The 53,022-nt window shown below is 42.1% G+C and overlaps 1 protein-coding gene across 1 annotated transcript; it reads right to left on the bottom strand.

Moving 5' to 3' along the window:
- Positions 1-2,232: 2,232 nt before the first annotated feature.
- magixb (MAGI family member, X-linked b) lies at positions 2,233-52,661 on the bottom strand. The gene is made up of 17 exons (XM_085443615.1): positions 52,398-52,661; positions 39,598-39,887; positions 37,696-37,812; positions 31,793-31,912; positions 23,659-23,823; positions 21,307-21,505; positions 19,726-19,796; positions 18,545-18,706; positions 16,502-17,015; positions 14,921-15,467; positions 14,654-14,717; positions 13,243-13,629; positions 7,604-7,804; positions 7,431-7,507; positions 7,163-7,309; positions 4,414-4,552; positions 2,233-3,502 (listed from the first exon to the last, which is right to left on the bottom strand). Exons 1-17 carry the CDS (start codon positions 52,478-52,480, stop codon positions 2,475-2,477), a joined length of 4,311 nt encoding a protein of 1,436 aa, XP_085299741.1. The 5' UTR covers positions 52,481-52,661; the 3' UTR covers positions 2,233-2,474.
- Positions 52,662-53,022: the final 361 nt, after the last annotated feature.

Genomic DNA, 53,022 nt, shown 5'->3' with positions numbered 1-53,022 from the left:
AGCAACACTGTATGGCCGTTGGATGGAGAATACAGTATGTCCGTTTGGCTGCTGTAATGTCTTTCTGCAAACAGACAGGGAACACCACGCTTTTTATTTCTCTGCTTTGTTCCTCTGGGTACAAATGGAGGAATGACGTCACTTATGGCATCAACCTTTAAATGATTATGGAGTGCTAACAAATAACAGCTGTAACAGTCTGTGTCTCCAAATGCCACCGTAGAGAACCAACGTAATATTGCTTTAACATTTAAATAACATTAATCCATTGTGTGTGTTTACGAAAATGGCGTGAAGTGACTGTAGCTTTTCCTCCTAATGGCTTATCAAGAAAACCTGAGTATATCAAAAAAGATAATTTCATAGAAAAATAACATCTCACAGTATCCATTCAACTTGGCTTCTGTTTTTTCCCCTTCAACAGAATATTTTAAAAAAAGAAAGAGAGCAAAAGAAAACGATGTGCTAATTTGTCACCTCAGATGCAACACCGAGCTCAGATTCTGCAGATTTATTTTTTTTTAAATATATTTTTGTGGGGCCTTTTTTTGGCATGACTTAAATTACTAAACAGCCCACACACTTCTAGTATGAGAGACCTCAGAGCAAAGGTTTTCACAGTAAGAAAAATCAGTGGTTAGGATAAAGTGGTTTATGTTACCAAGGCAACTGTACGTGGCACGATGGGCACAGCACTCTTTAGAATCTAGATAGTGGTTTTGTACTGACCCCACATACACAATATTTAACAGTACTTGAAATATGCACGCACCTGATGCATATTTTGGCATCTTTTGCTGACTTCTGAAGTAGGGTACGACACAGAGCATTCTAATCCACACCCAAGCAGCATAATACAAAACATTCATGTATAAATAGGACGGCTACAATATAGTTCTTAGTCTGTTTACATTTTTAGCCTTCACAAAAGCTAGTTCTCACATTATTTGTCATCACACAATAATAAATAATATGAATAGTTAGCTGTTGTTTGTAATATCTAGATATATACTGCATATATTCAAATGTTTAGACATATTATAATATATATATATATATTTCAATATAAATCCAGTTCCATTTAGTATAGTATTTACAGTGCTTTCTGTTGTCTACAGATATTTACAGAATATACCGTTGGCTTTTAAAAGGGATTTGCATTATCACAATCAAATATAGAACAAGATTACAAGTTGAGGCAACACAAAGAGGATGCTGTACAAACACTGACTCCTCTCAGGCCAGATAGATGCGGCGCAGTGGATATGGATTACTGATTGCATTATTATTGCTCAATATCTTCATGAGGTATAAGTGAATTTCTATGTTGTGTTTAAACAGTAGGGGATACTTAAAGGGACAGCTTGACTGAATATCAAATGTATTGTTTTTCCTCTGGCCTGCAGTGCTATTTATGCTGATAAATCAGCAGCAGTGTCTGTTTCCAGAATCCATAACAACAAATGCCTCAAGGCGCTGTAAGCTGAGATGCTCACAATACTAAGAAAGAAATCTGGTGATCCTCTATGAGCAAGCAGCTGGTGATGGTGGAAAGAAGTGAAAAAGTGCCTCCCATTCTACTTTTAGAAGAACCACAAGTAATCCTGCAATCTAACAGCGTAGTGCTTTGTTGGAATAAAATGATACTAAGAGGTTTTTAAGCCTGATTATTCAAGAATTTGAAACTACTTTTCTTCTACTGAACTACATCTACCATGCAAAAGAAAAATGTAGCTACCTAACACTAAAACTCAAGTGAAGGGGGATACAATTTAACATTTGCACTCTGTCACATGGACAAGCTTCTTGTTACAGGTAGATGCTCGCTCCTTCTACACAGTGATATGGTTGGTTAGTGCAGCACTGTAGAAAGAAAACATTTCCTACATGAAAACTGCTTACACCAACATTTTCTTTCTTAGTAGCTGGGTATCGATTTCTCAAAAGAGACCCTGCTGCTGAGTTTTTCAAAAACACGAGTGCCATTTAGTTCTATATATACATTTGAAAGAAGACCAACCAGAAATAGATATCACTAAAATAATCTAGATGGACAAAAAGCACTACAAACCGGAGGAAATAAATACCAAAATTGATTTTAGGGTGAACTGTCCCTTTGAGAGAGGACACTGCTAATGTAGTGCGAATCACTGGTAGGTGAGAAAAGACGAAAGTGCAACTTAAGTAGGGCAACAGTGCCGAAGGGGAGGGAAAAAAAAGACAATGACACTGTTGGGAGAGGGATAATCTTGTTTTGTTGGTGTCATTTACAAGTTAAAATATTAACAGCCAGAGACCAGCTGTAAAAAGGCACAAAGAATATGACTTCATACTACTTTAAATATCAAAGTGACTCAGAGGAAAAAAAGTTGGTAGTGGGGGTAGCTGCAGAAAACAAGTAGAGGTCTAACAGTGTGAATCTGACAGAATCTGTTACAATGGTTGCTCAGTTTCCTGTTAAAAGTCAAGAGAAATCATTTCTTCTTCCCCCACACCCTGTCCGCCTGCCTGTTCTCCTTCATGACCTGAGTCAGTCTCTGCTGGCTGGGCATGAACCAAGGACCTGGCTGTGTTGTGACCAAAGAAAGAGTTGAGATACTGGCAGCGGACACACTTCCGTCAGAGTGGCTGCCTTCAGAGTCTGACTCATCATCCCCCAACTGATCTATGGACAGTGTGGAAGCGAGGAAGGAGAAGGGCTTTCTCTGTGACTCCGGATCAATCACACCCACGCTTCGTAAAGGCCGCTTGACACTGCTGCTCTGTTCATCATTGTCCTCTTTTTCACACCGATTCAGCCCCGTGTCTTTACTTTTTCTGCTGTCATCACCCCAGGACCTCTCCCACTCAGTCTCTGGCTTCTCTTCTTTCCTCAGTTCTCTGTACTCTGCTGCCATACCCCAGTCGTCATCGCTCTCCTCCTCCCAGATTTCTTTGGGCCTGGGAAGCCTTTGGGTAAGACTTGGAATTGGTAAAATGACTTCCCTGTCACCGTCTTCGCTCTCACTTTCAAACGTTTCCACCACCTCCTTCCTCCTTTCTCCCACCCTCATCAGCTTGTCCCGATTCATAAACTCTTCTCTCTCTAACATCCTCTCCCTCTCTTCGCTCCTGCTTTTCCTCTCTCTGCTCCTGCCTTTTCCTCTTTTCCTTCCCCTCTCTGCCCTCGTTTCCGTGTCACTATCATCATAGTTCCTTAGGGCATCTCTAGGTAAACTCTGAGAAGCTTTTTCTCTCCTCCTCCTGTCCCTGGCTCTCCTCAACCTCTCTGTCTGATCAGACATGGGGCTTTGTAAACGCAAGCGTTGTCCTTCACCTGAGACATGTCTTCTTCTCCTTCTACTTCTCCTTCCCGTCCCTTTATCCCTCTCGCCTCCCCTTGACCTGCTTCTCCTCTTCTCTTGTGAACTGCGCCCCCTCCGTCCGGTGGAGTTTACTGCAGCCAAACCCTGCTTCTTGGGGTGATGCAGGAGGGGGGAGGAGGTGATTTGGTGCTCATGGCCTGGACAGACATTGTGTAGGGTTAGGGTGGTGGGCAGAGACAAAAGATATAGACTGAGCAGGCAGTTAAAGAGGAATGACAGCATCTATGGTAAAGAGAATTATGTAATCTGTTATTAAAGACTTCTGAAATCCAGAAAGGTGCCTTAGGTCAGCTTGTGTAATAACAGCTGCTTTTCTATTTTAGTGAAACTTTCATTAGCAATACAACACACTATGGTTATGCAATCAGGTCATTTTCTTTGTTTAACTGTTCAGTGTATGGACAGATTACAAGCTGTCCAATTACTGCTTCAGCATAGGTTTGAGAGACATAAAGCATAATGTTGTACTCTGCTACAATGTTAATTGCTAATCAAGTCCAAGTACTGTCGTTTACTTAATGAAGACAGCGATGCTGGTTTGGTAGAGAGATGTAGAGAGACAGAAAATGGGAGAACTAACAGGAACCATTACCAACCGCGTATTCTCTGTCCGTCCAATGACATAGAAGCAAGGCTCGCCTAGCTTGGAGTTGGTCATGCATAGAGACAAGCTGGAGAGCTCCACTGAGAGAAAGAGAGAGAAAGGGCATGGAAAGGAAACAAAGGAGTGGAGCAGAAAGAAGAGCAGTGTTTGGAAGAAAAACCAACACAGACAAATGAGAAATGTGGTGTGGGAGTGTTAAAAGCAAACAAGGTCAAATGAAACACAGATGTGATGGGTTAAAAGGTGGGAAACACCAGAAGAGAAAATGTTAAAAAAGTAGAGAGCATTTTAGTTAGAATCAGTCCCATAGAAAAACAGGAAACACACCCATAGCAGACATATAACATGCAAAAGCTATGAGGTTGCCCATGTTTCACTCTCAAATTTCTCTTTTGCTATCATGTATTGCCACTCTTAAAATTAAAATGTTCCCAGCTGCCTTACCATAATCAGGCACATAGCCATTTCCTCTCTTGAGGACCAGGTGGATGCGGTGGCCTCCTCTGCGGATCTGCTCGACAGCCTGGCTGTGGGTCATCCCGGCTGTACTGTTCCCGTTTATCTCCACAAGCTGATCGCTCACCTGTAGCCACACACATCATTTCACCGCTTTACAAACTGGAGCTCAATCATTTTAATCACCAGAGTCTGAAATTTTTAGCCTTTATTTGCAACTATTAAATGTTAATGTTAAATGTTTCTCATATAATAATTTCGTAATTCCATTGATAAATACTTAAAAGTCATCCATCCATTCTTTTCCACTTATCCTCATTACAGTCGCCGGGGGGATGGAGCCTAACCCACCTACCATAGGATGAGAGGTGGGGTACACACTGCATGTCTTTGGACTGCGGGAAGAAGCCAGAGTATCCAGAGAGAACCCACCCAGATATGGGGAGAACATGCAAACTCTTTTAGTCATATAGACTTTAATGTCAAGGCTTCCCCTTCAGACTTCTCAGGAAATATCATCCAAACACATTTTAGCTAACAGAAAAGATTACACGCACATGTTTTATATGGTTTCTATTTAGAAGTATGTAGTAGGAATAATAGTTTAACTGGTTCTGAGTGATATGGGCTGGAAGTATCTGTGAGGCTGTTATGAATAGGAGTGGCAGGCAGGCAGGTACTTTTGGCTGCTTCTCTTCTCTCTTTAGTTTTGCCACATATTTACCTTTTACAGATTTTACACCACAAGCCTCCCTGAGCTTTTGAACCAGGAGAGCTTTTCACATTTTTAGGCGAATCTGAGAGTTACTACACTATGGAAACACAATAAGTAGCTCAAAATTTTAAAAACAAACAAAGAACCTTCATTTTTCAATTTTCGAATGTACAGAATTACAGTTTACAAAATTGACTGTCAATGGAGAATAAATCTCAACAAGACTGAGTGAGAAAATCTTTCATCGCAGGCTTGTGTTATTACAGGTTTGATTACAGGTTTGCAGATCTGGAAATTGGCCACAGTCTTTGCAATGTTTACTTGGGAATGGCTGCTGTACTAGCAAAGCAAAGTTGCTTAATTTATTTCATCTTCTAGCACAGGATACACTGGATCATCCTTTCTGAAAGAAAAACAGATAATTCTGTCCTACAATTAAATAAAAAAAATAACCTGAAAGTTCTTTTCTTTATAATCTTCACCTTCACTTTGCAAAAATGTTGGTCGTTGCGTGACAGCGTTTTGATGACCGCTGAGCTGATTAATTCAATCAGCTCGATGTGCACAGCTCTGGTTGACATCTAGGTAACGAGTACTGTCCAATGCTTGCTGTCAGCACTCCCACCTCTCGGAGAACATGTACATTAATAATTGTCCAGGATTTAAACACATTGATGCCATCCTCTAGTCTTCTCCCACGTAACTTGCGACAAATAACAGACTTGCGAATAACAGAGGACATTTCTGCCAAAAACCCAGCATCCAGCTGCTTGGACTGCTGCCTCCTTACTGAGATACTTTGTCATAATAGAATCTCACAAGCAGTGTGGCATTGTGATGTGTGGGACGATCAGAGTATGTTCACTTGAGAGGTCTGCAAACGATACACGAAATGCGAAGGATTTTGCTTCTTGAACAGGCTTTGCTTGTTAAACATCTTTCCCTCCTCGAGATGTCTGAACTCTTTAAAGACATGTTACACAGATGGAATAATCACAACTTTCTTGCGAGAGCTCAGTTGTGGTTGACATCTGTTTGAAACATTTCCAGCCTCTGCATTTTGCACTGTGAGAATTTTCCTTAATGATGCTGACATGAATCAGCCTGGCTGAAGCATTGCAGAGCTTCCTCTAGTTTGAGAATAGCTCAAAGCAGAGCCTAATTGAGCCTCTGTGGTTCTGGACCCAGGGCTGGGAGTTCAAGTTGGATTTTAGCATCTGAAAGGCTTCTATTAGCTCTTCAGTATTTGATGCCACCCAGTGTAGCCCCAAATTGGATTTAGCAAACATCTGTGTAATTCTTTTCAGGAAGCATATTGCTTTTGACAGTGAAGAAAAGAGAAATGACTGTGAGCACAGATACCTGTTGTTGCTCAGTGTTTGAGAGAATGGCAAAGTTGAACTGGCACCACCCTTGGAGGAAGGGAAGGGACTAGATTTGAACATTTTGTTGGATGTTTTTCAGAGGTTTCAAAAAGATACCATAGCCATCAATGGAAATATGCAAGAAGGTGTTTTATTGTTTAGTAGCCAGAGAAGACCACAGAGACCATTTTCGTTATGTGCGGTATGAGGACAGAGACTCCAACAAAACTGTGGGGGAGTAGAGGAAGAAAAATACACATGTTTACACTGCTTTTGCCATGTAGTGCGTCAGACATGACACAGAGAAGGGTGAGGAAAAACGTGGCTCTTTTTCAACATAGGAGACTCAAATCAACAATGTTCAGTTTGGGCTAATTTAGCAGCCTTTTATAAGTAAAAACTGATTCTTTAAGCACTATGGTTGTCTTTTACTAATTTCTCACTTAGGAAAAATATGAAAAATGTGAATTCCCCTTCACATTTTTCCTTGACCTTGAGGTCAGGGAAGAGTGTTTCGACGTGGATTATTAAACCACAACCCCGACTACACAACTCTGTAGATTTTGCTGAAAAAAATAAAAGCAAAACTCAAAGAACTTCAATGCATTCATTATATATTGTGTAAACAAGCTGAAATGCACATAGGAAACAGACTCACCTGCATTTTTTGGCTCCGTGATGCAGGCCCTCCCTCCATCAGTCCCAGAACGTAGAGGCCCATGTTGTACTCACTTCCTCCTCGGAGGCTGAAGCCGAATCCTGAGGGGCCGCGATCCAGATCCACACTGTAATACCTGGAGTCCCGCTGGGACACACAGATAAAGAAGTTTAGGTTAATATTATACACTGGCAGTTAATAACAGCCACAATCGATGTAGGAATTTCAGTGCCTGTTAGGTACACGTGATTGAATGTGCTTCCCTCACCTTTGGACGTGACCTCTGTCCCTTTCGGTTTCTGTGACCAGAGTCATAGTCAGCAGTTTCTGGAAGGTTTGCAGAGTCTGCAAATGATAGTGATTAAGGTCTGATTGTGAAATAAAAGCCAAGCTTTGCACTGTGGCATATGTGTATGTTTGGATGCTTATGTGAATGCCTACAGGTGCTGGAACGCGGGACAATGGTAAGACGTAGAGTATTTCCTGCCCGGCGAAGTATCTGAGCGAGCTCCCGATGAGGCAGAGTCACCACCGAGCGTCCCTCTACAGCCTCTAAACGATCCCCGGGCCGGATCTGACCGCTCTTTGCCGCAGGACTGCCACGACGGACCGTCACAAACCGGTGGGGCAGAAGAGAAGCAGCTGAAATAGGACAGAATAAAACAGTTATTAGCGCATTAAAGTAGATGAGGCTGGAACACGAGATTCCATCAGGCCTAAAAAGTTTCCTCTTAACTGAAGGCTGAGAGTAATAAGTGGAGTCATAAGTAGATAATTATAAAAACAGGAAGCTTTAGCTCATCAGCGCATGTGCCAGAAATCCTAAAACAAGCTATAATTTAGCTTTGGATCATTCTTGACAGGCTATTTTATGAATTACTTCCTCAAAGGAGCCTACCTAGTCGCTCCTTTCCCCACTATCTCCTTGAAACACTCTCCTCTTCTCCCTCATATTCCCATCTATCAACCTACCTCTCTAACCACTGACACGCCGCAAACAGTTTTTCAGCTGTCCAACAATGCATCTTCCCCCTCAAGAATAAACTGTCATGGAACGCAATCTTTCCGGCAATACTTTTTTCCAACCCTAATCTGTCAAACCGCACATAACAACAAACTTTAGATCTTTAGATATCTGTTTACCCAGCACCAGTGATTCTTATGCTCAGCACATCTAAGATCCCCCTCAAACTGTAGCTTGTGTGCATTAGTATGCCACCGGCTTAGATAACACACACAGCAGTACTTTTATTTTTCGTGCAAGCACCATCGAATATTTTTCTCCTCGATGTGGGAAAACGACTCTTCTCACCCTCATCAGCTATAAGACACAGTGTGAAACTGAGGTTACAGATAATACACAAGTGTGTTGTGGAAGGCGAGGACCGGACCGTTAGCTTCATGTATAATGAACTCCATTTGTCTTATTGTCTGTATGAAGAGATCACGTGCAATTAAGCTAAAATGGTCAGAATCTGAGGCTGATGAGAAAAATATTCAGCAGCCTAACAATAAATTTGCTTCCTTTAATCTCCTGCACCAACTAAAAAGCTTAAATATTTTTAGCTGGACAGCTGTTTCTGTCTGCTGTATCTCTTATTTCTCTTTTTGTGTTTTAATAAACTCCCTATTAGGCTTTCCCTGACCCCACTTTGAGGGAATGCGGAGCTTTAGTGGCAGCTGGCCCTTCTAGAGTCTTGCCAGTGGCCTTATGTAACCCATCAGGCAGCATAAACATTTTGAAACTGTTATTCAGCTGAGGTACATGACGCTCAATTCTGCCCATGTCCCTCTGGTACCGAAATAGCATGTTTAGAGTGATTTAAAGAGCAAAATGAAATGCTTCGTTAACAGATTAAAATTGTATTCTTGGGGGTAGGAGTATGTCGTATGAGATGAGGAGCATGTCACATTGGAATCATGATTCAGTTACAAGGTTCAGCCTATAAATCAGAGCCCAGAGACACGAGTCCAATCTGGGCCTAATCTGGGTGACCCAGGCGGAAACAGCAATCAGGTCAAATCAAAGCCAAGGCAGCTTTGCAAATAGTCTTCTTATCATGCATAATACATCAACAGTGGCTAAACACATGAATACACATGCAACAGCGATGCTCACACGCACACGGCAGCATTGTAGAAATGCACAGACACATGTTAAGAATCTCACACACACACACAGACACACAGTGACTCACATGCAAAAAGATGAGGACAGATGCACTCAGCCACAAATGCACAAACAGACACACAAGCTACACACACATGCATCTGAACGGACTGCATTATATCGTAGTGTCTTTTCCTCTGGCTCTCCATGTTCTCCTGTCCACAGTAATCCCACTGCGGTATGCCCAGCAGCCAGCCAACCTCTGACGTGCTGCACTGATTACCGCTCAGGAGTCGAGCAGCCCCCCTCTTCCGTAAAAAACCCTCTCTGGACCCCAGATGAGGCGGCGAGCGTGGACATCGCTACAGCAGCCTGCGGATGTATACTACATGTTGTACACCGGGGGGAGAGAGGAGTGCTGGCTTTCAGCAGGATCACTCACATGGTAGTGTCTCTGCCAGTTAGTTAATGCTGAACATCACCGCTACAATCGAACTACCATTAGAGCTGGGACTAATCGCCTTTTCCCACAAATGCTCATTATGTCTTGTGCCGTTTTACACCTGACTGGGCTTAAAATAACAACAAGATTTCCTTTCATCAGCTGTTGCTTCAATCACAAAGGCTGCATCATCATAACTGCAAAATCAACCATACAACGCATCTCTTGCAGCATCCTTTTGATCAAGCATCTGACACCTCGAACGTGTGAGCATGTGGTTCGAACTTTCACACCGTCAACACATCTGGCTGAGCAAACTTTAGAGAACAGAACGCAGTATTTAACACTACTACCTCACCTACAAAGCTGAATGTGAAACACTGCACCAAACCAAGACCAACCTCATTTCTGCCAAACACACAAGAAGAAGTGGAGCAAATAATTACGTTTGGACTCCTTCACAGTTCTCAAAGCAGACTGTAGTCTCTCCAGCATGGCTCTCTGATTCGCATGCACAGGAAAACAAACAAAAGGATAAAAGAAAAAAAAAATCTGTGTCAAGCAGATTCACATGCAGCGGTCGACAGGAGCGAAAACACAGGTTTGCTGTCGCTTCTGTTGCTCCTCGGCGAGGGAAACATTCAGTGTAGCATTTGTAGAGTGATGGAGAGAGCGGGAGGTACGGAGCGATAGATACAGAGAGACGGAGAGAGAGTTTTAATCTTTTGAAAAACCCGACTGGACGCTTTTACTGCAGAGCAAAAGGGGTGTGAGAGAGAGAGGGAGAGTGGGCAGGAGCTTATGAGTGAGAGTGAGAGAGGAAGAGAAAGCCAGAGATGGGAATAGAAAATTATTAAGAAAAAAAAAAAAAAAGAGGAAAAGAGAGACAGGAGTGGCATGACAAGGGTGAAATGAAGGGGAGAATGAGGACATGATGGAGATGGAGGCTTACAAGAGTGGACAGACTTTGTACTGCAGGGACAGGTGCACCTACAACCTTAATCTCACCATGAAAACACAAATGTGTGCTCGCTTGGGCCATAAAGCAAATTGAACTGCATCAAAGTGGAACAGAGCAGCTAATGCAAGACATGTAAAGGTGAGAGGGTAATACATCACTGGGATGCTGCGGCTAACCTGCTATTCATAAGCAATACACTAAAAGCTAATAAGGGGCAGGATGTGTTCACTTCCCAGACAGAACTGAAACGATGCAGCATTGTCCCGTAAGATCAAAGATACGAGACTACTTTTCTTAATTCAAGCTTGAATATTCAATTCAAAAGATTGCAGACGTAAAAAATAAATAAATAAATAAATCTATTCTTAAATCATTTTTGGAAATGAATGAAAGATGGGGCTGCCACATAAACTTTGTGATCTTTTAGCAAAGCAGTTCAAGCAGTTTGAACTTACAGTATTTTTTAGAGGATAAAAGGATACGATCCATTAACAATATAAAATGCACTGTATGCTGGTGGTTTGCACGGTCAGCTAACAGCACATGTGTCAAACTCGAGGCCTGTAGAAAAAATCTGTGGCTGGCAAACCAGGTTAGACTCAATTAATTTTGGCCCATGCAGCTCTAGCTGTGATATGCCAGCTTAACAACTTAAACAATGTCATCTGCAAGAATGCAATCTCTGTTTTGTAAAAGTATAGTTTGTCCTCAAAATGGACATGAAATTATTACATTTTTCTGTGCAACCTGTTTCACTCGCTTGCTTTGCTGTATGACATTATGTAAACTACACGACCATTTCTTTTCTAAAATTACATTTCCCTGTGACAAAGTGGTCAGGCATGAACTCATTTACCACTTGTCCCTTAACCACATTGATAATTTATTCCTTCTTATTTTACAGTCAACCATAATGCTTTAATTTAGACATTGCTAGTGTAACTTTGCTTAACATACTATCCCGGGTTTGTTTGTGGTAGCAGTAGTTACATCCATCACATCCATGCATGCATCCATGTTTTTTAAAGCAAATACTATTAACCATCAGGTCATTTGAATTTTCTCCTGTTCACAGGCAAATGTCTGGTAAATGATGTTTTTTTATGTTGCTTTGGTTATACTTACCATGTTTGTCCATTTATTCAGGTCCTATATTTAAACCAGGTGTGTGGGAAGGGCCGCCCCAGTACTTCCTGTTTATATAGGGTCACGAGGTCATTGATTGGATCACTGGGTGTAACCAAGTGAAGGTTTTTTAATTTGTATAGCATTGTTTATTTTCTTTAAAGTAGCCTTTTGAGTTGTACTGTATGCAGTGTTTTACTTTTCAAACCATTTAGCAGAGTAAATGAGTTTGTCAGTTTCATGCGTAATCTTATTCCTGTTCTTTGTTTAGACTCGTATTGTTCGGTCTGACCTATTTTTTTCTCAATGGTAGAGACTAATGAGGTTCAGGTGTGTGTAAAGTCCTATATACAGCAAATGGGATTTTTGCCTACCAGGATGGTTGTTTTATGGTAGAATGGAGATGCCAGAAATAAAGTACACTTAAAAGAAACTTGACTAGTATGCTGATGCTGTCCACTTCTCACCTTCCTTGCTGTTTATGTTACCACACAGTGGTTATGTTCAGGCCTGTACAACAGGCTTTTGTGAGTTAGCTGTATGGTTGTCTATATTTTTTAAATTTTTGTTGACTGGCTGAGGGGGTTTATGCCTACAAATCTATACAAGATAGTTTCCAATTAAAATAAATAAATAAACAGGACATGCACTTTCCAATAAATAAAAGGAATGTGATTCCTTCTCTGGTAAATTCATCCCACAGTCCAAGAAAGTGCAAGAAACAACCTGTCCAAGGAGTCCAGTGTGAGATGGGATAGTAGATTGAAACATTTAAGATTATATACAATTACTTGTTTCAACTCTCACATAATAAAAAAATAAAAATATTGAGTTCATTTTGTCAAATAGTATGAAAGAAAGGATAAATTAGGCTATGCCTTAGGGTGGTCCTGCAACGGGAATAATGAGTTGCTAGCCCAGAACCCTAGATAAACATTTAAACATTTAAAATAAAAAACCCAAATGAGTGAATGAATCTAAAGCACAGCTGTGCACCTGACAAATGGTAAGCAACTTCCTGCTTCCAAGCCAAAAGTGCACTTCATGATGAAGCAGTCACTTGAAAATAGAGGAGGTCAAAACCAGTTTTCTTTACAACCCAAATAAAACCAACCTGGAAGCCTTTAAAAGAGAAAGGTTCATTGTGCATCATGACTCATCCAGTGGCATGTGGCCACGGTGACCACTTTTTAATCTGTAATTACCTAATGGTCTTCCTGTCCACAAGGGCGTCCAAATGAGACCCGTTTTAGTGGGCATCTCACCAAATCGCTTTACCCAGCCAGAAAAGTTCAACTAATGTTGCATAATGTCCATCCAATTCTGTTTCTTTGGATTTAAAAAAATACTGTGTCGCTCATCAAAACAAGTTAAAAGCTTTACTATCTCTAAAAGATTTAACCTGATGAAAGTGTCATGATAAGTCACAAGTTGAATCTTACCTTTCCCATTCTCCACGTCCTGTGAGGCAATCACAAAGCCAAAGCCTTCTCCTGGCTTTCTCCTCAGCTCCACTTCAATTCCTCGATGCCGCCGAGTTCGTTCACCGCTCTGCTTCTCCAGCACTGGAACGCCGGCAGCTTCATCCTCCAGGCCCGTGTTAATCCAGTCTTTGGGCTCCATAGTGAGGGTTACTGGAATGGACTCCAAGAAACTCGTGCTCTGGATTAGTGAGGAACGTGCTGGAGAGGGAGGTGTGCCGACAGAGGTCCGGGGCACTTGCAGTGCTTCTGGGAGCACAGAGGAATTGTCAGGTGGAGGAGGGGGACGGAGCAGAGGTGGAGGGAGTCTCCGGATAGTTCCAGGGGAGACAGCTGAATGATAGACTCCTGATAAGGAGAGTGAGAGAATAAAACCGAAACAAATAAAAACAAAGAGAATACATTTTGTTAACGATTCACTAAAAAGTAGAGCTTCTTATTTTATTAATTACTGGAGACACCACATATAACAAAAAAGGGGCTTTTTAAAATTTTTTAATAGCCCTAGAGGATAGTTTGTCCAGCAAAGTGCACTGAAACACCACCGTTATGCTCAATGTGATGCAGCAAATGTTACAGAGTAGCATCGCTGCTGAGTAGGCATTTTAGGGAATAAAGGAAAATCTACACATTAATCAGCAAATAATTTCCTCGTCAGTATGTCATTCATGTTCATCATGTCTGTTAGCAAATAGGCAGCTAATTTGCCAGTAGAGAGGCAATTATTCCCAACTATTCCACTGGTACAATTGAGTTATTTCATTTCAACAGTATGTAGGGTATTGGAAAAAGAATGAAACAACTATTGTGGGGAAATGATCTAATCTAAAAAACCGAGTCTACCTGCAGGTCTGAACAGAAAATTTGGGTAAGCAGTGAAAATGGATGGAAAAAGTGAATGCATAAATGGTTAAAGCAGATATTAACAGGACAAGTGGAATTTATAGTTATAAGACAACTGTCTTATAACTATAAATCATAAATGGTGAGTTAAAGTAAAACTTTTGAACATGCCAGGTGGTAAAAATGAACGTTCTTGAGACCTGACAGAGCTACAGAGGAATGTCAGGAGGGAGAGGCTGAGAACCGCTGATAGAGCAGATTGCAAAGTAAACATCAGAACAACAGCTGCTCAATCTGAATTCCACAAAACCAACAAACATTTTAATTGGTTGGTCAGATGCAAAGGTGGAACTTTAAAAAGTTCCCATCTTTTATTCTACTGCAACGAACATGCACATTATGTATGCACATTACTAAGCTGGCAAAGCAGTTTTTTGGTTCTAGTTCTTATGCAAGTCAGGGTTGCAGGAGAGCTCAACCTTATTAAAAAAAAAAATCACTGAATATCAAATGATTGTGAATTATTTACCTCCTCTGTAAACCAGTAAGATGACTTCTCCCCGTTTGGCGTGCTCCTGGATAATTGTTTGTACCTGAGAACAAACATTAAAAGTATTAAGTTCTGAAATTGTTTCAAAATTTTTAATCATGCAAAGTCATTTCTGATGATTCAAACTTAAGGGGTGTGAGGAAAAAATAAGCTAAAATGTTGGAAACCACTCTTTTTACGCACTGTATTATCTTCATCGGTTTATGTTTCATCTCCCTGGTTTTCTTTCCACTTTTTCTCCTTTACCTGTGTAAAGCTAAGGCTCTGGACGTCAGCTCCGTTGATTTTGACAACAGCGTCCCCTGGCTGCAGGGAGTTGCACTGCTTCCTGTCCCAAACTCGATTTACTAAAGCAATAGTGCCTCCTGGACCGCCAGCCGTCATGCTGAAGCCCAGGCCTCTGTCTCCTTCAGTCTGGCCCAAGGCCACTGGCACCAGCTCCCCTCCACTGAAAGCTCCAAGTCCACTGCCTACACTCATTGCCCCAGGTGAGGACATGCTGCTGGGACTTGCAGTGGGGCTGGTGTTGCCCTGGAAACCATTAAAGCCACGGTGTTGCGGGCTGTCTGGGGTTGGAGGTCTGAGATGGGAGGTCTGTGGTCTGAATAGGTGGGGATGAGTGCTGCGGGGACCACCGGGGGAAGAGGAGGGCCTTCCTGGGGACTGAGGCAGGGGTAGCCGGGACCCCGACAGGGTGGACAGGTCACTCTCAGACGACTTGGATGTTCCATAAAGTAAAGGATGACGAGGTGTCGCGAGTGAGTTATTGTTGTGATTACGGATCATTGATGCCCTGATGAAGAAGAGAAAGGAGAGTTAAAATCAATACTAAATGCCTCTGTGTTCAGAGACAGTATCATACTAAAACATGTAGGGATGCAGTATCTGCCATTTAGTTTTTAGAAATAATGTCCATCTCTGAAATCCAATTTTCGCTCATCACAACATGGCAGATAGATTAACAACTCCGCAAACCGCAGTGAAGCTTGATCTAAAATGCTTCCTTTTTTCGACTGGCAAGATGATTACCTGACTGATCACTGAAAATTTTGTTGCACTGAGGCTAATTATAGCCTCAGTATCCTGTTTTTAGCTGGTAGGAACCCCATGTGGTTGTCATCTATTTCAAGGTTTGACATACTGTGGGTTCAGAGATGCTCTTCTGCATACTTTGATTGTAATAATTGGTTATTTGAGTTACTGTTGCAGTGTGGCCATTCTCCTCTCAAGTCAACAAGGCATTTTCTCCCAGAGAACTACTGGGACAACGGATATTTTCCTTTCTTTTTTTTTCTCAGAGTATTCTCTGTAACCCCAACCGATGGTTGTGTGTAGATTAGCAGTTTCTGAAATACTCAGACAAGCCCGTCTGGCATAAATATCCATGCCATGTTCAAAGTCACTTAAATCACCTTTCCATTCTGAATCACGGTGTCAGTTTAAACAGGTATTCTTGGCCATGTCTATATGCCTAAATGCGCTTATTTGCTGATCAGATAATGGCCAGTTGAACATGTGTATCTAATAAAGTGGCCTGTAGGCGTATATGTCAAGATAACCCATAAAACTGTACTCCATGAATCATAAAGGGGAAAATTTGATTTATGGTTGGCACCTTGACTCCAGACTGATGGTGAACTTGCTGAGCTAGCTACGCCCACACAGCGGTGGACAGTTAAATTTCCCAAGGGGCTACAAGAAAAACTGGAAGGACTTCCCCAATGAGCTCATAGATAGATCAAATTATACTCAAATTACACAAATTAAAAGAGAATTAATCATTTAATATCTCTAGGTATGCATTTATTTTTGCATTTAAGTTATTACCTGTGTGAACCAATCGCAGAAACAACTTCACTGTCACTTTGGCTTGCCATTGTTGGGTCGAGTAACTGCAGCCTGGCTAAACTTCTGTGGGAGCGAGGTGGGCGAACAGGGGACGAAGAGACGGCATTGCTCACACTGGAGCGTCTGTAAGGGGGCAGGTGTCTGGAGGTGACAGACATGGCATTTCCATTTGTGTCCAGAGTCACGCCAGGCTCCATGTACCTCCCATCACCGTGAACCCCATTAAAGTGCTGCGTGTGGGGTGAGGGTGCTGGTAGGCGAGGTAGTTGGTGAAGAGATTGAGGTTGGGTGGTGGTGGGTGGTAGGATGGGGTCCACACTGTCCAGTAACCTCGAGTGCTTTGGATAACCATCCGGGTTGTAGAGCATTGGATACCCTCTTCTAACTTCTACATCCACGCTGTGGCCTACAGACACCACCTTCAGCATCTCTACAACCTCTTTGTGAGACATTCCCAACACACAGACGTCATTGATGTACACCAGGATGTCCGCTAATAAACCACAAACAAAAGGACAGGGATACAAAAATAATTATCACAAATTTCTTAACTTAACAACAGATTCTTTCTGTTAAACTGTTCTCACTTCTGTTATATTTTTTGAAAAATCCATCTACCAAACTACCATCCAAATGTTAATTCAATATTAATTAGAAAATTGCTTATTATCAACTAGTCTGTGCATTCAAAGCACTCTTTTGATCTGTTTTAATCTCAAATAATTCAAAACTAACAGATTATAATTTGTTGATTGTTGCATTGTTTTCTGAAATTGTGTGTGTTTGTGCTTGCAGATGCAAAGCACAAACACACATAGCTAATGTACTCATATTTATTTGGCACTTTTCTAGTTTTACTGACTCCTCAAAGCCCTTTGAACTACAAGTCACACAATAACTGTTTTCTATGCACTTCAATCACCAGTTAACTCAAAATGTGTGGAGAAAACCCACTGCAAGTACTCTGGAGTGGATTAAACATGCAAACTCTGCACAGAATTAAACCATGAACCATCTTGATGTGAGGCAACAGTGCGGCTCATCCCACTACAACCACACTGTTTCACATCCCGTGTCTGTGTCAAGGCACCATCTCTCAAGGCACCTTCTGACCTCTGTATGACCTCTGTTCCTTATGCGGACCATATATGATCATATCTACACTGTTTTACTATTACGCTCTTTTGAGATTCTCCCGTGACCCTGCAAGGACCAGCGGTTTTGTGTCCCTGCGGGACGCTGGGTGAATGCATGTGAACACAGGCAGTTCTCATGACAGTGTGCTGATGAACTCTGTCACCACTGTCCCGTGAAAAATACACGCAGACATGACATGTCTGTCACGATTCCCTCAAACCACCATTTTACTTGATTTGACCGACACTGCTGGACCTAAAAATCTTTAAATCTAAAAATCTTTATCAGTAGTTATGGGTTAAATGTGACACCAAACAACCGCAGTGTACAAAAATTTTTATCACAACAGTATAAAAATATTCATATTGCAGTCTAACTAAGCAAAATTTAGGTTATTTTTGCAGCTGAAAAATGTCAGAATGGGTCAAATTTGACCCGAGCAGTATGTAAGGGTTAACCCTTCTTACTAGTTTCATATGCTTAAGTGTGGAGCGTTTGTAAATGGAATACACACTGTGTATTTTGTATGTGTGTAGACTAATCCGACCACATAATCCTCCTAAACCAGCCTATTAACAGATATGAACTAGATCAGTCCCTGCAGAGACAGCCTGTGCCCCGGCTTTCTAGAGTGCAAATACCATGCCTAGTGCATTTGCATGAGTGTGTCTGCAACCAGCATGTGCAGTGGTGTTTATACATGACGGCCAGATTAGAGTGTGCTAGCCCTGAAGATTAAGAACTGATCACTCACTTTCTGTGGAATATTTTATAGTGAAACCCACAGAAATTCTGACAGAAAGAACAAAAATAAGAAAAAGACACTTACACACTACCAACTGCAAAACTGTAGCAGTCATGACCATGATACATATAATCTTTTACCTGTCTTAAGAGTGGAGGGTCCACTTTCTGTCACACTGTACACCTGCAGAAACTCTCTCGGCCTGCTTCCCCCCACAATATTGAAACCAAACCCTCTGGGGCCTTTGATCAAGTGTGTGTGCACAGGGAAACCCCTGAGGTCCCCAGGCTCGTCCGTGAACCCTGCGAGTTAGCGATAAAGGCGGAAAAGAGAGGATGGGTTAATAACGATGCTTACCTCCAAGAAAAAGTCATAATAGTCCTTAAGGAAAGAAATTAAAAAATATGCCAACAGGGTGGAATCATAGAAGAGACTGAACACCGTCCTGCATGTTTACATACAATTCAGTGCTTAGAACTGACAGGTCTTACGAATAAGGCAAAAGAGAGAGAGCTGTAACACTGCAAACCAATCAGCAGATGGGCTTTTAACAAAATGCTACACAAACCAAAGCATATGGTTGGACGATTGCATTAAAAGCAGAATCCATTACAGACGACCACCTTAAAATGGAAACATAATCCATTAGGTCGACCCAGCTCTCTACAGTAATCCAGGTCTTTATTTACTATTTACTGTTGCATCAAGAAATCTGTGCTATTACAGACTGCGCCTTTCCTTTCATGTTTGTTCTTAATTCAATCCTGCCCTAATTGTGGGGACAGAAGCAGCAATCATTTCCAGCTGTAAACATGTAAATGTTTGTACCAGATTGTGCAGAAATCCTATCAGGTACCTCTGATCATAATGAATATTATATCACCTTCTGCTGGTGAGAAAAGTGTACTGCACTTTGTCGAGTCACAGTGTGGCAACAGAGCGTTTCCAATCATGACAAACAGCCATCTGCAACTAGATTACGCCTCTAAACAACAAATGATGTGGCCAAATCATGAAATCAAGTTGCCAGTCACATGTCATACACGTGTCAACCCTGCCAGTCCCAGCAGCGAGTCTGGCTCTTCGCCAGCAGCTCTGAGCTTTAGGCCTTAATCACTTACACGTCTCAGTTCAGCTAAAAGCTCATTCCATCTCATTTGGCTCTAACAAGCTGGCTGTGTCTGTTTCTTCCCTTTTTGACAAATATATAGCTTCATTTAGACTGTTCAACAGTTAAATCGCTTGCCAGTGTTTTAATAATTACACGGAATTCGAGTGAAACGTAGAGAGAAAGAGACGAATGCAAACGAAAGACGCTCACAGTCGTTTTTGTAGAGGTTTTCCCTGCTTGAGGCTCGATGACTCTGCCAGCTGGTCCTCTTTGGGTTGCGTCTTGGAGAGACAAAGTTGGAAAAGAAATGAAAGCCACCCTCTTTAGAAACATAACAGCATTGGATACAATATGACAGTGCTGGAATTTATTAGACTTTTGTTGAACAATAGAAACGCCTGCCTCTGCAAACAATGCAACTTTCTCTGCCATCTTTTTCCAGCGTGCTAAAAGGAGGCATTGAGCAAATTGAGAAAATCACATATTCACTTTTTAGAATGAAATGAAAATGATAGACAGACAGACTCAGGTTTCTGACTTTTTTAAATGCATATTTTTAATATGCATATATTAAAAATATGCATAATATATTTATTTTAAAAAACTTTAGTCTATTTATAAGAGTAGATATCTCTTCTATTGTTATCTCAGGTGCAGCATTTTTGCTGTGAATATGGAAGCCTTGACCTCCTATTGTTCAGATCTTTTTACGAGGGGCAGCCAATCAATAATCGAATAGAGAATGACTTGATTGATCTGAATTAGGAATTGTGCAAAAGCCACTGTAACAGAGTCCAAGAATCAAAAGAATTATCATAGAGAAGACCAGCAAGGAAATACAGCCAGACAGTAAATCTCATTAATAAAAATAACGTACATGTTCAATTAATTAAATATTTCTACGTCAGTGATTAGGTTCGGATTAGGAGTAGATGGGTGGGGTTCGGCCATGTTAAGCTGGTAAGTGCATGCAACCCAGCTATTGCTGGGGTTTAAAAAAAGAAGCCAGCCTTGCTGTTGTTCTGTATTTCCTGGCTTTAGCTTCATAATAAGCTGGCAGATAGAATGGTGTTATTGATCTTCTTGTCTAAAGCCTTATTCACACAGGACTTATTATCTGAAGACCTCTAGTCATTTGTAATAATTGCTCAAGAAGTCTGAGATCAAAATCTCATACAAATCTACAGGATCCATAATTTGAAAAGTTAATATTTGTACCACAGATAACCTTTTTATGGTGAATCCCAGAGGTGCTGTGGTGTTATTTATATTTTATTTGTATGAAATTATCTTTAACTTCTGCCTATTTGGAAAGACTTTTCTGTTCTCCACACCTTGCTTGTGCATCTCTGCTGTCAGAGTTGTGACTGTTACAAATTAAGGAGGGTTAGTGTCACTATACAGCATAAAGACCGATAGAAATTTCATATCCTCTTGCAGAAGAACAAGGATGATGAGGAGATGGATAACCGCAATGACAGGAATCGGTAATGAACATTTTGCTGTCTTTCAACAGACTTGGCTGTTATTATGTGGCAGCCTATTATTATTAATCTTAGTCCTGTAGCTGCTGACCACAGATGTCAGTAAATTCAAGTAAAACACAGACTTCACTGATCCTGTGCGAACGTGCTGCACAAAATACAGACGTGGGGGGCGGGTAATTTCTAAATCACAAGATCCCCTTTGAATAATAATCCCATGTGAATAGAAGTTAAATCTCAAAACGTGAATAAGCCTGTTCCCTGAAATGTTGGACTATTCATTTAATAGATTTATGGCAACACTTACTCTATGTAAACTGACTCTCCTGGGTCACTGAAGGCCTGCTCCCAGTGATCGGGCATCACGCCTCTCACTCTGGCACCACTCCTGCTGCTGATGATGCCGTTTTCTATGACGTGACCATCGCCTCCGCTACTGGATGCTCGTGTGCGACCGGGAGACCGGTGACCAAGAGGGATGCTGCTGCTAACACCCGCAGAGCCTCCTGTAATTACAGTCAGAATCACTTTTATTGTCACGTGCACATGCAGGATTTTTTTTTTTATGACAGAGAAGAAATACTTAACACTGATATATTATTGAACGGATGTGGCAGGTAAAAAGTTTCTCCTGCAAGCTGTAATGACCTTATTCTGGCATTTCCACTGGGGGCTGTCAGGCAAAAAGACCTGAGGTCAGCATCTCAGCTGTCTTTGTCCTTTCTCTAAGGAGGAAGAATATGTGACTATGCATGCCACACTAGCAGTAGATGAAAAATAAGCATATTTTCTTTCCTAGCTGTCCTTGTAGCTGTCCTTCAGTTCTGAGCTCCAGCATGGATTTAAGAGACGTCAGCCCTAAAACACTGGGAGTCCTGCTGCACGCGACAAGTGATGCTGGACCCATCCACCCACGCATCGTCACTTCAAAAGATGACTCAGCAGAGGTCAGGGTGTTGGACGGCTCTCTCAAACTCCAACCTGCCTGCATCCTGCACCGGTCCGGACTGCCTGCTGCAATACCTGACTGCTTGGAGCACGTTTCTGGATAGCTGTCTGCCTGATTTTCTCACCTCCCACACTGCCTGCCTCTCTCTTATCTTCTGTCCCATTCTGGCTCCCTGCCTTCACCCTTCTTAACACTCAGCCACCCTACCTGCCACCTCCACCCCCTACGCTGCTGCCGTGCTCCCTTTCTCTAATATTTAATCTTACACTCACCTTCTGTTCAGCTCCTGTGTACTAGTTTCATGTTGCCTTCACTTCTTTGTGCCTGCAGTCTATTCAAGTATATAATTTTGCAGTATTTGTATTTCACTCACGCTTATTCACCACAATTCAAAGGGTAATATTGTTTATAATTTATATTTTTTACTCTTTGTAGCTTGTTATCATTTGAAGGTGTATGGCTGGAGGCCCTTGTCATTTCCTTTTAATCATGAAAGCACAAAAATATCTGTATATGTGATCATTTCCTGTCTTGATCGCTGTATCTTGCAAAGCTTTTGCACATTTTTGCTTCAACTTGTGGTTATTTTGCATCTCTTATGGTCACTGTGTGTCTTTATGGTCATTTACATTTATTTCTCATTATTCCTAGACTTTTTTGGAAGCTATTCTAGTCTCTCTGGAATATATAATAGAGCACAGAAACCTCTGAGTGTTCGGGCTCTTCGTGCCTCCCAGGTTGGCTCAGTAAATGTAGGTCCATATGAAAAATCACCCATGGTCTGAATGAGAACTACTTCCAAATGTTCTCTCGCCACAAGGGGTCGCCACAGCAGGTAGCTCCAGATGTTTTTGATTTGGCAGAAAACCAAAGAGAATTTGCGTCCCCATCTGGACTCGAACCAGTGCCCTTTTATTTTCCAAGCGAATGTGTTAACCACTACAAATTTGGAGGCATCTTCATAACAAGTGAATAAATATTCTTGTATTTTTATGATCTAATACCCACACTGAGTCCCAGGTAAAGGATATCTGCACTAGGACTCAAAAAAAAAAGGAGTACCTCACAAGTCGAAGCATTATTAGTAACAAGCTGCTTCTACTTTAAGTGCATTTCGCTGATGATGCTTTTATTTAAATATGTTTTTGAAAGTAAGCTCTTTGCATTAGTCTTTTCTCTCACTGGTGATTAATGAGCCTTTTAAGCCTTCTCTTTAAACGAGATAGTATTTTGGTCACAACTGCCACAAAAACCTACAATGACCGTATGTTTGGGGAGCCCAATGACTCGAGTCGAACAATGCTGCTTTCTTGTCGCATGATTTGCTAGTTTTCGTCCCTCACCTCTGTGTGTGCACACTTGTCTGCTTCCCTCTTTGCCTGCTTGACCCAAGGCAGCTTGACCTTCCCTTGGAGGTGATCCAGCAATCGATGAGGCCACAGCCCAACTGAGATTTTAGAGCATACTAATCATGCTAATGATTGATTAATTTGGGCATTGGAGACTGGAGCTATTGATAGAGAGACGACGCAGTATTAAGCTGCTGAATACTTTGCAGTTCTGAGAAGATACATTTTCCCACTGCTGATATGCTATATAAATAACTCAATATAACTGATAACTTCAATGCTTCATTTATGATTACTTAGATGCAGACGAACATTTATTGCTCTGCCAGCACCGGCCATAGTTTAGCTCAGCGACACTTGCCCGAGTCTCCCTCGTTGTGTATGCCTTCTGGTGCAGCCTTTTCCAAGTTGCTGAGCGATTTGCTGCGTGTGCGGAAGTTTCTGAGCAGGTTGCGGTGTTCCTGGTAGGTGATGGGGGGGCTCTCTGCACTAACGTGAACGGGCCGAGGTGTGCCGTAGTAATTCCCTGCGACGGAGAAAAGCAGAAGAGAGACACCCTTTCTTAATCAATTGAGATGCAATGAAAAAGTTAAATGTTATAATGAAATAAACTGAGATATTGGGATTAATGTACATTATGGGCCCATTCAAATCCACTGGCATTAATTTGAAGATCATTAATTTCACAAAGCCTATATGAACAGTTCAAACATGATATGAATTCATGAGATAAATAAATTGCACGATTATGCACATATATACCTCATACGACATATGCATGTACACACCTTTGTTATGTATCCCCTGAGATCATAAACTACATTCTTAGAATGAGCCATCTGCTCCAGCTCCTAAAGCAGAAATGAAATTACCTCCACCCCTCCATTCGGCTCGTGGAGATCCAAATGGGCTGAGGGAAACATTAGATTAGTGAACTCAGCAGCAAGGTCACCAGCCGTCACCGTTTACTGCGCTTTCTGCAGGCGATTGGACGAACAACGCTGCCGACACTCCAGACTGCTTTGCTGTAGCAATATGTCCGTCAATGTCACATGCAAGGCAGGTGAGGATGGCATTTATTGCTCCCATTAAACTCTTATAAATTATGGATGTTAATGTATGGAGGCTTTTTAATCAGAGGCAGCACTCTGACCCTTACAAAAGGAGGAGTCTGTGGGGAAGATACAAGCTGAGTATCACCAGCTTTCATGAATAAGCACCAAGAATTAGCCTTTGAAGCCTCCTTGTATTTACCTTACACATCGCCACTGTTAGAGGCACAATAAGGGAAGAGGGTGACAAAAGTCTTCCAGTGTTTTCTTGCTGAGAAGTAAATGTGAAGACCGATATGACATGGGTTTGATAAATGCACACTTAATGTGAGCCAGGAGACATTTAGCTGAGCTAAGCATAAAGAATGGAAATAGGCTCATGTCAAAAAAACAGAACTTAAGCAACAAATCAGAGCACCTATAAATTTACAAGAAAAATCTCAGTTGTGCAACATGGACAGAAGGTAAAATGTAAAGATGACAAGTTGTCTCATGGTGTTTTTTTCTGTTAACTGTTTAACTTTTGGCTCTTTTACTTGATCTCTGGTCACGTTGTTTCCTTTTTTGGATTCATGCAGCTTTCACTTGTGCGGCACCTTTTGATGCTTCTTCTTTTAGTCTGATTAAAGTTACCTTTGTTTCACTACCTGCCTGTCTGCCTTCTTTGACTCCTGCACTGGTACAAAATTGTGGTTTTAGACATAGACATAGACTTGATTAACCCCACACTGGGGAAATTCACATGTTACATGAAAATGTGAATTAGAGATATTTTAGAAAAATAAATAATAAATAAATAAGAAAAAATATTGTACAAAATAAAAAAGTAAAAAATATATACAAGAGTAATTTGTACTATTTATAAGTGGTTGGTAAATACAGTAAAATACACTTTGAGATTTTTTCATTTGCACACAAAGAGCAGTGGGAGTGATTATACCTACACATATATTTTAGCAGGTATCTATTGTATGTGTGTTTTGCCCAGCCTGACTACTGTCGGGATGAGTGCTCCGTCCTACAACATGGCTGGAACAGCTAAACAAGCTGCTCAGGGGATATGAGGTATTGTCCATAATGGACGTTAGCTTGGATAGCATCCTCCACTCACCCACCTCCTCTATAAAGTCGAGTGGACTGGCCAGGACAGAGCTGGCCCTCTTCACCTGTCTATTTAGTTGGCTCCGGCCCCTTTCCATGCTGCCATCTCCCCGGCAGACTACTGCATAAAAGATTGCAGAGACCATCACTGTGTCATAAAAGGTCCTCAGTAAAGACCTGCACACCCCAAAGTACTCAGCCTGCCGGGCAGATGGAGCCGACTTTGGTCCTTCTTGTGTAGAGCATGAGTGTTTTCTGACCAGTCCAGTTTACTGTTAAGGTGAACACCCAGGAGTTGGTTTTCTCTGGAACACAACTACCATCTCCTCCATCTTACTGGTGTTGATATGCAGGTGGTTGAATTCACACCAGATGACAAAGTCAGTGATGACCTTCACCACCCAGGACAGTAGGCAAACTGTAGAGGGTCAAGTATTGTGCTCACCAGGTGGGTGAGGAAGATCTTTTCCAGGGTCTACATCAGGCAGGAAGTTAACAACACAGGTCTGAAAATGATTAGGCTTCCTGGGGTGCACGGTTTTTGGCACTGGACCCACACCAGAAAGTCTTCCAAAGGAGAGGGACCTTTTCCAGACGAAGGCTCAGATGAAACATGCGTGAATCTGTACATGTATTCGTCATTCACCGTTACAAAAAGACTGAGCAAAGACCCCTGTACAGGAATCACTTTAATTCTTCATATCATAGATTCAAGGAGCAATTTAGGTCCATATTGGCATTATAGTATCCCACAGTTCCTGCAGATTTACTGGCTGCACATCCACGATATCCCACTCCACCACATCCCACAGTTGCTCTACTGGACTGAGATCTGGTGACTGTTGAGGCCAAAAACCAGTTTGAGATGATGGGAGCTTTGTAACATGGTGTTATCAAGCTGGAAGTAGCCATCAGAAGATGAGTACACTGTAGTTGTAAAGGGATGGAAATAGTCAGCAGTCAGCTGAAACTGTTTCTCCTCATCGAGGCATTTTGCCCCAGAGAACTGCCATTCACTGGATATTTTCTGTTTTTCAGACCACTCTCTGTAAACCCTAGAGAAGGACATATGGGAAAATCCCAGCTGATCAGCAGCTTTTGAGCAGACTGGTGTGTCTGCCATCAACAACCATGCCACATTCAAAGTCACAAAAATCCCCTTTCTCCCCCATTCTGATGCTCAGTTTGAAATTCAGCAGGTCATCTTGATTATGTCTACATGACTAAATGCACTGGAAGTGTTGCTGCAGTCTAATTGGCTGATTAGACATTTGCATCAATGAGCAGTTGAACAGGTGTATACAAGAAAGCAGCCAGTGAATGTATACCATGTCCCAAAAAGTTGATTCTGTTAATCTGGACGTAAAGTTTTCAGTGGGTGAAACATTTCGTCATTCATCCAGTTGACTTCTTCAGTCTTAGCAACCTTATAAACAGTACATTTGCACAATGACTAAAACTAGCATCACTGGCAAACAATGGGCTGTGAGGTCAGTTTCTGGATCATTTATATGGAGATTGTCATGACCATTGACCAATGATCAGAAGATAGGTAATAATAATAATAATAATAACAGATTGCATTTATATAGCGCTTTTCGAGACCCTCAAAGCGCTTTACAATTCCACTATTCATTCACTCTCACATTCACACACTGGTGGAGGTGAGCTACAGTTGTAGCCACAGCTGCCCTGGGGCAGACTGACAGAAGCAAGGCTGCCATATTGCGCCATCGGCCCCTCTGGCCAACACCAGTAGGCGGTAGATGAAATATCTTGCCCAAGGACACAATGACCGAGACTGTCCGAGCCGAGGCTCGAACCGGCAACCTTCCGATTGCAAGACGAACTGCCAACTCTTGAGCCATGATCGCCCTCAGTGTACCTACAGGTCAGGCTAGGTAGCAAGGGGGAAAAAACCATCGAAATGTGTAACACAAAAGGATAATACAGAAAAACTCCTCTGCACAGAAGCACATAAATGTCCACAGCACAATATTATGAAGCACGTGACAAGCAACTGGGGTGGGTAGGGGGTGAGGAGTAATCCCAAGCAAACACAGCAGCCATCCTGCCCTGCAGCTATTTTTCCAGCGCTGGGCCCAGACCCGCCGTGTTCTCCAGGAGGGAACAAGCATACACTATATTACTCTCTTTGTGCTGGGGGACCGGGCTCTTGGAGTGGACCAATTTTTGGCCCAGTGTTTTTTGGGGTCTGAAAGCCACAGAGATGCAGTGTTTAGAGAGCATGTCCCGATGCTCCTGACACATAATCAGAATCAGAATCAGAATACTTTATTGATCCCTGGGGGAAATTATTTTTTGTTACAGTGCTCCATTTTAAACCAACATTAAGACAAGACAGACAATACGCTAACTAAGAATAGTACAATATATACATATATATACATACATACATACATACATAAGTCACTTATAAATAAATATTTGGAAAAGAAACATGTGTAGTTGTAGCAGCAAACAGTGTGTTAAGTGGATGCGTTGTACAGGGAGATGGCCACAGGCAGGAATGATTTCCTGTGTCGTTCAGTGGTGCTTTTCGGTAATCTCAGTCTCTCACTGAACGAGCTCCTGTGACTGACCAGCATGTCATGGAGTGGGTGGGAGGTGTTATCCAACATTGTCTTTATCTTGGACAGCATCCGCCTCTCCGACACCACCTTGAGGGAGTCCAGCTCCATCCCCACAACATTGCTGGCCTTACGGATTAGTTTATTAAGTCTGTTGGCATCTGCGACCCTCAGCCTGCTCCCCCAGCATGCAACAGCATAGAGGATCGCACTGGCCACCACAGACTCATAGAAAATCCTCAGCATTTTCTGGCAGATGTTGAAGGACCTCAGTCGCCTCAAGAAATAGAGACGACTCTGGCCCTTCCTGTAAAGTGCTGTGGTGTTTTTAGCCCAGTCCAGTTTATTGTCAATGTGTACTCCAAGGTATTTATAGTCTTCCACAATGTCAACACTGACCCCCTGGATTGAAACAGGGGTCAAGTGTTTCCTGGTCTTCCTGAAGTCCACGATCAGTTCCTTGGTCTTTGCCACGTTGAGCTGCAGATGATTCTGCTCACACCACGTGACAAAGGAGTCGACCACAGCCCGGTACTCTGTCTCATCATCCCTGCTGATGCATCCAACCACCGCAGAGTCATCAGAAAACTTCTGAAGATGGCAGGTCTCTGTGCAGTGGCTGAAGTCTGTGGTGTAGAGGGTGAAGAGGAAGGGGGAGAGGACAGTCCCCTGTGGTGCCCCTGTGTTGCTAATCACCTTGTCAGACACACACTGTGGGAGACGTACATATTGTGGTCTTCCTGTCAGGTAATCAACAATCCAGGACACCAGAGAAGCATCCACCTGCATCGCTGCTAACTTATCACCCAGGAGGGTCGGCCTGATGGTGTTGAAAGCACTGGAAAAGTCAAAAAACATGACCCTCACAGTGCTCGCCGGCTGGTCCAGATGGGTGTAGACACGATTGAGCAGGTAGATGATGGCGTCCTCTGTTCCGAGACGAGGCTGATAAGCGAACTGAAGGGGATCCAGATGTGGTCTTACTATGGGTCGCAGCTGGTCCAGGATGAGCCTTTCCAGGGTCTTCATGATGTGGGAGGTCAGTGCCACGGGCCTGTAATCCTGGGGGCCACTGGGACGAGGCGTCTTTGGTACAGGGACGAGGCATGATGTCTTCCACATCACCGGGACCCTCTGCAGACTCAGACTCAGCATAAACAGTTTATGAAAGACTCCACACAGCTGGGGGGCACAGGCCTTGAGGACAAGGGGACTCACTCCGTCTGGTCCAGCAGACTTGCCTGAGTGAAGTCTCCTCATTTGCATCTCAACCTGGTATTGAGTGAAGGTGATGGGTGGGGGAGGGGTGTCAGGAATCTCACAGGAGGCAACATGTGAAGAGAGAGGCTGGCACAGTGGTGTGGCTCTGGATTCCAGGCTGACTGCAGGTGAGGTTGTGGGGGTGGGAGCAGACACTGTGGTGTCGAATCTATTGAAAAACAGATTCAACTCGTCGGCTCTATTCTCACCTCCCTCAGCTCCCCTGCTGTTGGTTGGCCTGAATCCAGTGATGGTCTTCATGCCCCTCCACACCTCTCTCATGCTGTTCTGCTGGAGTTTCCACTCCAGCTTCCTCCTGTAATTGTCCTTAGCCTCTCTGATCTTGTCCTTTAGTAACACCTGGACCTTCCTCACCTCCTCTTTGTTGCCCCCTCTGAAAGCCCTCTTCTTGTTGTTGAGGAGGGCTTTGATGTCCTTAGTCACCCACGGCTTGTTATTTGGGTAACAATGAACAGTCTGAGCTGGAACAATGGAGTCGGTGCAGAAAGTTATGTAGTCTGTGATACACTCAGTAAGCCCATTGATGTCCTCGGCGTGAGGCTCACAGAGTGTTTCCCAGTCGGTCACCTCGAAACAGCCCTGTAGTTCCGCTATTGCCTCCTCTGACCACCTCCTAACAGTCCTGGTGGTCACAGGTTCCCTCCTCACAATTGGCACATAGCGGGGGGTGAGGTGAATCAGGTTATGATCTGACCTACCAAGTGGGGGGAGGGAGGAGGAGCTGTATGCATCCTTGACGTTAGCATACGGTAAGTCTAAAGTTTTCTCTCCCCTGGTGGGACAGTCCACATATTGTTTGAATGTTGGTAGTGTATTGTCCAGTGATACATGGTTGAAGTCACCCGAGATCACAATAAAGGCACTCGGGTGCTGAGTCTGTAGCCGAGCTATGGCAGAGTGGATAGTGTCACATGCAGCTGTGGGGTTAGCAGAGGGGGGAACATAAACAGCCACCAAGATGACGTGAGAGAATTCCCTGGGTAAATAATACGGCCTGAGTCCAACAGCACACAGTTCAGTGTCCGGGCAACAAATCCTTTCTTTGATTGTTATGTTGGCAGGGTTACACCACCGGTTGTTAACTAAAACAGCAAGCCCACCTCCTTTACGCTTACCGCTAGCGATGCTGTCCCTGTCCGCCCGAACAGTGTGGAAGCCTTCCACGGAAGCATTCTCATCGGGAATGACCTGGTGCAGCCATGATTCGGTGAAACACATCAGGCTACACTCTCGGTATTCCCTCTGACTCCGTACCAGTGCTGAGAGCTCGTCGATTTTACTTGCCAACGATCGCACATTTCCCATCACGATAGACGGCAGACACGGTTTAAACCTCCTCCTCGCTTCGAGCCTCCGCTGTCTCACCGTCACCTTTTTTCTTCTCTTCTGTCCTTGACCTCTGCATCCCCGATGTGTTTTCCTCCAAATTTCAGCTGGTACTTCTGCGGGCACTTCTGCGGGCCTGGCCAGCGAGCCGGCCGGCATCAGGGCGATCAGCTGATCTCTGGAGTAAACAGTCCGTGCGTGTAGGAGATGTGCCGCGGTCCCGTTCCATGATAAAAGTAACAGTTCCACGGCCACCAGAAGAACAAAAACTCTCTCAATCCACATGATTGAGTAAGAGATAGAAAACGGAGGAAAATACAAGTCAGAAAAAAAAAGAATACGTAAGAAAAAAAGAGCTAAACTAAGAGAAAAGCAGGAGCGACTGTAACAGGCTGCACGCTGGTTGGCGCATGCACATAAAGCATCACTAAGGGTTTTCGCTTAGGCAGCAGTTGATCTTCTCTCTTAGATCACCTGGGGCTTTGACAAAAGTCCACCTGGGATAACCACACTTACAGAGGGCCTTCTTGATATGATGTTCTTCTGCTTCTCTGACCATTTTTTCTGTGGGGATGGTGTTCGCTGTGTGTTGAAGTGTCCTAATCACACCTAGTTTTTGCTCCAGTGGATAATGACGGTCAAACGTTAAATACTGATCCATGTGCGTTGGTTTACTGTACACATCAACTTTTAAATGTCCCCCATTGCTGATAGAAATCTCAGTCTAAGAAGGCTAACCTTAAAAGGTTAAAAAAAGGACAAAACCTCTAGGGTAACAATAACAACACACCGCTGCTTTCTGAGCTGAATCTGGTTGGACTTTGCTTTAAATTTTTAAGTTCATTCAAAAGTGAAAAGTAGAAATTTTATCTTTTCAGGAATAATAATCTAACCAGCAATCCTCTGACATATAAACACCAATTTATGCTATTTATTATGTATATCGATATCTATATGTAAATTGTGTTCATCAAGGGGTTATTTCTCATTGTCTGATGTATGTTGGGTTGTCCGATCAGAATCCAGAGATGCTGTAAAGAAAGCTTTTCATCTCTCACTTTTTAACCAGAATGTAATGTACCCTGCATAATGAAACACCATCTTGCAGTCTGTGAATGCACAGGCAGTTAGCTGAAGTGTTTACCTTTGAACTTTCCACTCTCGAGCAGCGCTCCTGATTCGTCCAAAGAGAAAAACTCCTCAATAGAGACAAAGTTGTAGTCTACCCCTGAGATTTCCCCCTCTCTGGGCTGTCTGGTTGTACCTAGGAGAGAAGAAAAAACCCAAATTATTATGTCATACATCAGCATCACAGGGCTCAATACACCATCAGTTCTGACATGGATGATGTATCAGTTAATCAAGACCCTTTCCTCTCATCAGGGGTCATCAATCTGAGTTCAGTGTTGAAAAAAAGTTGCAAATCAGCAGGTTATAAATAGCTTAGGATTACATAAGTACATAAGTTTGACAAAATAGATGAAATATGAAACAACCCTATCGCTCTATACAAGATTAATTTTACTGGTTAATTCAGAGCAGTGTCAAAAATTGTCTAAAAAGTAGAAATGGAGAGAAACTACAACATGCATTGATAATTACAACCAGACGGACGTTTGCTGATTGCAAATCAATGCAAATTTGCACTGATGCAGCTCTGCAGCAAAATGTAACACCGCTTCTAATTCACCACTAAGTTTCGTGAAATTTGGCAGGGTGGATTTCTCTTGTTAGGAAACAAATACACAAACAACTCTAAGCCCCAACCTGTACGCTGGCTCTCTCCTTGGCAGAGAAATAACCAAGTCGGCTATTCTTTTGTTTTGTTTTTTTCTTTAATAAAAGGATTTCCATGTTGTTGTAAAAGCAGCCCAAGGTGAAGCCTCCACAAACCAAAATTTACCCTTCGGCATGAAAAGCACAATGATGACAAAAGGCATTTACCAAGGCCTCTTTATTATAAACAGATCAATAAGAACCGAATTAAACATTAATGAGGCACTGAGAAAGTCTTAAAGCCGCTCTATCACCATTGTGAAGATGGAGCACTCAGATGATCAATGGTCTGTCATCATAATTGATTCACATTGACCTTGGCCTGGAAGAGAACGGTGAGTCCAAGCCATGGCAGTAAAAGCATCCTGTGTCGTTGTGGGATCACTCAGGTAACGCTCTGTGCGTGCTGTATTTTAACCCCAATGCCAAATCTCCAACCAATTAAACACAAGTACAGACATGTGGTGTGAAAAATATCACACCACACACCACAAAATTATCTTTCGCAAATCCAGTGGTGTAATTTTAATTTGCAAATTGAACACTGTGGCACCCATACTGACCTTGAAACAATTAATTCATTTCCCAAGACAAAAAAGAAAAAAGAAAAACCCAAACAAAAAAATCCCCCAAAGCCAAACTAAGGACAAATATCTGTCCTTCTCCTAGAGGACCATATATGATGTCTGTGGATCCAGCAGGAGGGAGTCATACCCAGCTACCCTATAAAACCCATGATTAATGCACTGCTGTCCTGGGAGCAGCTCTCGCAGCCACAATGACACATACAGGACTTTATGCACACAAGTGCACACAAAGCCCCACAATGAGCCCTCACACACTCTGCAGCCAATTCACCCATGTAGTCACAGAGGCACCACACATTAGAGAGCATGAGGAATCTCCATCAGCCTGACCTGCTCTTTCTGAAGCATAAAATGTATCTAAAAGTAACCTATGATGCTCCTCATCATTTACTGTCACATAACTACTGTTACACTGGCAGGCTCTCATACCAAACATGGAAAATGTTAAAAAATTATGAGTTCCAAGTATGTATAAGAAATCCTGGGTTTCAGACCGCTCTAAGCACTTGGCTTTAGACATATTCAAGGTTAATAATTTTAATTTGATCATCAGACATTAAAACATCAGCCCCACCCATCCAGCTTCTGTTTCCAGGGGCAACCAATCAGAAGAAAGCCTGCCTTAAAGGGAGGGGGGCTTAAAGGCAGGGGAGCTAATCAAGACAAGGGATGAAATGAGAGGCTGAACCAAAGCACAGTATCACATGAAAACTGATTTTTTTTTTAACTGTGCATGCAAAGCTGCTGTAATATAGTACAAAAACAATAATATGCAGAACAGGTCAACTGTAGCATAAAGGCTACTGGCAAACAGTCAACAGTCAGACAGTCATTGTAGCTCGTACTGAAAACATCACCTACCTCACTGCTATAGTTATTATTAAACTCAGCATAAGTCATAAGTCAACTTAAGAGTTAGCTTGGTAGGATGTGAGCTCAGGTTAAGCCGGAGAGAGACAAAAACAAATCAGGAGGTTTGCCCACAAAAAAAACAAAAAAAACTTTTAAACAGGATTTATTTTTAAACTGCCCCACAGACGTGATAAATCTGTGTTACTGATCTTCTCTTCTGAAGCCACAATCACAAAGGACCAGAATTACCCAGAGTCAAAAGTCAAATTTCAGCCACAAATTACCTACTATACTTTGTCAGCCACTGAGGTTCCAAGATAATATTAGTCCAGTGTGAATCAGCATCACTGTGATTTGGATTTTTTTTTTTTTTTTTTTTACATTCCCTACATCTTTTCTTTTTCCATCTTTCCTAGAAGCTGGTTTACAAGCAGACTAGCTAGAACAGCTTGTTTCTAACTGAGGATGAGCAAAGGCAAGTATAAGATAAATATAAGGATTATTTCTAACTGTGAGCCATGCAAAGCTACTGTCATGTAGTGCAAAAATTACAAGATGGAGTTGGAAATTGGCACAATAGGTCCCCTTTAATGAACAGTATATGCTCAAATCACTTATGCATTTCTATATCGGTTTGGTTTCATGCCTGTTGGGCTAACCTCTTTTTTTGTGTTATACTTCCACATGTTGAGTTTTCCAGTATGTGGCTTACTGTCTAGGATGGCTTGAGATGGACATTTTCTCCAGTGATGTCTGATGCTCCAGTCCCAGCTTATTAGGAAACTGTTGACCACGTTTAAAGTAGATGAGAAGGGCTGATGTGATGCATTATCTGTATCAGATCAGGGTGGGTCTTGCACCTCCGGTTTCCAAAAATGGCAACAGAAAAAAAAAACAAAAACCCTATTCTTAGATGCTTTTCTTTAAAAAAAAAATTAAAAAAAATAGCAGTTTCTTTTACTAATTAAAGATTTGATTGCAAATCTCATGATGGCATCTGACATGTCTATGATTTTTCTCCTCCCCTCAGGACACACAGCATCACTCCAGCTGATATGGTGAGAGTCACAGATTCATTATCTATGCACCCTCCTCGGAGACATATATGACATGTCAGCGGGGAGACAGGATGGATTATTGACATCTTCTTTCCCGCCTGTCCCCGTATAAGCGGCGCTCTGATCCTTGGGGGACGGGGCGAGGGAGGGATTGAAGAGGTAATTACACAGAACTCTGTATCAACACCCAGAGAGAGCTGTCTGTCAAGATCACTGCACACAAATAGCCAACAATAAATCCTGCAGTTGAAAAGGGCACAGAGAGTCTGGGTGACATGCTGGAGCAAGCATATTAGAATAACTAAATGATGATGTTTCTTATCTCCGACTCACTCAGAAGACAATTATAAAAGTCTTTTATGGAGGAGAAAGAGAAACAGCCAGCCTTGATACCGTGACATTGGTTCTGAATCATCCAAGGGCACATGTGCAAATGCGATTATAGAACTATGGATGGGAAAGTTGAAGAGGGTCATGTAAATTCTGCAAAGCTTGAATACAGAACAAAATAATGGGAATGAAAAGACAAAAAAGAACAATCTGTATAAAAGAACAGAACACAGGGTGCAGGATTGTTTATTGAGCATGTACCTGTTCTCCAAAGCTACACAGCGATCATCCTCTCTGCACACACAGGGCTATTAGACCGCAGCCGTCCCCTCCTCCACTTTGGCACTGATAGACATTTGCTTTTAATTTAATTCCACCTCAGAATTATTGATACAGTAGCCTGCATTTACTTAGTTCTGCAATTCATTTCCATTTTTATGCACTGTCCTCTTGACTGAGCCTTTGTAATGTTATTTCTTACATCAGTGCCAGCTTGAATATCAGAGAACATTGTCTCATCAAAAGGGTTTAAGGACTGAAATAGCTCATTGGTACTGAGCACAGTTTCCAGGGAAGAACTATCTACACATAAAAAAGCGAATCAAAACTGAGGTCTTCTCGTACCATCTTTGCTTCCCTATGGCAAACACGTTTTTAAAACCTGAACTGAGGCTAATTACTCATTGTATTAGAGAATTCAACGAGGTGTTGGAGGGAGCAGTAGGAGCACGCACATGATCCTGAAGGGGGCCACAATGAGCCACTGATGAAAACTCTTCAGCTTTAAGTTCCTGTTAAACACAGCTGCCTACTTGTACAAAAACAACAAAAAGGAAGAAAATTCAGCTTCTATGTATCTACAAGTGATCAAATTTGAAATGTGATCGGTTCGGAGATGCTTGTGCTGCTATAAGCATGAGATGAACAGCATCTTTGTGGTGTCATCTTCAGCAGGTCAGGGGATTGCACTTGCAGGGGCTGAGTCTGCTTTATTGTCACTCTTACTAAAATAAAGCACCTAGGGATGGGAGGTAGTTTGCCAAGTTTGGATCCTCTGCACTGTTTCAAGTGATAAATCAATATCTAATCAATATGGATGTATAGGTATACATATATGAATCCTCTGTTTTCTCAAACTAACGTGTGAAATCATTTAACAACCATTTATTGTGTATATAAAGATCCCCCCCTTATTGATACCATTCTCATTACAAAACAACTGAAAGACTTAATGTTAATTTGGTCGATTCAGTCCCTGAGCAGTTGCTTGTGTAGATGCATGGCTACGTAATGAGGGAGTGTGGCTAAAATTGCAATTACACTGTAATGACAATATGCATGCGGTATACTGAGAGATGCAGTTTAAACTCTTTTACACACTTCTCAACCGCTCCTTGTTCTGTCAGCGAGTGCGTCATGTGGTGCGGGGGCAGATTGTCCCACATGACCTACTTCATGGACTAAAGGAGAGATTAGCAACAAAACTCCACACTGCCACGACAAGGTTAACAATACTGACACACGAGGTGGGTTGTATATTTAACACTACCACCTTAAGAAAATAAGGGAAAAAAAGCCCCCCAGCAACAACAACAACAACAACAACAACAACAACAAAAGATATTATTAAAGAAAGCCAGGAAAATACAACAAAACACAAAGCTTCTCTGATAAAACTCTACTCAGCTGTTATATCCTCTGGCTGTTTCCAGTGACGTCATATTACAGAGGATTAAGATAGCAACAGATGCACTACAACTAGCTGCCTTTGGCTGCCATTGTGCTTGATTTTAGTCATAGGCATCAAAATGAAACGGCGTTTGCAGACCACAGGCTTGATTTTCAGGACATGATGCAAACACCAGGACAAAAGAAAAAACTTGTTAAGCATGAATAGAATTAGATATCCCACCAAACAAACGGTCAAACAGCTTATGGATGTGGATTGTAAATATGAGACTACCACTCAGGAAAAGGCTCAGTGTTGTGACAATACAAATGGTGGCTGTTACAGTTCAGTCAGCTTTACCAAAAGCTGATTTAAAATATACGTATTTCTCATATGCCAACATTTAATATTTCATAAAAAAATAACTCCATACAAATATACACTGACACAAGAAAGTGATCAAAACAATTCTGCCGGCTCAAATGCTAATTAACACCATCGTGTTTACATGGCAGGAGCAATGAGACTGGTGTAAAAACAAAATATTACCAACTAATAAAAGAGACATGCCCTTATAAATCAGTATTTTCATTCAATTCAGTACAATTTCATTGAAATGAACTGAATTACACCTGGAGACAATACATTTGCTATTAGGGCATGCCACATGGTAGCATCAGGATGAAACTGCAGTAGACAAGATAAGATATACAAAGGCAAGATAAATACAGGAATACTGGATATAAAGATAAGTGAAACCCAGGAGAGGACTTACAAGGTACAGCACGGAGGTAGAGGTTCTCTCTGATGACCTGCTGAAGTTGGCTGTCCACTGATCCGGGTGTGAAGCACTTACTCAGATACAACCTGAGGTCCTTACACAATGTGGGGCCTGAGAGAAGGGCACATAAAACAAGTTTGGCATAGAGATGAGGAAGGAGAGAGATAAGGAAATAAATCAGCTCAGTAAGCATAAACAGTCGGATGATGCATGCTTAAATTTATCTAAAGCGCTAACTTTTACTCCTGACAAGCTGGATTTAACACCAGTACTTTACAGCCTGCTGATGTCTCTATATCACTTCATAGTAGCTCCTGAGAATTAAACGTGCCTGTCCAAGTTCCTCGTGCATATACCTACAACAGCCTACTGAGGTTAATTGTTCCAGACACAACGGTAGAGGCTGTCACCAGAGGAGGCAGAGCCGCTCAACACAGCGGGGCTTTGTTTCCTCTCTGATCTCTTAATATCGTCTCGCGTGCTTTACGGCCTTTGATGGCAGGCCGCGTGCTGTTATGGATGGACTGAGCGTGTCTCCTGTTTGTCACTCTGACAGACGACCATTCTGTCAGTGCCTCCCCTGAAGGCTGTCGCCGAGCCATCCACACTCCTGTCACCCCCTATCCATGCTGGCTGTTACAGTGGTTCTGCCCAGGAGCAGGCAGAATTTACAAAGGGCTATTTAAAAAAAAAGGATCAGTGATATAACTTTATTAGTGGAGGCAGCATGTACATATGACTGGTCACATATGGCTGCTGTCTGTAAAGGGAAATGAATCTAGCCTGCCGCCCTTTGGGAGAAATGGCGGCTTTGTTCGTGATGTTACGAAACAGCTGCTATTTTCTAGTCTGCTGAAGAGCAAAATTCAAATCTGAACTGAATGAACTGACAATGTTTAAGCATATGTCTGAAGCCAGGAATAACAGCAATGCAAAGAAGATTTTCTGGAGCTTTGCTGTCATCAAAACCAGAGAATGAAATTTTAAATTTGGGTATTTTTGATTTGTGTGGCATCACTGCTCTTTTTTTCCTCTCTGCAGCATTAATGCTTGCTTCCTCTCGGGACTGTAGCCTGATGTCAGTATTCCGAAGCAGGAGCAGAGGGAGTTGTAGTAGTAGGAGTAGCAGAGGAGGTGTGGTACAGAAACCCAAAGCATCAGATCATCTATCAATGTCCACACCACATGCAGTCAAGCTGCACAGAGAGGACCAGGCAGACTTCAGAAATGATAATGGATCTACCGGTAGCAGAGCGACCAGGAGCAAAGGTCCCCATTTACGCCCCTGTGGCCAAATCGGCCATCAATCTAGCGAGCAAGGCCATCGGGAGGTGCAGTCAGGTGACACTTTGGTGACATATCGTTCTGTCCGCAGCCGACAAAGACATCCGTTCCCCCAGCCCCCTGTTCTAAACATCAAGGCCCCACTACGAGTGACAGGCAACTCGATTGCCACACTCTTGTCATGCGTCATCAAACATTTTGAACTCCTACCCACATGTTAACCAGTCCTCCCGACATAATTGACAAGCACAAATCAGCAGAGCAGAACACTACAGACCAACGATTTGGAGTGTGAGAGCTCGAGGGAGGGAGGCTGTTATTGTGCAGGAATATCATGGATGACAGCTTGGAAGCAAGTGTAGCAGATTGTTTGGGTGTAGACAGATGAAACAAGTGCAATGGCGTGCAAGATAAACAGTGATAAGTCACTGTAAACTGTCTACAGTAAGAGTGTGGGAATTTCAGATTAAGAATTAAGATATGTGAAGGGCCTTACCTGAAACAAAGCAGACCTGTGTTCACACATTTCATCGCCTTTGTGCCCATAATTTGCTCATCTATTTAAATGAGTTGCAGACTAATGTGTTGGCTGTTTTGGGTGCTGAGTCATACCTGGTGACACAGTTTTGATGCGGATAGGATGGGGGCAAGAGTTGAGGATACCACGGACATCTCCTAATGTCATCCCTAAAACTGGTGTTCCCCCAATCTCTAGGATGATGTCACCCACAGTGAGGCCACCACCCGGGGCTGACGTGACAAAGGGAAACTCTCCATAATCTGCTCCTCCCCCGATGGCGATCCCCAGCTCACCCGACGAACCTTGTAGAGGTACAAAGCTGTCTAGCACCTTTGAACGCCAGTGCAGCTTCTTCACCGCCGACTTAGACATGGCAAATGAACTGTTGAGAAAAGGAAACGGGTGTTTAGAGAGCGAGCAGAAGGCGTCAGGAAATAAAAAAAGGAGGGGAAAAAGTGTCGGTTACATAACAAGGAAGCGAAAGAACCTGTGACTTCATGTTATTTAACCTTTGTCAGTTTGCAGATGCCCACTGCCTGTGGAGTTGCTGCGTTTCACATCAGAGAGTCATGAATAATTCTAGCGTCACAGGTTAGGATGGCAGCTTAAAAGTCAAGAACAAGACAACATGGAAAATGTGTCTGTTTTATGCAAACATACAACAACACAACAGCCAAATGACTGTCCAGCCAAAAGACTGAGAGAAACTTTCCCTCATGCTCACTGTTCTCTTGGCTGACGTTTTATTTATGTGTAAACAAGCAGCACGGCCATGAGTGCACAGCCACAGTCACATGGGAAAATTGAGTGTGAGTTTGATGGAGGTATGAGAATCCATTTTCACATACTTGTCTTTATCCATACATTTTCTAGATCATCAATAACCACGCCATTTATTTTCCCATGGATAGATTCTCCTACGCTCTGCTAGGGTGATGTTTTGTCCACTAATGGCAGCTGCTTACGGTAAAGAAGAGAAACAACAACCCAAAGCTGTACTGAAATACAGTTTTGGGTTGTTGCTTTTTTGTTAAAACACATTTCCTGGAGAGCAGCTGTGTGTTGGGGTGGGGTGGGAGAGTGCAGGAGGATGTAGCTGGCACGGTGAAGATTTGTTTGAGTCGTCCCTGATGTGACAGCTGCACTGCCAGAGAACAGACAATGTTCCTCTGACATTATCAGAGCAGCATTGTCACCTTAACACACGGTAAGACGGAGCCACACAAGGCACTATATCACAATCAAAAAGACAAACACAATGTGTGGACTAAAAGCTTTAGAAGTCAGGCAGGCAGATTTAATTTCCTTTGGGCAGCGTTTGGCGGGCTTTTGCCCTCAGTTTCCAGTCTTTATGCTAAGTTAAGCTACCTACCCCCCGGCTCAGGCTTCATAATTACCATAGCAACATGATGGTGATATCAATCTTCTCATCAAACACAATTAAGCATATTTCTTACTTACTTTGGAACACCTCCACTAAGTCAATTTTGCTTAAATACAATATCCCAAATGGATACTACTGATTTCCCCTTCCAGTGTGGCCAGGAAATAAGCCATTACACTTCACTTCACCAAGATGCAATCCTCTTAAAAGGCTGTGGTGACCCCTGGCTAGGCAGGGTTAACATGCACATCACCAGACCCGGAGCTAGTAGGGAGGCCCTAGGGTCCTCTGACCCAACAGACCTAATAAGTCTGCTTCAAAGAGTGAGAGAAGGACAGGATATTTCTAATCCTTTCCAGCTGACTGGCAAATCGACTTGCAGATCTGACAGAGATCCTCTTCCATCCTCTGCTGCTGCTCAGTTAAAGAAGGGAGGTCCCTGGTGTGTGTGTGTGTTTTTATAAGATTGAATTATAAAAAACAGAACCATGAAACCCAGAAATACAGATGGGTTGTTTGTGTTTTTGCAGTGCACTCAGTGAGTAACAGGAGAGGAGAGAAAAAGGGAAAAGCAGAGGTCAGATGGAGATCGAGAGGCGCCACCCTGCCTGAGGGTTGGCGTAGGACTCACTTATTTGACCTTGCAGGACTTCAGCTCAGGCGACATGAGTCAAAACTAGAGAAATAGTTGAACCCCAAAACACACATTTCTTTCTAGAACAACAGCCTGTCACTGTTGTTCAAGCACACTTGAATTAAACACAATCAAACAAGTAGCGTTGTTTACGCCGGCATATTTCAGCCTGAAATTATGCTTATCGCTTCAGTCTTGCCAAACAGTGCCCCCAGTCCCTCTCTCTACCCCACTGTGAAACCTTCTGCAGCTACACTGTCGACCTGCTTCTCCGAAGTCAGCCAGCCATCCGCCCACACAGAAAACACAGCAATACAGCGTGCATTAAGGGTGGCGTGAGGCCAGAATACAAACAAAAGCAACTTTTTCCATTTAATCATATTGTACACAACATCTGCATCGTCCCTGAATAATAAGTCTATAAGCCGTTGGTCTTTTCATGATTTATCTAAAGATTTCTGGGAACGTCTCAACAGTAAAGATTAAAAAGCTTAAAATAAAACCACTCATAGGTATAAAGCAGTATTCTGTTGGAACTACACAGTCGCATTGTGTTTCTGCTTAACGTGTGTTGCCTGAGATGTAGTTGTTGTCTTGACCTCCTGCGTCTGATGGGGGTTTAATGAGCCACAGCCTGTCAGGTTGTTGAAGCCTGACTCGTCCTGCTGCAGACACACACTCTGACACCCTCTCTCTCTCTCCCTGCTGTTGGTGTTGACACTACAAACTGGCCCTGCACGCTCATCTTACCATGTTCATTAAAAACACATTGTCATCAAGGCTGGGGAGGAGCAAGGGCTACTGACTCTACGCAGTGATCTTATCATGTTAGATTTAATAGATTACTAAGAAATCATTTGTTTGCATTTAATATAATTTTGAATATGATGATCTTACCTGTATCGGACCATATCTGTATAAATCAGTTACTCCACATAGCTGAAAATTAAGCAAATACAGGAGTGGCATGAATTGCAATTCCTTGAATGGCAAGTTTTTAAAAACTGAAAGAGGAAGAAAGAACCAATCTACATGGACTTCCATGTTAAAACAAACTACACAGCAGAAATTTCATTTAGTCTCCATAGCTAATTTTCCACCTTTATGTCAACTGTAATGACTGATTTCTTGTGTGAAATCAGTGTGGAAGTCTTTTAAACCTGGATTATCTCTGATGACCACTAGTTGCACAAAGAAGTCTGCATGCATAGACTCTTATGGAAAATTGCCCTCAGCCCAGTAATCACTTTCCTAATGAGTTTGGCATAGTACGCTATGATGCTCATTTTGATGGATTTGATTGGCAAGTGACTACTATATGAGCATGCGCTGGCAAAATAGGACTTTACAAACCAATAGATGTTATCAATGCAACTTTGTCCATGTTTTAAATAGTCTGCAGTGCCACCTCAGCAACATCCAGGAAGCTGTTTCTTCAGTTTTAGTGTGTTAAATTCTAGCAGTTTACATGTATGCTGTTTAGCATTAATTAACAGATAGCAGTTGCCAAGCATTAACCAGTAACTTAGTATTCCACTTTCTGATTCACATATATTTATTTTTGGTTCCAAAAATCCAAGATGGCAATGGCCATAATGCTACAAAATAGGCTTCAAAAGGAGAACATAACCCAAAAGGTGATATTGCCTTTAGCCTATTGCATGAAAACATGAATGAATTTTCTGAAATACTAATTAGATTTTGTGTCATATGAAATTTCCTTTGATCAAAATCGCAAAACGTGACTGCTTGAACTGATTATGAGATGAAAATGATGAGCTCTTAATCATCCTCTCATGCTGATTCAAAGCAAACCTAAAAATATGCAGCTATGCTAGAAGCAATGTGACTGTCTTTTAAGCTAAAGTCAGCCACATGTTCCCAATAAGCATGGCAACATGCTGAGAGATAACAGCTGTAGTTTCTACCTTGTTCTTGATCTTATCAACCATCTTATCAAATAAAGAGCAGTAAAAGGGATCCCAGCAGTTTTGCAAGGATTTGGGCCCAAACCATAAACACAGGACTAATTGAAATATTAAATTATTAAATATTAGTTTTAAGATGTCGACAAATAAAAAAGTGAATCACTAAAGTCTAAGGAGCTTGGAAAGAGAGTGACTGGACTTCATTAAGTTGCTTGAACGAAACTTAAAGAAGTCCAGCCGTTTTCTTTCCAAGCTCCTTAGACTACCATGAGCTGGATGACTGAGAACCTGCACAGGCATGTCAGACATGTATCACTAAAGTTGTAAGACTAATGAAGCTGATCCTGTGGAAACATAAATCTGTGTACTTAATGCCAAATCAATCAAGAGGTACACTATAAGGAAACATGAACCAAGTTACCTTCACGTTACACCTACTGGAGCTGCTTGAACATAGAAACCTATGTTATGAAGCACCCAGTGCGCAGTTTTTGTGCTGATGTTAATGTCAGAAGAAGTTTGGAATTCTATGACGTCAAAGCTCTGCAACTTCAAGACTCACGCTTCGACTTTGCAATAACACCACTTAGTAACTCATTGACTATCTATGAGGGAAGAAATTTCACAAATTGGTTGCAGCGGCGACATTCTTTAAAATAATCAGTGACAAATTTTTGTGAAGGCAGACTGTATGGCTAGGTGTTTGATTTTGATTTATACTTGATTTTATACATTTTATTTTTATACAATGGAACTAAAAACACCTGAATTAAAAGATAAAGAGGTGTGGTCCAAAGCTTTTGTCAGTATAGTATCTTTCCACTATGAAACACATTAAATAGTGACATGGAAGACAGTAGGATTCATCCACTGGGGGCTGTAATTGCCTGTACATAATTTAATAGCAATTCATTACACAGTTATGAGCTTAATATGGACCAAAGTAATTGCCCCACTAGCACTGCTATAAGTAAAGCCATTCTGAGAGCATGAATTACATAGACTGAACAATATGCAGGGTCACAGATATCTAAGCCTATAAAAAGAATGCTCTATAGAGATTCCTGACCTTTAGGTCAGAAAAGAGCTGACCAATACATATCCTGTTTCACTGACTTCCTCTGCACCAGTGAGGATCTCTACAGTTTGCAACCTCTGCCTTTCAGTGTAATTTCAACCCCCACAGTGATCTGTCAGGGGCAAAACACACAACTCCTTGATTTAGTCTATTCTTAGTGCCCATTTTGTTCCTCATCATATCTGTTTATTCAGAAACTACAGTGCATGTGCTACAGGCTACGAGTCAGTGTATAACACAAACAGCTGTGCCTCACAGATTTCTGTATGAAAATGTCTTTTTGCCCTGAACTACATGAGCACTCATTATCCACAGAACATTTGTCGTTCTTAGCTAATTAACCACAATAGTTATTTTTCCAATAAAAGAAAGTGAAAGTGCACTTTAAGCCTCAACACAATATAATAACACCTTCTGAAACAGCAGTGCAAAAAGCTGCATTTATAGGTAACAAAATCCTTTACAGTGATTAGTCTAAAAGGCCATTTTACCCCTGGCAGTTCATAGTCATGATCAGAATATTTTTATTACACGACAAATTAACTTAGCGGTTATTTCAGGTTGGATCTCGAGGGTGTTAATTTATTAAAGTTACAGAGATGAGTTTTGCCACGGAGCTCAATAATTCAAAGTCAACTTGAAGCAACGAAGCAAGGACAAGAGGGAATAGCACTTGACATTGGACCGGACGATGTCTTGAAAGACCTTCAAGAAGAAACCCCCCCCCCAGGTGTAAGCAAAACACATCAGTTAAGACGGGTGAATAATTGAATTGCTCGGTAAAAAGTGTCTCTGGTGAGGCCAGCAAAACAAGAACATCTTGTCGTGACAGATTTATCCAGCAGGGCGAAGCCAAGGTGCACAGACTTCCATTCAAAGCAGCACTTAAAACTGTTTTATTGACCATACAGCTGTTAGCAATGAATTTAACCTTCGTTTTGGCACCTTAACACCTATTCTCAAAGTCTGCCTGTATCGATAATAGAGGTCCAGCTTTATGGGGAAAGCAGCGACTGTCAGCTCTCGTGATTCTCCACATGTTCCTGATGTCTATCTAGATGCCGGCCCTCATCCCCATCAAAGCCGTCTCTCAGCTTGTAGATCACTCTCTGACATAATCAGCTTTGACAAAAGCAGAGTTTGTTCAACTTCTTCCAAAGATGAGAAACTTTTAACGCAATCAGCGTTTTGCCTCTGAGTTGTTGCTCTAATCAAACGCCGCTCTCCCCAGTTTAATCATCTCATTTTAAATCTTCACGTCATTAATTGTTGTCCTGCTGCTTCACGAAGCAGCAGAACTAGTATGTGCTCATAAAAGCTTCTTGGTTGCTTTGACTTGGTGGAGTCACGCTTGCTCTGCTGTCCACATTTTGTTGCAGCTCTAAATGGAGCCTCCGGTAATGAAATTAGCCTGGGCAATTAGCTCAGCTACGATGCTCTTTGAATTTATGTAAGCTTATTTTGTATTTCATGCATGCTCGCTGAAATGCAAGGCGACGAACAGTTGTCTTTCCTAAATGTAAATTCTGGTGGATATTGATGAACTGACTTTGTGTTTTGTCAGCTAGAATGTGACCAGCATGCCTAAGCGCTCCATTTGTTGGTCTCTCTGCAAATGCTGGCAATGAATAAACAGAACAAAACAACAAAACAATAAGAGAGGGTTTGTTTGTTTTTATACAACGCTGCATAAGCCAGTCAGCATGACTGTGCATTACAAAATAATTACTGACCAACAACACTATTGCTCCACATCAAACCTTTGAAACGGCTATAATAAATGTCCACTGACATTCATGACACTGCGTGACACTGAAGCAGAAACAGTGTTTTTACTATTGCTGATTAGATCATCCAGAGAAGGTACGGTAAACAGATGAAAAAGGAACAAAGTCAAATAATTTTTGATCCTTGTTTCATAAGTGTTAGGATTTCCTGCTAATTTATTTCTCATGACTTTAAATTGCATGAAGTGTTACATTAATTATTTTCATAATCATTTAATCTCCTGCTTATTTTTCCAAATATTGCATCAACTTCTAAATCTGTAAAATGTAAAAACAACAACAAAGGCCCAGCATGATGTCTTTAAAAGGCCTAAACCAAAAGACATTTCAGTCAGATGGCAGCTCTAGTTAGTGTTCAACATCAAAGCTCCAAGCTCAGCACTTCATAATACACTCACTGCCACTTTATTAGGTATACTTGTAGTATCAAATGAATGAATTAGCTAATAACAAGGCATCAACTGAGTGCACTTAGGCAGACCTAATAATGTTATGAAGTTCAAACTGAGCATCAGAGTGAGGAAGATTTAAAGGACTTAAAAGTGGTGTGGTCGTTGCCAGAGGGGCTGTTCTAGGTATTTCAGCAATTGCGGCTCTACTGGGATTTTTTCCACACATCAATTTCTGGGATTTTTAAAAAAGAGGAAATATCCAGTAAGCAGCAGTTCTGTGGGTGAAAATGCCTTGTTTATGTCAGAGGTTAGAGGACAATGGCCAGACTGCCTCAAGCTGATAGGCAACAGTAACCACTCAGTAAAACCAAGGTATGCAGAAGACATCGCTGAACACACGTCAAACTGTGAAGCAGATGGGCTAAAGGGGCATTAGACCACATCAGGTGCAACTCCTGCGAGCTACGAGGTGGAAACTAAGACTACAGTTCATATGGGCTCACAGAAAATTGTACAAAAAAAGATTGGGCAAATGTTGCCAGATCTGATCAGCCTCACTTTATGGTGTGACATTCAGATGATGGGGTAAAGATTTGTTATAAATAGCATAAAAGCATCCTGATTTCTATCAGTTTTTCAGGATTTTGGTTGTAGAATATTGTAGGAGATTATTTTTTGGCACACTCTGGGCCCTTAGTACCAGTTGAGCAACATTTAAATGCCACAGCCCACCTGACCTGAGTACTAATACTGGACATGTTCATCCCTTATGGAGAAAGTGCCTTCTGACAGCTGTGTCCAGTAGGATAACAAGACACGTGTCACAAATCTCAGATGATCTATAACTTATTTCTTGAACATGACAATGAGTCCCCTTTACTCAAATGGCGTCCACAGTCACCAGATCTCAATCCAATAGACCACCTTTGGGATGTGGTGAAACGGGAGATTACAGTATAATCATGGATGTGCAGCTGGCAACTGTGTGATGCTATCATGTCAATAAGAGCCAAAATCTCTGAGGAACGTTGCCAGCATTCCTCATCCTGGAGACTACACGTTAGAGAGTTAATTAGCAGGTTAAAAGGAAACGATTATCAGAATGCAAAGAACACAGCCATGATTGTCCATGTGTTTTAGATTTATTTTTCTTTATATCTAAAGTATTTTAACTAAACGAGTGATTGAGACACATTGACTGATTCGTTCTGACGAGATAAAATAAGGTTACACTAAATGACAGACTTAAAAATATACACATTCTACTCAGAAGAAGAACAAAATTAACTCACCTAAGCTGCCGTCACATATGGGAGTGAAAAGAGTGAGTGCAGACCTTATATAATGTGAGCAGGTGAATTCAGTTGAGCAACAAAGGAACACGGGAGCCAATCAGTAGTGAGGAAACCAGGACAGGAAGTGAGGTAAGGGAGGTGAGGAGTGGATGAGTGAGGAAAAGAACAAATGAAGTAAGACTCTTTGCTACAGGTGGATTCTGGAGTCAAAACAGTAGCACTGACATGTTAAAGGAAGACGTGTAACATTTGTAGCTATGCATCACTACTCTATACAAAAGGGTGACAAATAAAACCCAATATAATGTGTGAGGTATGAGGTATTTGGCCTTCAAGCAGCACCAGAACAGCTTCAGAACTCCCTCGACTGATTCTTCAGGAGATGTAAATGAAAGTATTTGTGAATCATTCTTCCAAAAAATATTTCCTCATTGGTGTTTTGATGGTGGTGACGGAGGGACACATCAGTTCAAATTTTTCCACAGGTGTTCACTCGGGTTAAGATCTGGTGACAGCGAAGGCCATAGCATTGATTGATCCACATCATTTTCATAATCATTAAGTCCCTCAGTGACCCCTTGTGCCTTTTTACGGATATATATTGATTTGTACTGGCCCTTCCACTAGACGTACATGTGAACCCAAACCATCCAAGTATTATTATACATCCCATTGCATAACAGAGCCAGATCCTCTCACTGTGGGTCAGAAGTTCAAGGTTTTCCTTGACCGAGTGACCCTACTCTGCATAGTTTCTGATTACCTTTCTCCTGATTGACTTATTGATTACTCACCTAATCATTTATGTTCTAAATGAAAAGAGTTTGGTCTGTTGAGCCCACCAAAAAAGCTATTTGTTGTTTAATTGACATTTTGATTGGAGTTTAATTTTTGTTGTAAAATAATTCATTCATTCCATCCATAGGGGCAGCAGTTTTAGCAGAGATCCCTAGATCTCCCTCTCCCTGGCCATCTCCTTTAGCTCTTGTAGGGGGACGCAAGGCATTCCCAAATTAACCAGGAGGTGTAATCTGTCCAGCACGTCCTGAATCTGCCCTGTCACCTTGTTCCTTTAATGCCTTACCTAGGGAAGTCAAGGAGGCATCTTAGCCAGATGGCTGGACCACCTCAACTAGCTCCTTTTGATGTGGTAGAAGTGCAGCTCATAATCAATAAATTGATTATCATTATTAATTTTTTAGCTCAGTCTTTATGAACTAACTCACATTGTTTAAAGCATCATTCCAGGGTTACACCTAACTATTAATGATTGGTTTGTTTGGACTTATCAATAAGTCTTTTTGTCCTAAACTAGCCTCATTGTGACAAAGTCCATAATGACTTCCTAAATCACACAAGGTAAAGAAATTGAACAAAACCAGAGAATATTTTAGTCTTTAAAATAACTGCTGATAAATTAAATCCATTTATTTCTAACATTTCTGACATTAATTCTGAAAAGAGCCCAGAATGCATCTTGAAACATTTATCTAGGAAGTTCAGAGAAAAAAGGGTATTTAGTGAAAAATTAGGTACCAGTGAAGAAAAGAAAACCTTCAGCTGAACCCATCCCACACACTGAGCACTATAGGCTCATCTGTTCCCTCTAACCTGTGGTGAGGCACACTGCTCTTAATCTTGCAGCATCCTCCCAGGAGGTGTTGGAGGTCAGCCAAGTAAAGCATCTTAAATAACCAGTGACCTTAAATTCATGAGACTGGTGGAGTGGCAGACAGATGGAAAATGCACAGGAAAATTCTCCCAGCTCCGACTTTGTCGCCTTATCGCTTACCCATGCCCTGACCTCTCGCTCCGAACATTTACACCAAACTGCACAAGCAACACCGGGTGTACTAAACCTCCCTGATGCTCACTCTCTCTCAAATCTAGGGCATGGGAGTGCTCAACATAAAACAAACAGCAGTGGCAGATTTATAAATATAAGATTAAATGCTTGTGGGTTCAAAATGCCATGCACAGTGGCATACACATGCACTAAAGCATTTTCCACTCTTACACAATCAATATAAACTTAACACAATGAAGAGCTGATAAGAATAGAAGGAATGAAAAAAAAATTTTCTCTGCACGGCATCAACAAATCCAAAAATGAGTTCATGTTTTTATTGAACTATTACTAAGCTGCTTGGGTGTTGACGACAAAAGGGGATTTAGTGCGAGATCCAAAAATTGTTGAGCTTTGGAGCAACACCCAGATAAACACACAAACACAAACACACACACCTGAAAGGATAACACCAGCTCAATGATGCTCGCCTTGGGCAAACTGTATATTTAGAGTCACGGGATCAAGGTCAAGGCAGGAGGCACGTTAGTGGGTCACTTTATGTTGTGCAGACTCTCGGCTCCTCTGAGGACCAGCTCTGTGACAACAGGTCCCCTTTTACGCAAAAGTGGTGCACCCCTCGCTGCGATCCCAGATTAGCTCTCATCAGGAAGACGGAGCAGTTTAATTAAACACAGCAGATCAGCTCCTCAACAGTGATGATGGATAAGAGAGACCAAAAGGGAAAAGCAGAAAGAAATTAGGAAAATTCAAAGCGGATGGAAAAAATAAAAAAGGGGGAATCAGTGGAAGTCTGGAAGGAAACAGAATCCAAACAGAGAAGGGTGCGGTAACCTTATGAAAGAATGGCTGAAATCATAATAACAAAATGAATAATTCAAAAGGAAATGGGAGGGAAGGTTCAGTTCACTATAATGAGCATTTTTGTGAGGTCGCAGTTTGGTAACCTAAGCAGGCCCTCAAGTATATGTGTCTGTGTGTGCCTTCAGTTGTGTGTGTGGAAGAGAGATACTGCTGATTCAGTAGGGATGGGTGAAGGTGACCCTCGCGCTTGCTCCTGCTGCCAGTCTCACCACCTGATATTGATCCCAGTTGTCCAACTCAGATCTGACTCAAGGATACAAGGATTCATTTCCTTCTTGACATTTCAAATATGGAACTGTGTAAATTGTAACTCCACACACTAGCATTGATTAGTTATTGATTTTCTACCTAAGTCAGAGTAAACCACTTAAAGGCAGCTTCGCCGATCCAAACTGAATTTCAGTGTGTGTGCAGGTATGGCCACGAGAGGTAGTTCCAGCATGGGCATGCTTTTGTTGTTGTTGAAATTTCATATCAGACTGCACACAAACTGCCGAGAACTAAGAATAGAGCAAGCTACAACTGTAGAATTCAAAAGCAGTGGCTGGGAGCAAAGGTTTGGACCACAGATGGGAGAATATGCCTGCGTAGCCCTGCCCTGTCAAGGGTAAACTGCCTTGAAACACACACACACATACTTTGTTTTCACCACACCTTAAAACAGATGCATGAATATTCATGATGCCGAAGGACACAGGAGGTACATAATTAGACAATCACCAACTCCCAGATGACATGCATTACTACGACAGAGGAGAAATGCACCTCACTTCATCCTACCCTCTTATTAGCGGTGAAAGGGGAGTTGACATGCATTTCCACTTACTGGTGGTTAAAACTTGAGCTGGATAACTGGAAACAAAAGGGGGACAAATGCAGAATAAAAGGCTCTCCTTATTTATGTGCAAAACAGGTGCTGGATGCATAGGTGAAGCTAAGGCAAAACAAACAGTGTGAGTACCAGAGCAGAAGGAGCTCTCAGTGTGTGGACTACCTAACACACCATGTATGTTGCTCTACTAACAAATTAAAGATTTATATTAACAGCATAATCTTGACTGCTTTCTAAACCCAGGGCAATGCACGCTATTAACTCAGGGTTACACATCCATCAATTTAATACAAGATGCCTTTATCAAACCAGGACACACCCTAAACGAACTGCAACAAAGACACTCACACACGCAAGCATGTACAGAGAGCTGCCAGGCACTTGTTCACATGCATGCACACACCTGGCTGTGAACTATAGAGTGCATTTTGCAAGTCAGTCTATTTCTGAGGGCAAAATGGGTGCAGGTGCATCGAGCATTTCATTAAGACCATTTCTGGAGCAGGGGATTGAAAAGTGGAGAGAAAAAACACACACGGGCGAATGGATTTATGAAACGGGGCTCAACAAACTTTCGAAAGCCATTCAAGGGTTCATGTGCACACATATACACACAGATACACACACAACCAAGCATGCGCACGTGATTAACAGCTGCTACATCTGTTAAAACTGACATTGTTATCCAAAAGATCTGCCACCCTAATCACAAACCCACATTCTTCACACTCTCTCTCACACACACGCAGGCTGACTAGTTTACATGCATACACACACTCTCTCTCTCTCTCCTCTCAGTCCACCCTCTACCTCCCCCCTCATCTCACCTCACACACACTTGGCTTACACACAACAAATTCTCAGATTTCCCATATTTAGGGAAATACTAACCTGCCTTGCCGCTGACACACACACATCCTCTTCAAGCAGTTCAGCCTTTCAAAGAGGATCCGTTTGAACGCGTCTATATACATTGACCCGACTGAGGTTAAATGACAAGCCAGTATACTTAATTAAAATGAGTTGCTTTGTTAAAAAGCAACGGCAGTAACAGTAGCAGCAGCAGTCCGGTGTATAATATATTTTTTTAAAAAGGTGTGGGAATGCAGTGATGTGTAGATGCTGCCACTGTATCCCAGACAAAGTCAGATACGATGTGCGCGGCTGACGGGATATATTTGGACACTAGTGATGCTCTGAGAGCTGTGCTGATCTTAGAGAGAGAGAGAGGGAGAGAGGGGAGAGGAGAGAGAGGGAAAATAACACACACACACACACACACTGTCGGCCAAATGTGACAGCGGCCGCTCATAATTTGTAACAGCTGCTGCACTGCTGTGGGCAAACCAGCGTGGAGGATGGATGAAAGACGTGGTTACAAATGTTTAACTTGTGCAATAAGTGTCAATAATAATGGCTAGACTTACCTCCATGTCCGCCTTACTCGCTTCAAATCCTCCCTTCCTTGTTTGCGAGATGGTCCAGGTTAATTGTTTACGGATGCATAGTTATTTGA

This window comes from Copadichromis virginalis, linkage group LG20 (genome assembly GCF_057382275.1).
Source record: "Copadichromis virginalis isolate Kocher_CV1m ecotype Utaka linkage group LG20, C_Virginalis_male_GT1.1, whole genome shotgun sequence".
Classification (NCBI taxonomy): domain Eukaryota; kingdom Metazoa; phylum Chordata; class Actinopteri; order Cichliformes; family Cichlidae; genus Copadichromis; species Copadichromis virginalis.
This window is presented reverse-complemented; position numbering and strand designations above follow the sequence as displayed.

Bases quoted from the DNA above. Each gene is read 5' to 3' on its own strand.
- magixb (XM_085443615.1), bottom strand. From the start codon at position 52,480: ATGTATATAGACGCGTTCAAACGGATCCTCTTTGAAAGGCTGAACTGC. The intron at 14,718-14,920 runs GTAAAGGAGAAA...GTTTGTTCTCAG, and splicing joins AGAGCCTTAGCTTTACACAG to GTACAAACAATTATCCAGGA. The intron at 13,630-14,653 runs GTAAATAATTCA...TCTCCTTATCAG, and splicing joins CTTACTGGTTTACAGAGGAG to GAGTCTATCATTCAGCTGTC.